This window comes from Pseudochaenichthys georgianus, unplaced genomic scaffold (assembly GCF_902827115.2).
Source record: "Pseudochaenichthys georgianus unplaced genomic scaffold, fPseGeo1.2 scaffold_992_arrow_ctg1, whole genome shotgun sequence".
Taxonomy (NCBI): Eukaryota; Metazoa; Chordata; class Actinopteri; order Perciformes; family Channichthyidae; genus Pseudochaenichthys; species Pseudochaenichthys georgianus.
Genome location: NW_027263512.1, coordinates 1 through 52,856, shown reverse-complemented (window position 1 = coordinate 52,856; position 52,856 = coordinate 1). Strand labels below are relative to the sequence as shown.

At 51.1% G+C, this 52,856-nt stretch overlaps 3 protein-coding genes across 5 annotated transcripts; 2 read left to right on the top strand and 1 right to left on the bottom strand.

Annotated features, from left to right (window-relative positions):
• The first annotated feature begins 1,200 nt into the window (after positions 1–1,200).
• LOC117444905 (glucose-6-phosphate isomerase-like) lies at positions 1,201–12,004 on the top strand. Its single transcript, XM_034080293.2, has 17 exons — positions 1,201–1,329; positions 3,204–3,272; positions 3,933–4,052; positions 4,154–4,237; positions 5,086–5,232; positions 5,344–5,415; positions 5,499–5,543; positions 6,368–6,421; positions 6,590–6,650; positions 6,728–6,771; positions 6,911–7,063; positions 7,239–7,368; positions 8,243–8,319; positions 9,591–9,719; positions 10,693–10,768; positions 10,947–11,013; positions 11,618–12,004. The coding sequence occupies exons 1-17, from the start codon at positions 1,309–1,311 to the stop codon at positions 11,739–11,741; spliced, it is 1,473 nt and encodes a 490-aa protein (XP_033936184.1). The 5' UTR covers positions 1,201–1,308; the 3' UTR covers positions 11,742–12,004.
• Positions 12,005–18,992: 6,988 nt separating this feature from the next.
• LOC117444904 (glucose-6-phosphate isomerase-like) lies at positions 18,993–32,073 on the top strand. The gene is made up of 18 exons (XM_034080288.2): positions 18,993–19,541; positions 21,178–21,268; positions 22,847–22,915; positions 23,489–23,608; positions 23,710–23,793; positions 24,443–24,589; positions 24,775–24,846; positions 24,930–24,974; positions 25,476–25,529; positions 25,739–25,799; positions 25,874–25,917; positions 26,067–26,219; positions 26,534–26,663; positions 27,922–27,998; positions 29,504–29,632; positions 30,683–30,758; positions 30,937–31,003; positions 31,665–32,073. Exons 1-18 carry the CDS (start codon positions 19,423–19,425, stop codon positions 31,786–31,788), a joined length of 1,662 nt encoding a protein of 553 aa, XP_033936179.1. The 5' UTR covers positions 18,993–19,422; the 3' UTR covers positions 31,789–32,073.
• Positions 32,074–34,270: 2,197 nt separating this feature from the next.
• On the bottom strand, positions 34,271–43,262 carry mphosph6 (M-phase phosphoprotein 6). Of its 3 annotated transcripts, XM_071202811.1 has the most exons (6): positions 43,029–43,254; positions 42,690–42,802; positions 42,509–42,599; positions 34,887–34,990; positions 34,565–34,811; positions 34,271–34,531 (listed from the first exon to the last, which is right to left on the bottom strand). In XM_071202811.1, the coding sequence occupies exons 1-6, from the start codon at positions 43,068–43,070 to the stop codon at positions 34,481–34,483; spliced, it is 648 nt and encodes a 215-aa protein (XP_071058912.1). In that variant the 5' UTR covers positions 43,071–43,254; the 3' UTR covers positions 34,271–34,480. The 3 variants fall into 3 exon arrangements, with proteins under 3 accessions (XP_071058912.1, XP_033936187.1, XP_033936186.1); XM_034080296.2 differs by having other exon boundaries at positions 34,271–34,811; positions 43,157–43,262; XM_034080295.2 differs by having other exon boundaries at positions 34,271–34,811; positions 43,029–43,252.
• Positions 43,263–52,856: the final 9,594 nt, after the last annotated feature.

Sequence of the window (52,856 nt, the reverse complement as noted above, 5' to 3'; positions counted from 1 at the left end):
AGAGACATGCAGGACAGTGTGTAATAATGAGGCAATACATATCCATATAATAACGGAAGTGAGAGATGTTTTATTTAAAATAATGTGATGGAGAAATATATGTAATAATAAAGTGATTTAATTATTGTCATTACGTGTGTGTGTGTGTGTGTCTCTCTGTGTGTGTGTCTCTCTCTCTGTGTGTCTGTCTCTGTGTGTCTCTGTCTCTGTGTGTGTCTCTCTCTGTGTGTGTCTCTCTCTCTCTGTGTGTGTGTGAAGGTTATTATAGTCTCTTGTGTGTGAAACCACCGAGCTAATGTTAGCCTGCATGCTAACGTCACTGCGCCTTTTATCGGACAGACTGTCGCGAGGAGGTTGTTTTAAATAGACCGGAAACTAATTAATTATTCTAAATAAAGGTGTTGAATCAGGCTTACTGACATGTTGCAGAATACACGGTTTATAAATGTTAATATCAGTTTAACGACACTGTTAATCCAGGCTAACGACAAGCTAGCTGATCCTGGACCCGCTGCTAATGAAGCTCCATGATAACCGCCGGGGTGTTAGCATCACTCTGTCCGCTCAGGGGGCGCTGTGGGAGGGCAGGACGTGTCCGATGATGGATGTTTTAGGCCGGGTGTCAGCGGCGCTCCGCGGGGAAACGCCCTCCTTTCCCCGCTGTGAAAGATGCAGTAATGATGACCATGGAGTGACAAGTACACATCCTGTACTCAAGAAGAAGTACAGATACTCTGGTTTAAATATTCAAGTAGTAGTACTATGCTCTGGTTTACATAGTCTGGTGGTAGTACTACTGACTAAAGTACTTCCAGCTCTGAGTAGTGGATGCTGTAGTGCCCAATATTACATATTTATTATCCGTGGTGATTATATTTATATTTATTTATATAGTGTCTCAGGATCCACAGATATAACAGAGACAGCGAGGAGACATTCAGGAAACAGCTCAGTCTCACAACATCACCTGTTCAGAGGAATCGGATATGAGGAAACAAAACGCACACGCACACGCACACGCACACACACACACACACACTCTCTGTTAGCTGGCACTACCCTTTAGTCACACTAAACTATGAACAATAACGACCGACCCTCAACACATGTCAAACGCGTTGGTCCGTAGATGTCCCTGAACGCACCGCGGACAGACGCTGCTCTGATGATCTTTTAATAAAACTCTTATTTTAACTTTAAAATTGTTGTTATTGTTATTGAGATTATTGTTGTTTCAGCACGACGCTGCAGACGGATGACGGAGAGATCCTGCTCGACTACTCCAAGAACCTCATCAACCAGGAAGTGATGGACATGCTGATCGCCCTGGTAACACACACACACACACACACACACTTCCTATGTTCTTATAAATATTTGTTGTTTTATTCTTTTTTACTTTATTTCTTATATTTATAAACATATCTAACTCGATGTATCTTCATCAGTCACTTCACGTTACCCCGAGCCCTTGAGCAGCAGGACACGGGAAGCTGTCCACACTGCATTGAGAGACTGCATGTGGGCACAGGGCCGGCCCTGACCAATTTGCCGCCCTAGGCAAGATTTTAGCTGGCGCCCCCCCCACCAAAATGCAGACACTCACTATGATTCGCGCATGCACGGTTGTGGCATGACCACCAACACAAAGATATTGACACAAGATGTGTGCAACTGTATTTAGTTTCCTATCCATTTGAACATGATTTAAGTGGGGGGGGGACCTCACCTCCTCTAGGGGGGTCCGGGGGCATGCACCCCTGGGAAGACTTTTTTTTTTTTAATATTGAAGTTAAAAGCATCGATCTGGTGCACTTTGAGAGCAACATTAGGAGATATGGAAACATCTCTCAGCACCAGATGAAACAGAACTGGAAGCAGATTTTCTTTTTCTTTATGGATATTTTACAAATCACTTCCCTTTCAAACTGGATTCTAGTTTATTAATAACAGCTTTTTTGTACTGTCAGTATTTTATACCTGTTTTTCACCTGGTCTCTTATTTTTATAATGGTCATATAGAGGTGTGCCTTTACCTCACTGAGCTGAGGTTATCAGAGCCGCTCAGTCTTTCAGGAGAGAGCTCTCTAAAGCTCCCCCCCCCCCCCCCCCCCGCGGCCGCTCACACAGTAAATTTCAATGTTAATACAAAATTAAAACCTATAACTGCACACTAAAACCATTATTTCAAAAAAAGAACAATTTCACATAAACCTCCCTTACTGGGACTGGGGCAGTTCAACTTGATTTGGGGGGGGGGGTGTGCCATAGTTTATGGGCGCTGTACGCAATATATACGTAGTTCTGATAGTATAAGATAATAAGATGTACTTTGTTGATCCAAAATCGGGAAATTGTGTTATGAAATTTATAAAAATATATATATTTTTTTTCTAACTTTTTTTTTTTTTTTTTTCCGGGGCCCCCTATGGGTTGATGCGCCCTTAGCATTCGCCTATACTGCCTATGCCGAGGGCCAGCCCTGTGTGGACACGTCCTCCTCCCTGTGTGACTCTAATGTCCACACTGCATTGAGAGACTGCATGTGGACACGTCCTCCTCCCTGTGTGACTTTAATGTCCACACTGCATTGAGAGACTGCATGTGGGCACGTCCTCCTCCCTGTGTGACTCTAATGTCCACACTGCATTGAGAGACTGCATGTGGACACGTCCTCCTCCCTGTGTGACTCTAATGTCCACACTGCATTGAGAGACTGCATGTGGACACGTCCTCCTCCCTTTGTGACTCTAATGTCCACACTGCATTGAGAGACTGCATGTGGGCACGTCCTCCTCCCTGTGTGACTCTAATGTCCACACTGCATTGAGAGACTGCATGTGGACACGTCCTCCTCCCTGTGTGACTCTAATGTCCACACTGCATTGAGAGACTGCATGTGGACACGTCCTCCTCCCTGTGTGACTCTAATGTCCACACTGCATTGAGAGACTGCATGTGGACACGTCCTCCTCCCTGTGTGACTCTAATGTCCACACTGCATTGAGAGACTGCATGTGGACACGTCCTCCTCCCTGTGTGACTTTAATGTCCACACTGCATTGAGAGACTGCATGTGGGCACGTCCTCCTCCCTGTGTGACTCTAATGTCCACACTGCATTGAGAGACTGCATGTGGACACGTCCTCCTCCCTGTGTGACTCTAATGCTAAACATATAGCACTGTGTTGATGTGTTCGCAGGCAAAGTCCCGCGGCGTGGAGGAGGCCAGAGAGAAGATGTTCTCTGGAGAGAAAATCAACTTCACTGAGGTACAGAGGGTCCCTGAACACACCACGAAGACTGAGAACGTGTTTAAAACCTCCTATTGCCCCTGAACACACCACGAAGACTGAGAACGTGTTTAAAACCTCCTATTGTCCCTGAACACACCATGAAGACTGAGACCGTTTTTAAAACCTCCTATTGTCCCTGAACACACCATGAAGACTGAGAACCTGTTTAAAACCTCCTATTGTCCCTGAACACACCACGAATACTGAGAACGTGTTTAAACCTCCTATTGTCCCTGAACACACCATGAAGACTGATTTTAAACACTTATTCTGTAAATGTCCCTGAACTACGGTGGCCTCCAGGGACCAAAATGATACAAAACACCCGATGTGTATCTAACATTAAAACACAACGGTTCAGCACACACACACACACACTCACACTCACACTCACACTCACACTCACACACACGACAGAACTAAGGACAAACCCTCCCACCCGACCCCAGACCGCTCGGGACCAATGACGGCGAACACCTGCATCGCTACGATAGCTGGACCGCTCCTTCAGACGTTCAGCCGGCGACACATAAAGCGATGTTGGACTCCTTAACTCAGTCACGCGTGCAGTGGACGTTCCATGTGAGATGCCTTTGATGTTTTATGATTTTAACGTGTGTGTGTGTGTGTGTGTAGGGTCGTGCTGTTCTCCACGTCGCCCTTCGTAATCGCTCCAACTCGCCGATCCATGTTGACGGTCAGGACGTGATGCCGGAGGTCAACCGCGTGCTGGACAAGATGAAGGCCTTCTGTCACGTACGACGTCTTTCATTATTGCGTATCTTTAGTCGTACGAGTTTCATGTCGTTTTCAGTGGAAGTCGTAAAGGTCGTGACCTCTGTGTTTTTCGTTCGCAGAGAGTTCGTAGCGGCGAGTGGAAAGGCTTCAGCGGGAAGAGCATCACGGACGTGGTGAACATCGGGATCGGAGGCTCGGACCTGGTGAGAGGATTTAGAACCAGAAGCTTTACCCGAGGGGGAAGTGTGTTGTGTTCAGGGAAGCTCCGAGATTTAAGACTCGAGTAAACGACACCGCTCTGAGGTCTCACTAGTGAGGTGTTAAAAGTGCCTGTTGTGGTGCGTTCAGGGCCCTGTGATGTGATGCCTGTGTGTTGTGGTGCGTTCAGGGCCCTGTGATGTGATGCCTGTGTGTTGTGGTGCGTTCAGGGCCCTGTGATGTAACGCCTGTGTGTTGTGGTGCGTTCAGGGCCCTGTGATGTAATGCCTGTGTTGTGGTGCGTTCAGGGCCCTGTGATGTGATGCCTGTGTGTTGTGGTGCGTTCAGGGCCCTGTGATGCCTGTGTGTTGTGGTGCGTTCAGGGCCCTGTGATGTGATGCCTGTGTGTTGTGGTGCGTTCAGGGCCCTGTGATGGAACGCCTGTGTGTTGTGGTGCGTTCAGGGCCCTGTGATGTAATGCCTGTGTTGTGGTGCGTTCAGGGCCCTGTGATGCCTGTGTGTTGTGGTGCGTTCAGGGCCCTGTGATGTGATGCGATGCCTGTGTGTTGTGGTGCGTTCAGGGCCCTGTGATGTGATGCCTGTGTGTTGTGGTGCGTTCAGGGCCCTGTGATGTGATGCCTGTGTGTTGTGGTGCGTTCAGGGCCCTGTGATGTGATGTGTGTTGTGGTGCGTTCAGGGCCCTGTGATGTGATGCCTGTGTGTTGTGGTGCGTTCAGGGCCCTGTGATGTGATGTGTGTTGTGGTGCGTTCAGGGCCCTGTGATGTGATGCCTGTGTGTTGTGGTGCGTTCAGGGCCCTGTGATGTAATGCCTGTGTGTTGTGGTGCGTTCAGGGCCCTCTCATGGTGACAGAGGCTCTGAAGCCCTACTCAGAGGGGGGTCCCAAAGTCTGGTTCGTCTCTAACATCGACGGGACTCACATGGTGAAGACCCTCAAAGAACTGAACGCTGAGACAACACTGTTCATCATCGCCTCCAAGGTACACACAGACACACACACTGAGACACACACACAGACACACACACTGAGACACACACACACACACACACACACACACACAATGATACTAAACGTGTGTTTTTCCCTGCAGACGTTCACCACTCAGGAGACGATCACTAACGCAGAGTCGGCCAGGGATTGGTTCCTGAAGACAGCGAATGATGTGAGTGCATTTGATTCTCTGGCAGCTGATTGGACGACGTTCTCTCAGGATATGTTCTCATGTTCCTCTTGTTTCCTCTTCAGAAATCTGCAGTGGCCAAACACTTCGTGGCTCTGTCCACCAACGCCGTGAGTCACCGTGTAGCACGTTAGCTGCTGTGCTAGCATTAATGTGTTTATACTGTAGTAGAGTTATCTTCACCATGTCATCCAAACTGCTTTAGCATTCATAAGATGTCATCATGTAAATGATTATTACATAAAACATGTTCATATAAGGTTTGCCATGTCCCGGGGAATTTCCTTTAGATAAGATAAGGGTTCTCATCAGGGTTCCTCTGATGCCTTCAGGGTCTCATCGGGGTTCCTCTGATGCCTTCAGGGTCTCATCGGGGTTCCTCTGATGCCTTCAGGGTCTCATCGGGGTTCCTCTGATGCCTTCAGGGTCTCATCGGGGTTCCTCTGATGCCTTCAGGGTCTCATCGGGGTTCCTCTGATGCCTTCAGGGTCTCTTCGGGGTTCCTCTGATGCCTTCAGGGTCTCTTCGGGGTTCCTCTGATGCCTTCAGGGTCTCTTCGGGGTTCCTCTGATGCCTTCAGGGTCTCTTCGGGGTTCCTCTGATGCCTTCAGGGTCTCATCGGGGTTCCTCTGATGCGTTCCTCTGATGCCTTCAGGGTCTCATCGGGGTTCCTCTGATGCCTTCAGGGTCTCATCGGGGTTCCTCTGATGCCTTCAGGGTCTCATAGGGGTTCCTCTGATGCCTTCAGGGTCTCACCGGGGTTCCTCTGATGCCTTCAGGGTCTCACCGGGGTTCCTCTGATGCCTTCAGGGTCTCACCGGGGTTCCTCTGATGCCTTCAGGGTCTCACCGGGGTTCCTCTGATGCCGTCAGGGTCTCACCGGGGTTCCTCTGATGCCTTCAGGGTCTCATCAGTATTCCTCTCTCATCTTCAGGTCAAGGTGAAGGACTTCGGGATCGACACCGCCAACATGTTCGAGTTCTGGGACGTGAGTCTGGTTCCAGAATAAGAGCGTAACATGTTTAGAGACACAGAGACGCTCTGATTGGTTAATTGACGCTGGTGTGATGTCATGCTGCTCTCTGATTGGTTAATTGACGCTGGTGTGATGTCATGCTGCTCTCTGATTGGTTAATTGACGCTGGTGTCTCCTCAGTGGGTGGGAGGTCGTTACTCTCTGTGGTCGGCCATCGGTCTCTCCATCGCTCTGCACATCGGTACGTTTCTTTATTTAGTACGCCCTTATTGTTGTTGTTGTTATGATTAATAGTATTATTATTGTTGTGTGTTTCAGGGTTTGAGAACTTTGAGCAGCTCCTCTCCGGAGCTCACTGGATGGTAGGGAAACACATATTTATTAATGACGTTGTTAATATTTAGATGTTTCTGTTAAACAATAATTTTATGAGACATTTTATTCATTTTATCAAAATGACAAAAATATATGATACAGAAGTGTGTGTGTGTGTGTGTGTAGGACCAGCACTTCCAGTCCGCCCCGCTGCAGCAGAACGTCCCGGTGCTGCTCGCTCTGCTCGGGGTCTGGTACGTCAACTTCTTCAAGGCAGAGACGCACGCCATGCTGCCGTACGACCAGTACATGCACCGCTTCGCTGCCTACTTCCAGCAGGTACACACCGGCTACACACCGGCTACACACCGGCTACACACCGGCTACACACCGGCTACACACCGGCTACACACCGGCTACACACCGGCTACACACCGGCTACACACCGGCTACACACCGGCTACACACCCGCTACACACCCGCTACACAGAGTCTAACGTGTGTGTGTGTGTAGGGTGACATGGAGTCTAATGGGAAGTACATCACCAAAGATGGCGTCCGTGTCGACTACCACACCGGGCCCATCGTGTGGGGAGAGCCGGGGACCAACGGACAGCACGCCTTCTACCAGCTGATTCACCAAGGTACACACTGCCGCACCGACCGCACACTGCCGCACCGACCGCACACTGCCGCACCGACCGCACACTGCCGCACCGACCGCACACTGCCGCACCGACCGCACACTGCCGCACCGACCGCACACTGCCGCACCGACCGCACACTGCCGCACCGACCGCACACTGCCGCACCGACCGCACACTGCCGCACCGACCGCACACTGCCGCACCGACCGCACACTGCCGCACCGACCGCACACTGCCGCACCGACCGCACACTGCCGCACCGACCGCACACTGCCGCACCGACCGCACACTGCCGCACCGACCGCACACTGCCGCACCGACCGCACACTGCCGCACCGACCGCACACTGCCGCACCGACCGCACACTGCCGCACCGACCGCACACTGCCGCACCGACCGCACACTGCCGCACCGACCGCACACTGCCGCACCGACCGCACACTGACGCACCGACCGCACACTGACGCACCGACCGCACACTGACGCACCGACCGCACTCATACGCACCGACCGCACTCATACGCCCCGACCGCACTCATACGCCCCGACCGCACTCATACGCCCACCACACACACTCATACACCCACCACACACTCATACACCCACCACACACTCATACACCCACCACACACTCATACACCCACCACACACACCCACCACACACACACTCATACACCCACACTCACCAACCACACACTCATACACCCACACTCACACCAACCACACACTCATACACCCACACTCACACCAACCACACACACTCATACACTCACACCAACCACACACTCATACACACACCAACCTCACACTCACACACACACACACACACACACACACACACACACACTAGTAACTCCTCTCTCTCCTGCAGGAACTCGTCTGATTCCCGCTGACTTCCTCATGCCTGCTCAGTCTCAGCATCCAATCAGAGACAACCTGCACCACAAGGTGACGCCCCCTCTGCATGTCACTCAAATTCTATAAGCGCTATTGACATTACAGAGGGTGTTTCTCAATGTCGAGGAAGGCTGCTCCAGAGCCACTATTTCAAGCATGCTACGTCATCGAGTGCCGCCGAAGGCCTGTTCCAATGTCCAGCATGCTTGGCATTCTACCGAGGCCGGCGCTCCATTTAAGGCGGGGCCTCGCATATGACGCACACCTGTTAGCCTGTTCCACCATTCTTTGTTTTCCGAGGCTAGGAAGGATTCTTGCCTCTTCTGAAGGACCTGAGTCAGAAGACATGTGCTTCCAAGGAAGCGTCCTCTACATTGAGAAACACCCTGTGTGTAGATCCTGGGTGTTTCTCAATGTGGAGGACGCTTGCTTGGTAGCACATGTCTTCCTAGCGTCTTGCTTCAGAAGCTACGATGACGTAGCATGCTTGAAAAAGTTCACTCAAACGTCACTCTAAAACGACGTCTGTTAATGAAGCATGCGCACAGCTGTATCCCCTCATCGGGCTGGACTGAAGAACCTTTAGAACCGGCCCATTTGTGGTTCAATATTTATTTAAATGAATAAATCTTTCTCTTGTTAGTCAAGGAACTCAATGTGTGATGGTTGGTCCTGCTTTGGTGTTCCGTTGTGGTGTGAAATGTAGCTACATTTAAATAAAGATATAATGATAGTAATGTGAAGCCTTACTCTGAACACGTGTGTCCTGTAGAGCCCCACATTCACCACAAACCCATTCAGGACAGTTTAAATAATGTAACTGCTGAATATCTAAACGCAGAACTATAAAATAATAGTTATTTATCAAGATCTAGCCATTTATGAAATAGCTTTCTTAATAGCTATGTTTTAGTGACGTTAAAGATCATTAAACACGACTTAAGTTGTTAGTATAACCTGAAGAAATTAATTCACATGATAATTCCCACGGAGCTGAGACGCTGAGACGCTGAGACGCTGTTCCTCTGTTGAAATGGACCAGCTGTGAAGGTGGGGGCGGGGCTTTGATACGAGTAGTGAAAACACTTCCGCGTAGTCTGCTCTCGTGTCTCCTCCCTCCTCGACTCCTCCGTGTGCATTTCAGCTATTGGGACGTCCTTCAACATGGCGTGTCTTGATCGATTTCCGGGTCAAGTCCCGGAGGAGTCGAGGAGGGGTATTGGGATGAGGCTCTTGTCTGTAGATCCTGTCTCTAGCTTCCTGTGTGTCTGTCTATACTTCCTGTCTCTAACTTCCTGTGTGTTTGTATTTCCTGTCTGTAGATCCTAGCAGCTAACTTCCTGGCTCAGACGGAGGCTCTGATGAAGGGGAAGACGACGGAGGAGGCGCAGAAGGAGCTTCAGGAGGCGGGAGTTAAAGGAGAGGCTCTGAGCAAGCTGCTGCCTCACAAGGTCATTACATATCTCATATATATATATATATAATCAATATCAGAGACGGGGTCGTCATCGTTTAGAGAAACCACATGTATATATAATATGAATGTGGGCAGCGGGCGTTCGGCGCTCACAGCTTATGATGAAACCCCATGATGGGCCTCGATGTCTTGAAGTCTCTATCGTTATCAAACATGTGAAGTTTTGGGCCGTTTGGAGCATTGTCACAACGTCGTGTTTCATGGTGAAGGATCTGTCGCTACGGCAACGGCATTCAACGAAATCTCAAAACTGACATGTAGATGTCTTCAGGGCTGGACTGTTGGTTTTACCAGTTTTTTAGCATCTTCATAGGAGCTATAGCAATATCGTGTTTTTCATTTCAGTCGGTTGTGTGTACAGTCGGTTGTGTGTACAGTCGGTTGTGTGTACAGTCGGTTGTGTGTACAGTCGGTTGTGTGTACAGTTAGTTACTGTTTAGAGATCCCTTCTTCTTGGTTATGGAGCCCCATGAGTTTCTGAAGGGTCATTCAGATGTTCTGAAGGGTCATTCAGATGTTCTGAAGGGTCGTTCAGATGTTCTGAAGGGTCGTGCAGATGTTCTGAAGGGTCGTGCAGATGTTCTGAAGGGTCGTGCAGATGTTCTGAAGGGTCGTGCAGATGTTCTGAAGGGTCGTGCAGATGTTCTGAAGGGTCGTGCAGATGTTCTGAAGGGTCGTTCAGATGTTCTGAAGGGTCGTTCAGATGTTCTGAAGGGTCGTTCTGAAGGGTCGTTCTGAAGGGTCGTTCAGATGTTCTGAAGGGTCGTTCTGAAGGGTCGTTCTGAAGGGTCGTTCTGAAGGGTCGTTCTGAAGGGTCGTTCTGAAGGGTCGTGCAGATGTTCTGAAGGGTCGTTCTGAAGGGTCGTTCTGAAGGGTCGTTCAGATGTTCTGAAGGGTCGTTCAGATGTTCTGAAGGGTCGTTCAGATGTTCTCTTTTTGTTCTGAAGGTTTTCGAGGGGAACAAGCCGAGCAACTCCATCGTCTTCAAGAAGCTGAGCCCGTTCATCCTGGGAGCGCTGATCGGTGAGGACGAATCGTCATAACAACAATAATGCATGTCGTCATGTTGAGCAGAACCCCTACCTGAAGTATTCTTCATCTGAACCTACAGATCCTCTGAAGAGCAGATCGGTCATTAGTAATGACTCGTGAGCGTTTGAATGCATGCACTTTATAATCTGCTGTGATCTCTTTTGTCCAGCGATGTACGAGCACAAGATCTTCGTGCAGGGCGTGATCTGGGACATCAACAGCTACGACCAGTGGGGGTGAGACTCAGATTAACATAATGTATATAAAACACATGCACCTCTCTCCCTGTGGAGATATACCGGGCTTTATGTCAACGGAGTTCAGCTGAACTGGGGGTCACGTCCCACTCAGAGGACCTGGGGACACCGCCAGCAATAACCGAGGGGTCGGGGGTCACGTCCCACTCAGAGGACCTGGGGACACCGCCAGCAATAACCGAGGGGTCGGGGGTCACGTCCCACTCAGAGGACCTGGGGACACCGCCAGCAATAACCGAGGGGTCGGGGTGAACGCTAACTAAACAGTTTATGACTTTTAAACAAAGAATACGGCCAGCTAATGTTCTCTAAGTGAGGAGGAGACAAAGCGCCATCTCTAAATCCATGCTCTGAAACCAAACTGACTGCTCAGAATGAGACGAAGAGAAACACGTTTTGGTCAATATTTCTTTCTTTTAGGTCAACTTACGTTTTTGATGGAATTTCTTGGTCCTCTTCTTTTGGGTAGAAACGGCGCATGTTTCCTGGAGTTGCTGAACGTCGTCTAAATGCTGCTGAAGATGTGATGATGACGTGGAAAAGGTGATATTTGTGTTGACGTTGTTTCTCTCGTTGTGTTCAGCGTGGAGCTCGGGAAGCAGCTGGCGAAGCAGATCGAGCCGGAGCTGCAGGACGCCGTCGCCGTGACGACGCACGACTCCTCCACCAACGGGCTTATCAACTTCCTGAAGAAGAACTTCAACTGAGCCCTGCTCTCCCATTGGCTGCCAGCGTTCAACCCTGCTCTCCCATTGGCTGCCTCTGTGTATCCTCCAGTCAGTCTCTTATTGGCTGCCACCTTACATTCCTGTTTCTCATTGGCTCCCAGCATTCAACCCCGCTCTCTCATTGGCTCCCTCTGTGTACCCCTCCTCTCATTGGCTGGCATTAGAGGCTCTGTGTGTAGCTGTGTTTTAAAGGGATCTGAATATATCAACTCTGACCTTCAAAATAAAAGTCCTGTCACTGACGCTGCTTCCTGTTCTCCTTCCAGAGGGTAAATGGTCTGTTTCTGAGCTTCATGTTTTATTTTAAATTATTCAAACGTAGTCTTTTTTTTCCCCGAAGCTGTGTCTCAGGGCTTCTTAACATTTAATAAACTATTGATGTGTCATACCCACCTAACGGGAAGAAACTCGGCTAACTGACGATACGAACTATTTTTACCGAAAGAAAACAAGTCTCACAAGAAGCGTCTGAATGAGCCCTGAGCGAAAACATGCTGACGCACTAAGCACAGAACTCCAGGTATAAATACTGTAGTACTTATCGGATCAGCGCAAACAAGATGTCAGCCAACAAGCTGAGGTTCCACAGATTCCAGAGATAGAAGTATCACCACTGAGCGATCAGAACTCGCGGCAGGGGAAGCAAACCCACAACGTAGCTTTACGGAGCAAAAGCGAAAAGTAAGTCTTACGTTGCGGTCTGATCAGAAGTCGTGTTCAACGGCGTTAAAACGACCACGGCGCGGCTGAGGGTTAGTCCAACGCGTCGGTCACTTTGAAATGATCACTGATGATCCATCATTCCATTGGTCCAAAACGGAGATTTCATATTCGCTGCTAAGAGTGGATGACCGCTTCCGGTTTGGGCATTCTGGTTACGCATCACTCATTCAACCAATGGGTAACATGTAGGTGGATTTTAGGAACCTCCCCTCGATTCCATTGGCTCTCACGGTGAGAAAGAGATCGAGCAAGGGGTTCCAGAGATGGGTCGAATGACCCCAGAAGGCTTTATTTTGCTAAACCTCTCAAAGGTCACTTGTTCTGCACCAATCTGGAAACGGGGTACTTCTTCTGTTCTTTGGGTTCCTACAGCTTTCACTCCATCCCATATAATAAATAAATAAATAAAAACATCTCTATTGATTCTGACTCTTCTGCATCCATTACATTACATTGCATTTAGCTGACGCTTTTATCCAAAGCGACTTACAATAAGTACATTCGACCAGGAAGACACAACCTTGAGGAAAACAGAATCATAAAGAACATCAGGTTTCAAAGAGCCAATCGTTTCAAGTGCTGCTCAGCTGGCTTTAGAGGAGCCAGTCCTTTATTAGTATATAAGTGCTCTGTTAGCAGTTCTTTGTTAGTCATTCTATCCTCGAAGTGGAGTCGAAAGAGATGAGTTTTCAGTCTGCGCCGGAAGGTGTGTGAGCTTTCTGCTGTCCTGATTTCAATGGGGAGCTCATTCCACCATCTTGGAGCCAGGACAGCAAACCCAAGTGTTTCTGCTGATGGGAACTCGGGTCCCCCTCGCAGCGAGGGTGCAGCGAGCCGTTTGGCTGATGCAGAACGTAGAGCACGTGCTGGGGTGTACGGTTTAACCATGTCCTGGATGTAGGAAGGGCCAGATCCATTCGCAGCATGGTACGCAAGCACCAGGGTCTGGAAGTGGATTCTAGCAGTTACCGGAAGCCAGTGGAGGGAGCGGAGGAGCGGGTGGTGTGGGAAAATGTTGGAAGGTTGAAGACCAGACGAGCCGCTGCATTCTGGGTGAGCTGCAGAGGTCGGATGGCACATGCAGGCAGACCAGCAGGAGAGAGCTGCAGGAGTCTAGTGAGCTGACGAGAGCCTGGACCAGAACCTGCGTGGCTCTCTGGGTCAGCTGGGGACGCGTCCTCCTGATGCTGGAGAGCGTGTATCTGCAGCAGCGGGTTGGAGCAGCGATGTTTGCAGTGAAGGACAGGTTGTTATCTAGGGTCCCACCCAGAGTCCTTGCAGTCTGAGTCGGGGAAACAACAGAGGGGCCGATGTTGATCGTCAGGTCAAGAGAGGGACAATCTTTTCCCGGAAGGAAAAGCACTTCAGTTTTGTCAAGGTTGAGCTTGAGGTGATGAGCGGACATCCACTGAGAGATGTCAGCTAGACAAGCAGAGATGCGAGCGACGACCTGGGTCTCTGAGCGGGGGAAGGGCAGGACTCATTGGGTGTCGTCAGCGTAGCAGTGGTATGAAAAACCATGCGGGCTAATGACTGATCCGAGCGAGTTTGTGTACAAGGAGAAGAGGAGGGGACCGAGAACAGAGCCCTGAGGGACCCCTGTAGTTAATTAAAAACGGTCGGACTCAGACCCTCTCCAAGTGACCCTGTAGGTGTGGTCTTTGAGGAATGAGGTGAGGAGGGAAAGTGCAGAGCCTGAAGGAGGATCTGATGGTCTCAGTGTGTCGAATGCAGCAGACAGGTCCAACAGGATGAGGACAGAGGAGAGGGAGGCTGCTTAGTGTGCAGTTCCTCAGAGACAGCAAGGAGGGCAGTTTCTGTGGAGTGACCTGCCTTGAAACCAGACTGGTGCGGATCCAGAAGGTGGTTCTGATGGAGAGAGCAGGAGAGGTGTCTAAAGACAGGAACGGGAAGAGAGAGACAGGCCTGTAGTTTATAACATCAGACGGGTCGAGAGTGGGTTCCTTCAGGAGAGGGTTTACTCTCGCCTCCTTGAGAGTGTGTGGAAAGTGACCAGAAGTTAGAGAAGTGTTGATGAAATGGGTGAGAAACGGTAGAATATCAGGAGCGATAGTCTGAAGGAGGTTTGAAGGGATAGGGTCCAGAGGACAGGTGGTAGGGCGGGCAGAGGTAATGAGGGTAAGAACCTCACTTGGAGAGAGAGGGGAAAAGGAGGTTAGTGTGCCGGTTGAAGGTGGCTCAGGTGATCCGGCGGTGAGGAGGGGTGAGTCAGAAAAAGAAGAGCGAATGTCGTAAACCTTTTTTTCAAAGTGGTTAACAAAGTCGCTTGACAGAAGGGAGGAGGGGCTTTGGGGGGGTCCAAGAGGGAGGAGGGGGAAGGGGCTTTGGGGGGGTCCAGGAGGGGGAAGGGGCTTTGGGGGGGTCCAGGAGGGGGAAGGGGCTTTGGGGGGGTCCAGGAGGGGGAAGGGGCTTTGGGGGGGTCCAGGAGGGGGAAGGGGCTTTGGGGGGGTCCAGGAGGGGGAAGGGGCTTTGGGGGGGTCCAGGAGGGGGAAGGGGCTTTGGGGGGGTCCAGGAGGGTGGAGAAGATGGAAAATAGGGTTAGGCCGGATTAAGGCCGGATTAACCCGATGGGCAACCTGGGCAAGTGCCTAGGGGCCCTTGAGCAAAGAGGGCCCTCAGTGACGAGATGAAAAAAAATATATATATTTTTATTTAAAAAAAATGTCGGGCACAACCTCACTCATCATACATTGTTTTAAATGACACTCACTCTTCGCCATAAATAACACAGCTTTTCTATAGGGTCAAATTCATATATTTTCTAAACCGTCTCTGTACTGTAGGTCTCACTCAAGCCCCAGGAAGTGCGCCGGAGTCTGATGAGAATATTCGTGGTGGCCAAACGGCGGTACTACACTTCCGTTTGGTTGCTGGGCCCGGAAACTCTTTTTCCCATTGACTTACACGGGGAAAGAGCGGTCTGCAACTCGTTGGATAATTTAAACTAAACCACCCAGTATGAACACGTGTATAGCCCTTATTAAAAACATTCGTTCCTCAAGTTGTAAAAATGTGCTAATAACGTTATTCTGAGAGTTATTTCCCTCGGCATTATGAACGCGCATCTCGCCCACGGGGCCGCGCCGCCCGGCACGTGCACGTTACGTGTTCAGCACGACATGCGTTTTCTCTTTACCGATGGATGCACAATAACAACGGACCATATCGCCTTACTGCCACGGAGCTGTGATGATGGATATGTTGCACATGTTTGCTGTAGGATTTAGCAGCCTGGTATATTACACAGTTTTAGCGGCATATATATATATATATATATATATATATATATATGCACATGGTTGGTATTTAACAAAAAGGGGTGTTGTGTGTGATATTGGTATTTATGGAAACATTTTACACATTTCCTTCCAATATTATACGTTTTAGTTACGTGTGGGGTACTTAACATGAACAGTTACAGTTACTATCCTTCTACTCCATCACAAAGAGAAATAGGCTATTGTTATTTTAACTCCACCAGTCATCCATCACCAGCTTTACTTTGTAGATAACGTTTTAACTCACAATTGATCCTAACAGGCTTCAACATATACACTTTATATATGACCAAGTGGGTTCATGAACAACCCACACGAGTATCAAGCTGGATGAAGCTCTGTTGGATTTCACGAGATCCTGATGGCAGCGTAATATAAAAGTACCATTGATGTGTAACTTAGCATAAGTACTAGCTAGCCGCTAGCTGCTAACTGCTAGCTGCTAACTGCTAGCTGCTAACCGCTAGCTGCTAACCGCTAGCTGCTAACTGCTAGCTGCTAACTGCTAGCTGCTAACTGCTAGCTGCTAACTGCTAGCTGCTAACTGCTAGCTGCTAACCGCTAGCTGCTAACTGCTAGCTGCTAACTGCTAGCTGCTAACTGCTAGCTGCTAACTGCCGCGGCCGCCTCGTTAATATCAAATCCATCATAACAATCCAGCGCCATGCTGTCATGAACGCGCGGTGCTGTTACGTGTACGCACGTGCTTAATGTGAACGAGCCTTTTGGGCGGCGCGGTCAAAGTTGCGCATGCGCTATGAGCGCACATACGGGTACTTCTCAGGCATGCTGGGTAATCTGTGACGTTTCGCTCTCTCTAAAGTTGGGCCATGTTATCTTCATGCGCCAACGAGCAGCTCTCAAAGGAACCACACCATTTTACTACATATTTAGTTTTGTAACTCTAAATGTTTGTAGCTACGTGAAACTCCGTGTGCACATATGCTGGCATTAAGTGGGCTGCTCTGAGGTTCTGAGTGCTGCTAGGTCTTCCTGAGCCACACACGGTCTTGGGATCTTATCCCTTGCATCTTTGTCTTGTCATTTTTTACTAAAAGGGCAAAAGGCTTTGGTTGAACTATCTATGTCGCTGCTTTTGACAAACAGGTGAGCGATTTGTCAGATCGACTGAACATTCTGAACATTGGTCATGTTGGTAGGGTTGGGGAGGCCCATGAGCGCTCAGTGCCCCGGGGCCCCTGCAGGTACTGATCCGGCCCTGTCTGCATCCCACTCACAGGTTCATCGTTACTTTGAGAAACGAGACTATTCATGGAACCCTTTCAGAACCCACCTGTGAGAGTGCTCACTCCCTCCCTCCACCCACCTGTGAGAGTGCTCACTCCCTCCCTCCCTCCACCTGTGAGAGTGCTCACTCCCTCCCTCCCTCCACCTGTGAGAGTGCTCACTCCCTCCCTCCCTCCACCTGTGAGAGTGCTCACTCACTCCCTCCACCTGTGAGAGTGCTCACTCCCTCCCTCCACCCACCTGTGAGAGTGCTCACTCCCTCCCTCCCTCCACCTGTGAGAGTGCTCACTCCCTCCCTCCCTCCACCTGTGAGAGTGCTCACTCACTCCCTCCACCTGTGAGAGTGCTCACTCCCTCCCTCCACCCACCTGTGAGAGTGCTCACTCCCTCCCTCCCTCCACCTGTGAGAGTGCTCACTCCCTCCCTCCCTCCACCTGTGAGAGTGCTCACTCCCTCCACCCACCTGTGAGAGTGCTCACTCCCTCCACCCACCTGTGAGAGTGCTCACTCCCTCCCTCCCTCCACCTGTGAGAGTGCTCACTCACTCCCTCCACCTGTGAGAGTGCTCACTCCCTCCACCCACCTGTGAGAGTGCTCACTCACTCCCTCCACCTGTGAGAGTGCTCACTCACTCCCTCCACCTGTGAGAGTGCTCACTCACTCCCTCCACCTGTGAGAGTGCTCACTCCCTCCACCCACCTGTGAGAGTGCTCCCTCCCTCCACCCACCTGTGAGAGTGCTCACTCCCTCCCTCCACCTGTGAGAGTGCTCACTCCCTCCACCCACCTGTGAGAGTGCTCACTCCCTCCACCCACCTGTGAGAGTGCTCACTCCCTCCCTCCACCCACCTGTGAGAGTGCTCACTCCCTCCACCCACCTGTGAGAGTGCTCACTCCCTCCACCCACCTGTGAGAGTGCTCACTCCCTCCACCCACCTGTGAGAGTGCTCACTCCCTTCACCTCCACCCAACTCATCTGTCCTGTCAGATAGTATGTTGTACTATTATCAGAGCCTCTCAGTCTCTCAGGAGAGAGCCAAAGCTCTCCCCGCGGCCGCTGACACAGCACATTCCAATGTTAATAAAAGCTGAATACGTGTTTTGGGAGTTTGATTTATTTTAATTGAACACGAACACAACATTAAAACCTATAATCTCACACGAAAACCATTATTTCCAGAAATGAACTATTTCACATAAACCTCTGTTTTTCACTGGGCGGTTCAACTTGATTTGGGGGGTGCCATAGTGTATGGGCGCTGTACCAATATAGGCGTGGCTCTGTTAGTATGAGATGATGAGATGTACTTCGTTGATCCAACATCGGGAAATTGTTTTAAGAAATAAAAAATATAATGTTTTTTTCATTTCTAACTTTTTTTAATTTATTTTTAATTTCCGGCGCCCCCATAGCTTGATGCGCCCTTAGCATTCGCCTTACTGCCTATGCCAAGGGCCGGCCCTGACGGAGACAACCGATGAGGAGAAATGATATCATGAAAGTTACGGTGCTTATTAAGCTTTTTAAAGCGTAGGTGGTAAGTTGCAAAGTGCTTTGTTCTGAACGCTCATCAGTATTATAATAAAGAGAGAAATATGAACGTTAGTTTTCACTGAAATGATCAAATAAAGTCTCTCAGTCTTCACTGAGCTGTGTGGGGTTTGTTCAGCTTCTAGAGATGTCTGAGTGGTGATATACTCAGAGACAGATGTTCAGGACTAACGTTCATAATAAATACATCTGTACTGATTTATCTTTCCATCAATCATACGTGTTGGGATCATTGGTGTTAACGTGGACCGGAGGGAGAGGGGGACGAGCAGAAGTTTCACTTTCCTTTTTATTTCAGTTCCAGCTTTGGTCCTGAAGAATCTGTTTCTCTGTTGTCCTCGTTCATAAAGCAAAGCAGCAGCATCAGAGCACGGAGCAGAGTCTCCGGATGAGTCCCTCGTTCTTATTGAGCATCCATGTTTGTAGTCCGCTGGATAGGAAGCTGTGGTTTCCATAGTTACCCCACAGCAGCAGACGCACATTCAGGACGTCCGCTGGCGCATCAGAAACACGTCGATAGTGAAGTGCAGTCGATTCTCTAAAGTACCGCAGTCTCTTCTCCTAAGTCCTTTTGGATTCTCCTATCCACTATCCCTTAGCCCCGTGACCTTTCCCTCAGAGGTCAAGGAATAGGAGATAGGGTTAGAATTTAGGAGCTGATTTTTGGATTATCCGACCGCAGCCTGGGAAACGGAGAGGGGGGCGGGGTCAGCGCTGATTGGTGCAGCGGGTATAACCTCCTGTCAGGCTCAGCTGTTTCCTCCTCTTCCTCCTCTGACCGAGACAGACCTCCGAGGCCGGAGCACCGACACAGTATACCCAGTGTGATCGATAGCAGCATGTCTCTCACCCAGGACCCGAACTACCAGAGTCTGGACCGGTGGTTCAGGTCTCAGGCCGGCAGCCTCAGCATGAGAGAGCTCTTCCGGGAGGACCGGGACCGCTTCACCTGCTTCAGGTCAGAGACACACACAAGTCAATACTTCAACTTCAGTACCGTGTGTACTGAGAGACATGCAGGACAGTGTGTACTGAGAGACATGCAGGACAGTGTGTACTGAGAGACATGCAGGACAGTGTGTAATAATGAGAGACATGCAGTACAGTGTGTAATGAGAGACATGCAGGACAGTGTGTAATGAGAGACATGCAGGACAGTGTGTAATAATGAGAGACATGCAGTACAGTGTGTAATGAGAGACATGCAGTACAGTGTGTACTGAGAGACATGCAGGACAGTGTGTAATGAGAGACATGCAGGACAGTGTGTACTGAGAGACATGCAGTACAGTGTGTAATGAGAGACATGCAGGACAGTGTGTAATGAGAGACATGCAGGACAGTGTGTACTGAGAGACATGCAGTACAGTGTGTACTGAGAGACATGCAGGACAGTGTGTAATAATGAGAGACAATACATATCCATATAATAACGGAAGTGAGAGATGTTTTATTTAAAATAATGTGATGGAGAAATATATGTAATAATAAAGTGATTTAATTATTGTCATTACGTGTGTGTGTGTGTGTCTCTGTGTGTGTGTCTCTCTCTGTGTGTCTCTGTCTCTGTGTGTCTCTCTCTGTGTGTGTGTCTCTGTCTCTGTGTGTCTGTGTGTGTGAAGGTCATTATAGTCTCTTGTCTGTGAAGTGTGTGAAACCACCGAGCTAATGTTAGCCTGCATGCTAACGTCACTGCGCCTTTTATCGGACAGACTGTCGCGAGGAGGTTGTTTTTAAATAGACCGGAAACTAATTAATTATTCTAAATAAAGGTGTTGAATCAGGCTTACTGACATGTTGCAGAATACACCGTTTATAAATGTTAATATCAGTTTAACGACACGGTTAATCCAGGCTAACGACAAGCTAGCTGATCCTGGACCTGCTGCTAATGAAGCTCCATGATAACCGCCGGGGTGTTAGCATCACTCTGTCCGCTCAGGGGGCGCTGTGGGAGGGCAGGACGTGTCCGATGATGGATGTTTTAGGCCGGGTGTCAGCGGCGCTCCGCGGGGAAACGCCCTCCTTTCCCCGCTGTGAAAGATGCAGTAATGATGACCATGGAGTGACAAGTACACATCCTGTACTCAAGAAGAAGTACAGATACTCTGGTTTAAATATTCAAGTAGTAGTACTATGCTCTGGTTTACATAGTCTGGTGGTAGTACTACTGACTAAAGTACTTCCAGCTCTGAGTAGTGGATGCTGTAGTGCCCAATATTACATATTTATTATCCGTGGTGATTATATTTATATTTATTTATATAGTGTCTCAGGATCCACAGATATAACAGAGACAGCGAGGAGACATTCAGGAAACAGCTCGGTCTCACAACATCACCTGTTCAGAGGAATCGGATATGAGGAAACAAAACGCACACGCACACACACACACTCTCTGTTAGCTGGCACTACCCTTTAGTCACACTAAACTATGAACAATAACGACCGACCCTCAACACATGTCAAACGCGTTGGTCCGTAGATGTCCCTGAACGCACCGCGGACAGACGCTGCTCTGATGATCTTTTAATAAAACTCTTATTTTAACTTTAAAATTGTTGTTATTGTTATTGAGATTATTGTTGTTTCAGCACGACGCTGCAGACGGATGACGGAGAGATCCTGCTCGACTACTCCAAGAACCTCATCAACCAGGAAGTGATGGACATGCTGATCGCCCTGGTAACACACACACACACACACTTCCTATGTTCTTATAAATATTTGTTGTTTTATTCTTTTTTACTTTATTTCTTATATTTATAAACATATCTAACTCGATGTATCTTCATCAGTCACTTCACGTTACCCCGAGCCCTTGAGCAGCAGGACACGGGAAGCTGTCCACACTGCATTGAGAGACTGCATGTGGGCACAGGGCCGGCCCTGACCAATTTGCCGCCCTAGGCAAGATTTTAGCTGGCGCCCCCCCCACCAAAATGCAGACACTCACTATGATTCGCGCATGCACGGTTGTGGCATGACCACCAACACAAAGATATTGACACAAGATGTGTGCAACTGTATTTAGTTTCCTATCCATTTGAACATGATTTAAGTGGGGGGGGGGACCTCACCTCCTCTAGGGGGGTCCGGGGGCATGCACCCCTGGGAAGACTTTTTTTTTTTTAATATTGAAGTTAAAAGCATCGATCTGGTGCACTTTGAGAGCAACATTAGGAGATATGGAAACATCTCTCAGCACCAGATGAAACAGAACTGGAAGCAGATTTTCTTTTTCTTTATGAATATTTTACAAATCACTTCCCTTTCAAACTGGATTCTAGTTTATTAATAACAGCTTTTTTGTACTGTCAGTATTTTATACCTGTTTTTCACCTGGTCTCTTATTTTTATAATGGTCATATAGAGGTGTGCCTTTACCTCACTGAGCTGAGGTTATCAGAGCCGCTCAGTCTTTCAGGAGAGAGCTCTCTAAAGCTCCCCCCCCCCCCCCCCCCCCCCCCGCGGCCGCTCACACAGTAAATTTCAATGTTAATACAAAATTAAAACCTATAACTGCACACTAAAACCATTATTTCAAAAAAAGAACAATTTCACATAAACCTCCCTTACTGGGACTGGGGCAGTTCAACTTGATTTGGGGGGGGGGGTGTGTGCCATAGTTTATGGGCGCTGTACGCAATATATACGTAGTTCTGATAGTATAAGATAATAAGATGTACTTTGTTGATCCAAAATCGGGAAATTGTGTTATGAAATTTATAAATTTTTTTTTTTTTTTTCTAACTTTTTTTTTTTTTTTTTCCGGGGCCCCCTATGGGTTGATGCGCCCTTAGCATTCGCCTATACTGCCTATGCCGAGGGCCGGCCCTGTGTGGACACGTCCTCCTCCCTGTGTGACTCTAATGTCCACACTGCATTGAGAGACTGCATGTGGGCACGTCCTCCTCCCTGTGTGACTCTAATGTCCACACTGCATTGAGAGACTGCATGTGGGCACGTCCTCCTCCCTGTGTGACTCTAATGTCCACACTGCATTGAGAGACTGCATGTGGACACGTCCTCCTCCCTGTGTGACTCTAATGTCCACACTGCATTGAGAGACTGCATGTGGACACGTCCTCCTCCCTGTGTGACTCTAATGTCCACACTGCATTGAGAGACTGCATGTGGACACGTCCTCCTCCCTGTGTGACTCTAATGTCCACACTGCATTGAGAGACTGCATGTGGACACGTCCTCCTCCCTGTGTGACTCTAATGCTAAACATATAGCACTGTGTTGATGTGTTCGCAGGCAAAGTCCCGCGGCGTGGAGGAGGCCAGAGAGAAGATGTTCTCTGGAGAGAAAATCAACTTCACTGAGGTACAGAGGGTCCCTGAACACACCACGAAGACTGAGAACGTGTTTAAAACCTCCTATTGTCCCTGAACACACCACGAAGACTGAGAACGTGTTTAAAACCTCCTATTGTCCCTGAACACACCACGAATACTGAGAACGTGTTTAAACCTCCTATTGTCCCTGAACACACCACGAAGACTGATTTTAAACACTTATTCTGTAAATGTCCCTGAACTACGGTGGCCTCCAGGGACCAAAATGATACAAAACACCCGATGTGGATCTAACATTAAAACACAACGGTTCAGCACACACACACACACACACACACACACACACACACACACTCACACACTCACACACACACGACAGAACTAAGGACAACAAACCCTCCCACCCGACCCCAGACCGCTCGGGACCAATGACGGCGAACACCTGCATCGCTACGATAGCTGGACCGCTCCTTCAGACGTTCAGCCGGCGACACATAAAGCGATGTTGGACTCCTTAACTCAGTCACGCGTGCAGTGGACGTTCCATGTGAGATGCCTTTGATGTTTTATGATTTTAACGTGTGTGTGTGTGTGTGTGTAGGGTCGTGCTGTTCTCCACGTCGCCCTTCGTAATCGCTCCAACTCGCCGATCCATGTTGACGGTCAGGACGTGATGCCGGAGGTCAACCGCGTGCTGGACAAGATGAAGGCCTTCTGTCACGTACGACGTCTTTCATTATTGCGTATCTTTAGTCGTACGAGTTTCATGTCGTTTTCAGTGGAAGTCGTAAAGGTCGTGACCTCTGTGTTTTTCGTTCGCAGAGAGTTCGTAGCGGCGAGTGGAAAGGCTTCAGCGGGAAGAGCATCACGGACGTGGTGAACATCGGGATCGGAGGCTCGGACCTGGTGAGAGGATTTAGAACCAGAAGCTTTACCCGAGGGGGAAGTGTGTTGTGTTCAGGGAAGCTCCGAGATTTAAGACTCGATGTTTAACGAGTAAACGACACCGCTCTGAGGTCTCACTAGTGAGGTGTTAAAAGTGCCTGTTGTGGTGCGTTCAGGGCCCTGTGATGCCTGTGTGTTGCGGTGCGTTCAGGGCCCTGTGATGTAATGCCTGTGTGTTGTGGTGCGTTCAGGGCCCTGTGATGCCTGTGTGTTGTGGTGCGTTCAGGGCCCTGTGATGTGATGCCTGTGTGTTGTGGTGCGTTCAGGGCCCTGTGATGTAATGCCTGTGTTGTGGTGCGTTCAGGGCCCTGTGATGCCTGTGTGTTGTGGTGCGTTCAGGGCCCTGTGATGCCTGTGTGTTGTGGTGCGTTCAGGGCCCTGTGATGTAATGCCTGTGTGTTGTGGTGCGTTCAGGGTCCTGTGATGTAATGCCTGTGTGTTGTGGTGCGTTCAGGGCCCTGTGATGTGATGCCTGTGTGTTGTGGTGCGTTCAGGGCCCTGTGATGTGATGTGTGTTGTGGTGCGTTCAGGGCCCTGTGATGTGATGCCTGTGTGTTGTGGTGCGTTCAGGGCCCTGTGATGTAATGCCTGTGTGTTGTGGTGCGTTCAGGGCCCTCTCATGGTGACAGAGGCTCTGAAGCCCTACTCAGAGGGGGGTCCCAAAGTCTGGTTCGTCTCTAACATCGACGGGACTCACATGGTGAAGACCCTCAAAGAACTGAACGCTGAGACAACACTGTTCATCATCGCCTCCAAGGTACACACAGACACACTGAGACACACACACAGACACAGACACACACACACTGAGACACACACACACAGACACACACACACAGACACACACACAGACACACACACACAGACACACACACACAGACACACACACACACAGACACACACACACACACAATGATACTAAACGTGTGTTTTTCCCTGCAGACGTTCACCACTCAGGAGACGATCACTAACGCAGAGTCGGCCAGGGATTGGTTCCTGAAGACAGCGAATGATGTGAGTGCATTTGATTCTCTGGCAGCTGATTGGACGACGTTCTCTCAGGATATGTTCTCATGTTCCTCTTGTTTCCTCTTCAGAAATCTGCAGTGGCCAAACACTTCGTGGCTCTGTCCACCAACGCCGTGAGTCACCGTGTAGCACGTTAGCTGCTGTGCTAGCATTAATGTGTTTATACTGTAGTAGAGTTATCTTCACCATGTCATCCAAACTGCTTTAGCATTCATAAGATGTCATCATGTAAATGATTATTACATAAAACATGTTCATATAAGGTTTGCCATGTCCCGGGGAATTTCCTTTAGATAAGATAAGGGTTCTCATCAGGGTTCCTCTGATGCCTTCAGGGTCTCATCGGGGTTCCTCTGATGCCTTCAGGGTCTCATCGGGGTTCCTCTGATGCCTTCAGGGTCTCATCGGGGTTCCTCTGATGCCTTCAGGGTCTCATCGGGGTTCCTCTGATGCCTTCAGGGTCTCATCGGGGTTCCTCTGATGCCTTCAGGGTCTCATCGGGGTTCCTCTGATGCCTTCAGGGTCTCATCGGGGTTCCTCTGATGCCTTCAGGGTCTCACCGGGGTTCCTCTGATGCCTTCAGGGTCTCATCAGTCTTCCTCTCTCATCTTCAGGTCAAGGTGAAGGACTTCGGGATCGACACCGCCAACATGTTCGAGTTCTGGGACGTGAGTCTGGTTCCAGAATAAGAGCGTAACATGTTTAGAGACACAGAGACGCTCTGATTGGTTAATTGACGCTGGTGTGATGTCATGCTGCTCTCTGATTGGTTAATTGACGCTGGTGTGATGTCATGCTGCTCTCTGATTGGTTAATTGACGCTGGTGTGATGTCATGCTGCTCTCTGATTGGTTAATTGACGCTGGTGTCTCCTCAGTGGGTGGGAGGTCGTTACTCTCTGTGGTCGGCCATCGGTCTCTCCATCGCTCTGCACATCGGTACGTTTCTTTATTTAGTACGCCCTTATTGTTGTTGTTGTTATGATTAATAGTATTATTGTTGTGTGTTTCAGGGTTTGAGAACTTTGAGCAGCTCCTCTCCGGAGCTCACTGGATGGTAGGGAAACACATATTTATTAATGACGTTGTTAATATTTAGATGTTTCTGTTAAACAATAATTTTATATGAGACATTTTATTCATTTTATCAAAATGACAAAAATATATGATACAGAAGTGTGTGTGTGTGTGTGTGTGTGTGTGTAGGACCAGCACTTCCAGTCCGCCCCGCTGCAGCAGAACGTCCCGGTGCTGCTCGCTCTGCTCGGGGTCTGGTACGTCAACTTCTTCAAGGCAGAGACGCACGCCATGCTGCCGTACGACCAGTACATGCACCGCTTCGCTGCCTACTTCCAGCAGGTACACACCGGCTACACACCGGCTACACACCGGCTACACACCGGCTACACACCGGCTACACACCGGCTACACACCGGCTACACACCGGCTACACACCGGCTACACACCCGCTACACACCGGCTACACACCGGCTACACACCGGCTACACACCGGCTACACACCGGCTACACACCGGCTACACACCCGCTACACACCGGCTACACACCGGCTACACACCGGCTACACACCGGCTACACACCGGCTACACACCCGCTACACACCCGCTACACAGATAAACAGAGTCTAACGTGTGTGTGTGTGTGTGTGTGTGTAGGGTGACATGGAGTCTAATGGGAAGTACATCACCAAAGATGGCGGCCGTGTCGACTACCACACCGGGCCCATCGTGTGGGGAGAGCCGGGGACCAACGGACAGCACGCCTTCTACCAGCTGATTCACCAAGGTACACACACTGCCACACCGACCACACACTGCCACACCGACCACACACTGCCACACCGACCACACACTGCCACACCGACCACACACTGCCACACCGACCACACACTGCCACACCGACCACACACTGCCACACCGACCACACACTGCCACACCGACCACACACTGCCACACCGACCACACACTGCCACACCGACCACACACTGCCACACCGACCACACACTGCCACACCGACCACACACTGCCACACCGACCACACACTGCCACACCGACCACACACTGCCACACCGACCACACACTGCCACACCGACCACACACTGCCACACCGACCACACACTGCCACACCGACCACACACTGCCACACCGACCACACACTGCCACACCGACCACACACTGACACACCGACCACACACTGACACACCGACCACACACTGACACACCGACCACACACTGACACACCGACCACACACTGACACACCGACCACACACTGACACACCGACCACACACTGACACACCGACCACACACTGACACACCGACCACACACTGACACACCGACCACACACTGACACACCGACCACACACTGACACACCGACCACACACTGACACACCGACCACACACTGACACACCGACCACACACTGACACACCGACCACACACTGACACACCGACCACACACTGACACACCGACCACACACTGACACACCGACCACACACTGACACACCGACCACACACTGACACACCGACCACACACTGACACACCGACCACACACTGACACACCGACCACACACTGACACACCGACCACACACTGACACACCGACCACACACTGACACACCGACCACACACTGACACACCGACCACACACTGACACACCGACCACACACTGACACACCGACCACACACTGACACACCGACCACACACTGACACGCCGACCACACACTGACACGCCGACCACACACTGACACGCCGACCACACACTGACACGCCGACCACACACTGACACGCCGACCACACACTGACACGCCGACCACACACTGACACGCCGACCACACACTGACACGCCGACCACACACTGACACGCCGACCACACACTGACACGCCGACCACACACTGACACGCCGACCACACACTGACACGCCGACCACACACTGACACGCCGACCACACACTGACACGCCGACCACACACTGACACGCCGACCACACACTGACACACCGACCACACACTGACACACCAGTAACTCCTCTCTCTCCTGCAGGAACTCGTCTGATTCCCGCTGACTTCCTCATGCCTGCTCAGTCTCAGCATCCAATCAGAGACAACCTGCACCACAAGGTGACGCCCCCTCTGCATGTCACTCAAATTCTATAAGCGCTATTGACATTACAGAGGGTGTTTCTCAATGTCGAGGAAGGCTGCTCCAGAGCCACTATTTCAAGCATGCTACGTCATCGATTGCCGCCGAAGGCCTGTTCCAATGTCCAGCATGCTTGGCATTCTACCGAGGCTGGTGCTCCATTTAAGGCGGGGCCTCGCATATGACGCACACCTGTTAGCCTGTTCCACCATTCTTTGTTTTCCGAGGCTAGGAAGGATTCTTGCCTCTCTTCTGAAGGACCTGAGTCAGAAGACATCTGCTTCCAAGGAAGCGTCCTCGACATTGAGAAACACCCTGTGTGTCTGTCTGTACTTCCTGTCTGTAGATCCTGGGTGTTTCTCAATGTGGAGGACGCTTGCTTGGTAGCACATGTCTTCCGAGCGTCTTGCTTCAGAAGCTACGATGACGTAGCGTGCTTGAAATAGTGGCTCTGGAGCAGCTTTACTCGACATTGAGCAACACCCACAGTCTCTAACTTCCTGTCTGTCTGTACTTCCTAGCCTCATCCCAATACGCATCCTCCTTTCCCTCACTCGCGTCCCTTCCTTGCGTCTTAGCTCCGCCTCCGTAAGATGCGAGAGACACGAGGAGGTGACGCGAGGACAGAGGAGTCCTCAGGTAATTGGGATGTCCTCGTTCACTCAAACGTCACTCTAAAACGACGTCTGTTAATGAAGCATGCGCACAGCTGTATCCCCTCATCGGGCTGGACTGAAGAACCTTTAGAACCGGCCCATTTGTGGTTCAATATTTATTTAAATGAATAAATCTTTCTCTTGTTAGTCAAGGAACTCAATGTGTGATGGTTGGTCCTGCTTTGGTGTTCCGTTGTGGTGTGAAATGTAGCTACATTTAAATAAAGATATAATGATAGTAATGTGAAGCCTTACTCTGAACACGTGTGTCCTGTAGAGCCCCACATTCACCACAAACCCATTCAGGACAGTTTAAATAATGTAACTGCTGAATATCTAAACGCAGAACTATAAAATAATAGTTATTTATCAAGATCTAGCCATTTATGAAATAGCTTTCTTAATAGCTATGTTTTAGTGACGTTAAAGATCATTAAACACGACTTAAGTTGTTAGTATAACCTGAAGAAATTAATTCACATGATAATTCCCACGGAGCTGAGACGCTGAGACGCTGAGACGCTGTTCCTCTGTTGAAATGGACCAGCTGTGAAGGTGGGGGCGGGGCTTTGATACGAGTAGTGAAAACACTTCCGCGTAGTCTGCTCTCGTGTCTCCTCCCTCCTCGACTCCTCCGTGTGCATTTCAGCTATTGGGACGTCCTTCAACATGGCGTGTCTTGATCGATTTCCGGGTCAAGTCCCGGAGGAGTCGAGGAGGGGTATTGGGATGAGGCTCTTGTCTGTAGATCCTGTCTCTAGCTTCCTGTGTGTCTGTCTATACTTCCTGTCTCTAACTTCCTGTGTGTTTGTATTTCCTGTCTGTAGATCCTAGCAGCTAACTTCCTGGCTCAGACGGAGGCTCTGATGAAGGGGAAGACGACGGAGGAGGCGCAGAAGGAGCTTCAGGAGGCGGGAGTTAAAGGAGAGGCTCTGAGCAAGCTGCTGCCTCACAAGGTCATTACATATCTCATATATATATATATATATATATAATCAATATCAGAGACGGGGTCGTCATCGTTTAGAGAAACCACATGTATATATAATATGAATGTGGGCAGCGGGCGTTCGGCGCTCACAGCTTATGATGAAACCCCATGATGGGCCTCGATGTCTTGAAGTCTCTATCGTTATCAAACATGTGAAGTTTTGGGCCGTTTGGAGCATTGTCACAACGTCGTGTTTCATGGTGAAGGATCTGTCGCTACGGCAACGGCATTCAACGAAATCTCAAAACTGACATGTAGATGTCTTCAGGGCTGGACTGTTGGTTTTACCAGTTTTTTAGCATCTTCATAGGAGCTATAGCAATATCGTGTTTTTCATTTCAGTCGGTTGTGTGTACAGTCGGTTGTGTGTACAGTCGGTTGTGTGTACAGTCGGTTGTGTGTACAGTCGGTTGTGTGTACAGTTAGTTACTGTTTAGAGATCCCTTCTTCTTGGTTATGGAGCCCCATGAGTTTCTGAAGGGTCATTCAGATGTTCTGAAGGGTCATTCAGATGTTCTGAAGGGTCGTTCAGATGTTCTGAAGGGTCGTGCAGATGTTCTGAAGGGTCGTGCAGATGTTCTGAAGGGTCGTGCAGATGTTCTGAAGGGTCGTGCAGATGTTCTGAAGGGTCGTTCTGAAGGGTCGTTCAGATGTTCTGAAGGGTCGTGCAGATGTTCTGAAGGGTCGTGCAGATGTTCTGAAGGGTCGTGCAGATGTTCTGAAGGGTCGTGCAGATGTTCTGAAGGGTCGTTCTGAAGGGTCGTTCAGATGTTCTGAAGGGTCGTTCTGAAGGGTCGTTCAGATGTTCTGAAGGGTCGTTCTGAAGGGTCGTTCAGATGTTCTGAAGGGTCGTTCTGAAGGTTCGTTCTGAAGGGTCGTTCAGATGTTCTGAAGGGTCGTTCAGATGTTCTGAAGGGTCGTTCTGAAGGGTCGTTCAGATGTTCTGAAGGTTCGTTCAGATGTTCTGAAGGGTCGTTCTGAAGGGTCGTTCAGATGTTCTCTTTTTGTTCTGAAGGTTTTCGAGGGGAACAAGCCGAGCAACTCCATCGTCTTCAAGAAGCTGAGCCCGTTCATCCTGGGAGCGCTGATCGGTGAGGACGAATCGTCATAACAACAATAATGCATGTCGTCATGTTGAGCAGAACCCCTACCTGAAGTATTCTTCATCTGAACCTACAGATCCTCTGAAGAGCAGATCGGTCATTAGTAATGACTCGTGAGCGTTTGAATGCATGCACTTTATAATCTGCTGTGATCTCTTTTGTCCAGCGATGTACGAGCACAAGATCTTCGTGCAGGGCGTGATCTGGGACATCAACAGCTACGACCAGTGGGGGTGAGACTCAGACTAACATAATGTATATAAAACACATGCACCTCTCTCCCTGTGGAGATATACCGGGCTTTATGTCAACGGAGTTCAGCTGAACTGGGGGTCACGTCCCACTCAGAGGACCTGGGGACACCGCCAGCAATAACCGAGGGGTCGGGGGTCACGTCCCACTCAGAGGACCTGGGGACACCGCCAGCAATAACCGAGGGGTCGGGGGTCACGTCCCACTCAGAGGACCTGGGGACACCGCCAGCAATAACCGAGGGGTCGGGGGTCACGTCCCACTCAGAGGACCTGGGGACACCGCCAGCAATAACCGAGGGGTCGGGGTGAACGCTAACTAAACAGTTTATGACTTTTAAACAAAGAATACTGCCAGCTAATGTTCTCTAAGTGAGGAGGAGACAAAGCGCCATCTCTAAATCCATGCTCTGAAACCAAACTGACTGCTCAGAATGAGACGAAGAGAAACACGTTTTGGTCAATATTTCTTTCTTTTAGGTCAACTTACGTTTTTGATGGAATTTCTTGGTCCTCTTCTTTTGGGTAGAAACGGCGCATGTTTCCTGGAGTTGCTGAACGTCGTCTAAATGCTGCTGAAGATGTGATGATGACGTGGAAAAGGTGATATTTGTGTTGACGTTGTTTCTCTCGTTGTGTTCAGCGTGGAGCTCGGGAAGCAGCTGGCGAAGCAGATCGAGCCGGAGCTGCAGGACGCCGTCGCCGTGACGACGCACGACTCCTCCACCAACGGGCTTATCAACTTCCTGAAGAAGAACTTCAACTGAGCCCTGCTCTCCCATTGGCTGCCAGCGTTCAACCCTGCTCTCCCATTGGCTGCCTCTGTGTATCCTCCAGTCAGTCTCTTATTGGCTGCCACCTTACATTCCTGTTTCTCATTGGCTCCCAGCATTCAACCCCGCTCTCTCATTGGCTCCCTCTGTGTACCCCTCCTCTCATTGGCTGGCATTAGAGGCTCTGTGTGTAGCTGTGTTTTAAAGGGATCTGAATATATCAAATCACTGACGGCACTTTATCAACTCTGACCTTCAAAATAAAAGTCCTGTCACTGACGCTGCTTCCTGTTCTCCTTCCAGAGGGTAAATGGTCTGTTTCTGAGCTTCATGTTTTATTTTAAATTATTCAAACGTAGTCTTTTTTTTCCACGAAACTGTGTCTCAGGGCTTCTTAACATTTAATAAACTATTGATGTGTCCTACCCACCTAACGGGAAGAAACTCGGCTAACTGACGATACGAACAATTTTTACCGAAAGAAAACAAGTCTCACAAGAAGCGTCTGAATGAGCCCTGAGCGAAAACATGCTGACGCACTAAGCACAGAACTCCAGGTATAAATACTGTAGTACTTATCGGATCAGCGCAAACAAGATGTCAGCCAACAAGCTGAGGTTCCACAGATTCCAGAGATAGAAGTATCACCACTGAGCGATCAGAACTCGCGGCAGGGGAAGCAAACCCACAACGTAGCTTTACGGAGCAAAAGCGAAAAGTAAGTCTTACGTTGCGGTCTGATCAGAAGTCGTGTTCAACGGCGTTAAAACGACCACGGCGCGGCTGAGGGTTAGTCCAACGCGTCGGTCACTTTGAAATGATCACTGATGATCCATCATTCCATTGGTCCAAAACGGAGATTTCATATTCGCTGCTAAGAGTGGATGACCGCTTCCGGTTTGGGCATTCTGGTTACGCATCACTCATTCAACCAATGGGTAACATGTAGGTGGATTTTAGGAACCTCCCCTCGATTCCATTGGCTCTCACGGTGAGAAAGAGATCGAGCAAGGGGTTCCAGAGATGGGTCGAATGACCCCAGAAGGCTTTATTTTGCTAAACCTCTCAAAGGTCAAAGGTCACTTGTTCTGCACCAATCTGGAAATGAGGGCTGCGGTCGGATAGTTTAAAAATCAGCTCCTAAATTCTAACCCTCTCGTCTATTCCTTGACCTCTGAGGGAAAGGTCACGGGGCTAAGGGATAGTGGATAGGAGAATCCAAAAGGACTTAGGAGAAGAGACTGCAGTACTTTAGAGAATAGACTGCACTTCACTATCGACGTGTTTCTGATGCGCCAGCGGACGTCCTGAATGTGCGTCTGCTGCTGTGGGGTAACCATGGAAACCAGCTTCCTATCCAGCGGACTACAAACATGGATGCTCAATAAGAACGAGGGACTCATCCAGAGACTCTGCTCCGTGCTCTGATGCTGCTGCTTTGCTTTATGAACGAGGACAACAGAGAAACAGATTCTTCAGGACCAAAGCTGGAACTGAAATAAAAAGGAAAGTGAAACTTCTGCTCGTCCCCCTCTCCCTCCGGTCCACGTTAACACCAATGATCCCAACACGTATGATTGATGGAAAGATCTTAAATCAGTACAGATGTATTTATTATGAACGTTAGTCCTGAACATCTGTCTCTGTGTGTATCACCATTCAGACATCTCTAGAAGCTGAACAAACCCCACACAGCTCAGTGAAGACTGAGAGACTTTATTTGATCATTTCAGTGAAAACTAACGTTCATATTTCTCTCTTTATTATAATACTGATGAGCGTTCAGAACAAAGCACTTTGGAACTTACCACCTACGCTTTAAAAAGCTTAATAAGCACCGTAACTTTCATGATATCATTTCTCCTCATAATCGGTTGTTTCCGTGAACGGCCGACTGTTGAGTGACGGCAAATGCTGCGGCTGCAATGCATTGTGGGGCAGCATTTTCTCCTCTCCTGTCGGTGAGGGAGGTCCAGTGGTTCCTAAGCTGAAGGAGGCTATAAAGGAAGCTTGAAACCTCCTTTCCTATCATCGAGAGAATTGGAACGGCACTTATCGTGGCTGCCACTGAGGGACTTCCGGGTCATTCCACTCCTTCAGGAAGGTTCCTGAGCTAAATGGACTATTCCACTTCAGCCGGGGTTCTTTGGGTTCCTACAGCTTTCACTCCATCCCATCTCCAAGGGCGGTTTTCTCTACAAGTCATTCAGTTTGTTACCGTGTTCAATCTGAATTTGCTTTGAAATAAAAACATCGATATTGATTCCGACTCTTCTGCATCCCACTCACAGCTTCATCGTTACTTTGAGAAACGAGACTAGTAACCCTTTCAGAAGATGTGGTCCTGTGTTCTGGGACCGTCCTTTTGGAGCCGAGGCCTGAAGCACGGCTGAGGCTCATGTACTTGTTTCAGTAACAACCCAGCAGTGTATTCTATGGATCTGAATATTTATACTCATGAAGGAAACACACCAAATACAATCAGAACTTTTTATTTTGTATTCAAAGTTGATCTGATCTACTTTTCTTTTTGGCAACTTTATGGTTTTCAGTCTTGGGCCCAGAAGGCGAGCACGTCTCCTCCGGGTGCTGAAGGTGTGGTCATGGAGACGTCCTGCAGCTCAGACCAGCTCTTTAGAACAGGATGCACAACATCCAGACATGTCCTTCAGTTCCTCCAAAGGACTCAGTCCTGTGGCTTCAGGAAGACCCTCTTGGTGTCCCCCTCCTCTGAGGCCTGGTCCCTCTTGGTGTCCCCCTCCTCTGAGGCCTGGTCCCTCTTCAGGGAGACCCTCTTGGTGTCCCCCTCCTCTGAGGCCTGGTCCCTCTTCAGGGAGACCCTCTTGGTGTCCCCCTCCTCTGAGGCCTGGTCCCTCTTCAGGGAGACCCTCTTGGTGTCCCCCTCCTCTGAGGCCTGGTCCCTCTTCAGGGAGACCCTCTCGGTGTCCCCCTCCTCTGAGACCTGGTTCTTCTTCCTGGTGAACTTCTTCCTCATGCTGCCCACCAGACTCTCGTACCTGAGGACGACAGGTGTCCATCAGCTCTGACTATCAGGTATAATGACACTATGAGGTCAAAGGTCAGGGTCTCACCTGAGGGCCATCTCCTCGTCCGTCACGTCCGTCTGCATGTGGCTCACTTCCTCTTCCTGTCTCTCCTCCTCTTCCTCTTTAGGGTTCATCGTCACCATCAGCTTCTGTGACAACACACAGCAGGGGACACACGTTATGCTGCTGTCAGTCTGTCTGGAGGACCGTACTTCATCAGCTCTAATACATTATAATAATACATGATATAATAATATAACCGTGGCCCTGGCCTGCAGTGCCACGTTTCACCACTAGGCGCGTTCACACCGGAGCACGGTCCCCTTTAGCTCCGTTAGTACCCTGATGGCGCGTTCACACCAAAAAGAGCACTTAGTGCCGGGAACTTTTACCCCGTGTTCAGTGCCTGCTGAGAGGTGGTACTCTCCTGGGGGGGCAGTGCCCCAGTTCTGATTGGCTGGGCGGATTGCAAACCACGCCCCGTACATCTCTGAAATGTTTTGTAGAGCCGCCATTTTATTTGTGGCATTAGCATTAGCCCAGCGCACCAACGCAGAGAGACTAACTTATGGCAACACACAATAAAACATGGGAGCGGTGGAGATGAGGAGGTGTCGGCGTTCTGGAGATTTACTGGGAAGGCTTCAGGAGAAGCTGCTGGGAGTCCCAGCAGCTTCTCCTGAAGCCTTCCCAGCTCCGGGGACTTCCGGCCGGGGCCTCCGGGTGGCAGTATACGCCATGAAGTGGTTTGCAGCCTGCCAGTAAACCCAAAGCAGGAGAAGAAGTGACGTCAGCGGCTCATCTGCCTCATCCTCCCCCAGGGAAAAGCACTCCGGTGTGAAGGCGATTGGCACTATGAAGTGCCGGCACTAAGTACGGCAAAGTACTTGGTGTGAAAGCGCCTATTGCCGTTAGAGGGGGCGCTGTTTGACGACAAAGGGGGAGCATTACCTACACCAGCGTCTTTCAAAGCGTGAGACGCGCCTCCCCAGGGGGGCGCCAGAGAGCTTCAGGGGAGGGGGCGCCAGAGAGCTTCAGGGGAGGGGGGCGCCAGAGAGCTTCAGGGGAGGGGGCGCCAGAGAGCTTCAGGGGTGGGGGGCGCCAGAGAGCTTCAGGGGAGGGGGAGGCAGAGAGCTTCAGGGGAGGGGGGCGCCAGAGAGCTTCAGGGGAGGGGGCGCCAGAGAGCTTCAGGGGAGGGGGGCGCCAGAGAGCTTCAGGGGAGGGGGGCGCCAGAGAGCTTCAGGGGAGGGGGCGCCAGAGAGCTTCAGGGGAGGGGGGCGCCAGAGAGCTTCAGGGGAGGGGGGCGCCAGAGAGCTTCAGGGGAGGGGGGCGCCAGAGAGCTTCAGGGGAGGGGGGCGCCAGAGAGCTTCAGGGGAGGGGGGCGCCAGAGAGCTTCAGAGGAGGGGGGCGCCAGAGAGCTTCAGGGGAGGGGGGCGCCAGAGAGCTTCAGGGGAGGGGGGCGCCAGAGAGCTTCAGGGGAGGGGGAGCCAGAGAGCTCCAGGGGAGGGGGGGCGCCAGAGAGCTTCAGGGGAGGGGGGCGCCAGAGAGCTTCAGGGGAGGGGGAGCCAGAGAGCTTCAGGGGAGGGGGGCGCCAGAGAGCTTCAGGGGAGGGGGGCGCCAGAGAGCTTCAGGGGAGGGGGGCGCCAGAGAGCTTCAGGGGAGGGGGGCGCGAGAAACAGTGAAATGTAGCTAGCTAACTTCAGCTAACTTTATGCGAGAGGCAACATGGATCGGTTTTTAGTGAAGTTACCTAAAGTGAGAGAGGAGACAAGGCTGTATGCTCACTCCCTCCACCTCCACCCACCTGTGAGAGTGCTCACTCCCTCCACCTCCACCCACCTGTGTGAGTGCCGGTCGGCTGCAGCCAGAGGAGGATCTGCGTGTATTCCCGTGTGCTTCAAAGACGCAGACTCATTGTTCCACTAAAGTATGCTAATAATAATACATTAATTGTATATAGCGCTTTTCTGAACCCAAAGACGCTTTACATTTGGGAGGGAGGGGAGACAGGGGGGGGGCTTATGGATAGAGAGTTGAAGAGGGGGGGGGGGGGGGCTTATGGATAGAGAGTTGAAGAGGGGGGGGGGGGCGCTTATGGATAGAGAGTTGAAGAGGGGGGGGCTTATGGATAGAGAGTTGAAGAGGGGGGGGGCTTATGGATAGAGAGTTGAAGAGGGGGGGGGGGGGGGGCTTATGGATAGAGAGTTGAAGGGGGGGGGGGGGGGGGGCTTATGGATAGAGAGTTGAAGAGGGGGGGGGGGGCTTATGGATAGAGAGTTGAAGAGGGGGGGGGGGCTTATGGATAGAGAGTTGAAGAGGGGGGGGGCTTATGGATAGAGAGTTGAAGAGGGGGGGGGGGGGGGGGGCTTATGGATAGAGAGTTGAAGAGGGGGGTTTTGAGGCGGGACTGGAGCAGGGTGAGGGACTCAGACTCACGGAGGTCTTGGGGGAGGGAGGTCCAGAGCTTCGGGGCTGCCACAGAGAAGGCTCTGTCCCCGAAGCTCCGGAGTCTGGCCTTGGGGATGGAAAGCAAACCGGCTGAGGAGGATCTGAGGGACCGGGGGGGTCGGTAGAGGATGAGGAGGTCAGTGAGGTGGGGGGGGGGGCAGGGCTTTGAAAGTGAGGACCAGGAGTTTGTAGTGGATGCGGTGTGAGACGGGGAGCCAGTGGAGCTCTTTGAGGACCGGGTGATATGATGCCATGATTTGGTGTGGGGGAGGAGTCTGGCGGCTGCGCTCTGGACCCGCTGGAGTCTACTGAGGGAGGTGGAGCTGATGCCGTGGAGGAGGAGGTGGAGCCGTGGAGGAGGAGGTGGAGCTGATGCGTAGAGGAGGAGGTGGAGCTGATGACGTGGAGGAGGAGGTGGAGCTGATGCGTAGAGGAGGAGGTGGAGCTGATGCGTAGAGGAGGAGGTGGAGCTGATGCCGTGGAGGAGGAGGTGGAGCCGTGGAGGAGGAGGTGGAGCTGATGCGTAGAGGAGGAGGTGGAGCTGATGCGTAGAGGAGGAGGTGGAGCTGATGCCGTAGAGGAGGAGGTGGAGCTGATGCGTAGAGGAGGTGGAGCTGATGCCGTAGGAGGAGGAGGTGGAGCTGATGCCGTAGAGGAGGAGGTGGAGCTGATGCCGTGGAGGAGGAGGTGGAGCTGATGCGTAGAGGAGGGGGTGGAGCTGATGCGTAGAGGAGGAGGTGGAGCTGATGCCGTAGAGGAGGAGGTGGAGCTGATGCGTAGAGGAGGAGGTGGAGCTGATGCGTAGAGGAGGAGGTGGAGCTGATGCGTAGAGGAGGAGGTGGAGCTGATGCCGTGGAGGAGGAGGTGGAGCTGATGCCGTAGAGGAGGGGGTGGAGCTGATGCGTAGAGGAGGAGGTGGAGCTGATGCGTAGAGGAGGAGGTGGAGCTGATGCCGTGGAGGAGGAGGTGGAGCTGATGCGTAGAGGAGGAGGTGGAGCTGATGCGTAGAGGAGGAGGTGGAGCTGATGCCGTTGAGGAGGAGGTGGAGCTGATGCGTAGAGGAGGAGGTGGAGCTGATGCCGTGGAGGAGGAGGTGGAGCTGATGCGTAGAGGAGGAGGTGGAGCTGATGCCGTAGAGGAGGAGGTGGAGCTGATGCCGTAGAGGAGGAGGTGGAGCTGATGCCGTAGAGGAGGGGGTGGAGCTGATGCCGTAGAGGAGGAGGTGGAGCTGATGACGTGGAGGAGGAGGTGGAGCTGATGACGTGGAGGAGGAGGTGGAGCTGATGACGTGGAGGAGGAGGTGGAGCTGATGCCGTAGAGGAGGAGGTGGAGCTGATGACGTGGAGGAGGAGGTGGAGCTGATGCGTAGAGGAGGAGGTGGAGCTGATGCCGTGGAGGAGGAGGTGGAGCTGATGCCGTAGAGGAGGAGGTGGAGCTGATGCCGTGGAGGAGGAGGTGGAGCTGATGCCGTGGAGGAGGGGGTGGAGCTGATGCCGTGGAGGAGGAGGTGGAGCTGATGCGTAGAGGAGGAGGTGGAGCTGATGCCGTAGAGGAGGAGGTGGAGCTGATGCCGTGGAGGAGGAGGTGGAGCTGATGCCGTGGAGGAGGAGGTGGAGCTGATGCCGTGGAGGAGGAGGTGGAGCTGATGCCGTGGAGGAGGAGGTGGAGCTGATGCGTAGAGGAGGAGGTGGAGCTGATGCCGTGGAGGAAGAGGTGGAGCTGATGCCGTGGAGGAAGAGGTGGAGCTGATGCCGTGGAGGAGGAGGTGGAGCTGATGCCGTGGAGGAGGAGGTGGAGCTGATGACGTGGAGGAGGAGGTGGAGCTGATGCCGTAGGAGGAGGAGGTGGAGCTGATGCGTAGAGGAGGAGGTGGAGCTGATGACGTGGAGGAGGAGGTGGAGCTGATGCCGTGGAGGAGGAGGTGGAGCTGATGCCGTGGAGGAGGAGGTGGAGCTGATGACGTGGAGGAGGAGGTGGAGCTGATGCGTGGAGGAGGAGGTGGAGCTGATGCCGTGGAGGAGGAGGTGGAGCTGATGCCGTGGAGGAGGAGGTGGAGCTGATGACGTGGAGGAGGAGGTGGAGCTGATGCCGTTGAGGAGGAGGAGGTGGAGCTGATGCCGTGGAGGAGGAGGAGGTGGAGCTGATGCCGTGGAGGAGGAGGTGGAGCTGATGCCGTGGAGGAGGAGGTGGAGCTGATGCCGTGGAGGAGGAGGAGGTGGAGCTGATGCCGTGGAGGAGGAGGTGGAGCTGATGCCGTGGAGGAGGAGGTGGAGCTGATGCCGTGGAGGAGGAGGTGGAGCTGATGACGTGGAGGAGGAGGTGGAGCTGATGCCGTGGAGGAGGAGGTGGAGCTGATGCCGTGGAGGAGGAGGTGGAGCTGATGCCGTGGAGGAGGAGGTGGAGCTGATGCCGTGGAGGAGGAGGTGGAGCTGATGCCGTGGAGGAGGAGGTGGAGCTGATGCCGTGGAGGAGGAGGTGGAGCTGATGCCGTGGAGGAGGAGGTGGAGCTGATGCCGTGGAGGAGGAGGTGGAGCTGATGCCGTGGAGGAGGGAGTTGCAGTAGTCGAGGCGGGAGGAGATGAAGGCGTGACTGAGTCGGAGTTTGGCGGATTTATTGCGGAGGTGAAAAAATGAGATTTTTACAACTTGACGGATGTGGGGCTCGAGGGAGAGGGGGGGGTCAAGGTGCCTGGGTGGAGGGGGGACAGGGGTGCCATCGATGGTGACGGTCAGGTTGGGGGTTTTGCTGAGGGTGGATTTGGATCCGATGAGGAGGAGTTCAGTTTTATTGCTGTTGAGTTTGAGCAAGTTGTGTTGCATCCAGGATTCGATGTGGGTGAGGGGGGGGGGGGGGGGTTGTTGGGGGATTTGGTGCTGAGGTGAATCTGGGTGTCGTCGGCATAGCAGTGAAAGTCCAGGTTGTATTGGCGGAGAATCTGACCAAGGGGGAGGATGTAGATGATGAAGAGGAGGGGGCCGAGTACTGAGCCTTGGGGAACACCTTGGGTGGCAGAGGAGTGGTTGTGGAGGGAGGTGAAGTGGGATCTGTCGGAGAGGTAGGACTGGAGCCACTGAGCGCAGTACCTTCGATACCGATGTCCTGGAGTCGGGTGAGCAGGGTGGAGTGGCTCACGGTATCGAAGGCTGCACTCAGGTCGATGTTGAGGGAGCCGGTGTCAGCAGAGGGGAGGTGCTGAGTGCAACGTGTCGTTCAGTGTGTTGCCGGGAGCAAAGCAGGGTTCATCCACGATGTTGAAAATGTTAAAAAATGTAAAACAAAGATAAAAAGGTTTAAAAAAGTGATTGTTTAATGTTTTAAGGAGGTGACGCTGCTCAGCCAATCAAATGGCTGCAGCCGGTGAGTCAGCACGACAGCTTCAGAGACGAGAGGAACAGCTGGAGTGACTTCAAATGGCTCAAAGAAGAGAGAGGGAGACAGCGAAAACAGAGCACTATAGCAACAACAACAACAACAATAATAATTGGGCGGGGGGGCTCTTATGTTCTCTGAGGGGAGGCTCACCTTCCCACACTTTGAAAACCCCTGACCTACACTAAACAACAAGGAGTTCTTATTATGACGATGCTCTTGAATGCAACATCTTTCCACAGTGGGTTAAAGAAACGACGAAAGCAGAACTAACGTTTCCCTTTTCTGTGAAAGCATCGTTTCTCTTATAAGGAAGAATATAAACGTGAGTCATGCTTCAGAACAACAGGTGAGCAGCAGGCAGGACTTCACCTGTTAACACCTGTGTGTCCCTGAACGCATCGTGAGACATCACCTGTTAACACCTGTGTGTCCCTGAACGCATCGTGAGACATCACCTGTTAAGACCTGTGTGTCCCTGAACGCATCGTGAGACATCACCTGTTAACACCTGGTGTCCCTGAACGCATCATGAGACTGCAGGCAGGACTGTACCTGTTAACACCTGTGTGTCCCTGAACGCACCATGAGACTGCAGGCAGGACTGTACCTGTTAACACCTGTGTGTCCCTGAACGCACCATGAAACTGCAGGCAGGACTGTACCTGTTAACACCTGTGTGTCCCTGAACGCACCGTGAGACTGCAGGCAGGACTGTACCTGTTAACACCTGTGTGTCCCTGAACGCACCATGAGACTGCAGGCAGGACTGTACCTGTTAACACCTGTGTGTCCCTGAACGCACCATGAGACTGCAGGCAGGACTGTACCTGTTAACACCTGTGTGTCCCTGAACGCACCGTGAGACTGCAGGAAGGACTGTACCTGTTAACACCTGTGTGTCCCTGAACGCACCGTGAGACGGCAGGAAGGACTGTACCTGTTAACACCTGTGTGTCCCTGAACGCACCGTGAGACTGCAGGCAGGACTGTACCTGTTAACACCTGTGTGTCCCTGAACGCACCGTGAGACTGCAGGCAGGACTGTACCTGTTAACACCTGTGTGTCCCTGAACGCACCGTGAGACTGCAGGCAGGACTGTACCTGTTAACACCTGTGTGTCCCTGAACGCACCGTGAGACTGCAGGAAGGACTGTACCTGTTAACACCTGTGTGTCCCTGAACGCACCGTGAGACGGCAGGAAGGACTGTACCTGTTAACACCTGTGTGTCCCTGAACGCACCGTGAGACTGCAGGCAGGACTGTACCTGTTAACACCTGTGTGTCCCTGAACGCACCGTGAGACTGCAGGCAAGACTGTACCTGTTAACACCTGGTGTCCCTGAACGCATCATGAGACTGCAGGCAAGACTGTACCTGTTAACACCTGGTGTCCCTGAACGCATCATGAGACTGCAGGCAGGACTGTACCCGTGTGTCCCTGAACGCACCATGAGACTGCAGGCAGGACTGTACCCGTGTGTCCCTGAACGCACCATGAGACTGCAGGCAGGACTGTACCTGTGTGTCCCTGAACGCACCATGAGACTGCAGGCAGGACTGTACCTGTGTGTCCCTGAACGCACCATGAGACTGCAGGCAGGACTGTACCTGTGTGTCCCTGAACGCACCATGAGACTGCAGGCAGGACTGTACCCGTGTGTCCCTGAACGCACCATGAGACTGCAGGCAGGACTGTACCTGTGTGTCCCTGAACGCACCATGAGACTGCAGGCAGGACTGTACCCGTGTGTCCCTGAACGCACCATGAGACTGCAGGCAGGACTGTACCTGTGTGTCCCTGAACGCACCATGAGACTGCAGGTACAGAATGAGAGGACACTGACCTCGACCTCTGGGTTGAAGCCTTTGAAGGAGAAGCGTCCGTACTTCAGGTCCTCGCAGGAGACCAGGCTCTGCTCCTCCAGGATCAGGTTCCTGAGAGACCACAGAGTGTGTGAGTGTGTGTGTGAGAGTGTGAGTGTGTGTGTGTGTGAGAGTGTGTGTGTGTGTGTGTGTCTCTCTCACTCTCTGGCCCTCAGCTCTGGTAGGTCCAGGTACCAGTGTTCATCGCTGATGATCCTCCGCTCGTCTTCCTCCAGCTGCTTCCTCGTCTCCGCATCCAGACCCCTCTGCATGAACTGACACACACACACACACACACACACACACACACACACACACACACACACACACACACACACACACACACACACACACACACACACACACACACACACACACACACACACAATATGACTACCTTTGATTGCAGGACTCTTACTTCTAACAGAGTATTTGTACACAGAAGTGGAGTCGAGTTAAAGATAAACAACAACAATAATAATAACCACGTGTTTCTCCCACCTTCATGCGCAGCAGGTTCTTAGAGAGTTTAGAGTCAGACATCTCTGACCGGAGATCACTGACACACTTGAATACTCTGTGATGTAATACACTGTAGTATAATAAAGTGTATTATAGCACTAATGTACCTGCAGGGAGATCTACGGGACTCTGGAGCTAAAGGCTAAGAGCACGCGCAGCTGCTGCAGACAGGAGCAGTCGATCGCAGAGCGGAGGGCTCACTACCGCCCCCTGCTGTGCGGAGTGAGGAGCAGAGACCAGGACAACGATCTTCATTCATCAAGTATTTATTGAAAATACATCTCAAATTCCTTACTTCTCTGAAACTATGACTTTTTTCTCAAAATGTTAAGATCAGGACTTTTTCCTGATTTATTTTTTATCTCAGAATCTTGACTTTCTTTAGAAAATCTCGAAATTCTGATTTTTTTATGAAAAAGTCCAAATAGAACCATCTGTCTGGAAATCATAGAATTCCGTTTTTAATCTTAAAACTCAGACTTTTTTTCTCAAGTCAAACTTTTTCTGATGATTTCAGACTCTTTCCTGAAAACTCTAAATTCTGAGGGTTCGGTCCCGTGCACCTCAGACTGATGTTGGCATATTTCATGATTTTAGAATAAATACACGTGTTCCCTTTCACTCCATGTGTGGTGGTTGTGTTTCCATTCCCCGTAGAGTCTCCACAACTAACCCAATTTAGAGACAATGGACCTCCAGCATGTGTCCCTGAAATGGGGATTCAGGTTATTTCACACCTCCAGGAGAGACCGCGAAAACCACCTCTCTGTGGCCCCTCACGGACCACCAAAGGACGGACTACAGACCTCCAGCATGCCTCCCTCACATGGACACCTCCATAACCTCGCACACCGTGAGTCCCCGGGCCCCGGACTTCAGCACTCCCCGTGGACTAACCCCAGATGATCACACAGAACCTCGTGCCCCTGGTAACTCTTAAAGGTGGTGGATGTTGTGGTGCTTTCCTGTCAGCCCATGAGCATCCATATTCGGCCTTCTTCACGGCACCCCCCCCCCCCCCCCCCTTCTGTGGAGGATGTTCTCATGCTCCTGGTGACCCTTTAAATGGGCTGATACTACCAGGGCCATGGATGTATAATAAGAACTGGACACAGCGTGGGAGGCGGGGCCTCACAGCGTGGGAGGCGGGGCCTCACAGCGTGGGAGGCGTGGCCTCACAGCGTGGGAGGCGGGGCCTCACAGCGTGGGAGGCGGGGCCTCTTTCATTCCTATGAGAGTTGCTCATGAGCGCATGATGACAAAATGGCCCAACTTTTGAGAGAGCGAAACGTCACAGATTACCCAGCATGCCTGAGAAGTACCCGTATGTGCGCTCATAGCGCATGCGCAACTTTGACCACGCCGCCCAAAAGGCTCGTTCACATTAAGCACGTGAATTTGCGTACACATAACAGCACCGCGCGTTCATGACAGCATGGTGGCACTGGATTTATATTATCGAGGCGGCAGTTAGCAGCTAGCAGTTAGCAGCTAGCGGTTAGCAGCTAGCGGTTAGCAGCTAGCAGTTAGCAGCTAGCAGTTAGCAGCTAGCGGTTAGCAGCTAGCAGTTAGCAGCTAGCAGTTAGCAGCTAGCGGCTAGCTAGTACTTATGCTAAGTTACACATCAATGGTACTTTTATATTACGCTGCCATCAGGATCTCGTGAAATCCAACAGAGCTTCATCCAGCTTGATACTCGTGTGGGTTGTTCATGAACCCACTTGGTCATATATAAAGTGTATATGTTGAAGCCTGTTAGGATCAATTGTGAGTTAAAACGTTATCTACAAAGTAAAGCTGGTGATGGATGACTGGTGGAGTTAAAATAACAATAGCCTATTTCTCTTTGTGATGGAGTAGAAGGATAGTAACTGTAACTGTTCATGTTAAGTACCCCACACGTAACTAAAACAATTGCAAGTGCTACAAGAAGCTACAGGACGTTGATCTGCGTCGGTAATATTAACTTTATTTAACCCAGGATGTAATCACAGCCCGTGTAGTATGATACTTTACAAATGATGAATTACAGCAAACATGTGCAACATATCCATCATCACAGCTCCGTGGGCAGTGAGGCGATAGGGTCCGTTGTTATTGTGCATCACGTAACGTGCACGTGCCGGGCGGCGCGCTCCCGTGGGCGAGATGCGCGTTCATAATGCCGAAGGGAAATAACTCTCAGAATAACGTTATTAGCACATTTTACAACTTGAGGACCGAATGTTTTAATAAGGGCTATACACGTGTTCATACTGGGTCGTTTATTAGTTTAAAACATTATCCAACGAGTTGCAGACCGCTCTTTCCCCGTGTAAGTCAATGGGAAAACGTGTTTCCGGGCCCAGCAACCAAACGGAAGTGCAGTACCGCCGTCTGGCCACCACGAATATTCTCATCAGACTCCGGCGCACTTCCTGGGGGCTTGGCCAGGGCTCATCTCTGCACTTTACAAGCCAGAAGTAATGTTTAAATGTCTGGAAGAGAGTGTTAGCCTGTCATTTAACTAAATATCATTTACCATTGAAGCTCTCCAGGAAATGCACAGAATATGTCCATTTCCAGGAGAGGTTCAATGTTAAATCATATCGTGAATAATGGCAGGCTAAAACCCAGGAATAAGTGTTTCAAAGGCGGGAAAAGTTGTTTAAAATAGTCTGATACCTCCAGGGCGCATCACCGCATTCTACAAGCCAGGGAAGGTGTCTGAATCCTGGGTACACTTTGTTTAAATAGTCTGATACCTGGCACTGTATCTGCCCCTGGGAACCTTCAAGGTTATATTAATGTTTTATTATTTATTTAATTATCACATGATTTTTCCAAAAACAGTATACACAATAAACATAATAAAAACATATTAGCCGTCTAACTTGTACGGTGCACCGGGGGGAAGGCTGAGTCCACGGCCCCTACCCCCACATCAGGAGTATCAACCGGCTCTGAAGAAGAGGCATCGCTGCTCTCCGCCCCTGAGCCCTCTTCGGAGGTATCTGACGGCGGTAGACCTCCTTCTGATGATGCAGCTGCTGCCGCCCTGAACACGGAGCGGATCTTCAATCCCTCCTTCATTCCAGGCGTATTGGCGTAGAACCGGTCAGCAGTGCTGACGGCGTGACGCATAAACCTGGCGAGAGTCGACCTGCTCTCTGGATCTTGGTGAGGCTTGATGTTGTCAGCCAGGGCAGTGCGCAGGATGGTGAAGGTGACGGCTGTCTCTAGCCCAGCATCAGCCCAAGCCCTCTTCAAGTGAGCGTTCAGGTTCCTGGAGGCGTACGTCCCCGTTGTGAAGAGGAGGAATTCATTCTGAGGACCCGACAGCCCTCTTTGATCCCCATCCACCGCACGACCCAGCTGAACTCCTTCTCTGTAAGCACCGGCTGTGCTTCGCCACATGTCTCTGCAGTCTTGTGATCCTGCACGTGGATGATGTAGCCCTCAGCCGTGCCCCTTCTGTCCGCCTCTAACACCTCAGTGTCGGTTATGTTCGCGTGCACACCCGGACGGTGGCCATACAGGAGGCTCCAATGGAGGGTTAGATAGCCGTATAGCAGGTACTGGGTGATTGAGGTCGGGTTGCCAGCCATCAGGTCAAGGAGATCAGGGATGCGCTTCTCAGCGGCCGCCATGGCGACAAGAAGCTCCGCCTGGCTCGGCAGACGATCCAGCTTGCTCCTCTTCATCTTGAACTGGTGGACAGTGACAGACCTTTTCAAGTCGTTCATGTTGGCTGTCACCTCTCTGATGATGCGGGTCGTATCAGACTGGGTGAGCCTGCACCCCCGGAGCTTTGACTCAGACAAGTACCTCAGGACATTCTTCACACTCTTCAGGAACAACAGCGATGTTGTGACTGCCCGGCCCGACTTTACAATATACTCGCTCCAGCCACGGACCCTCTCCGTGTCTTTGAGGACCAGCCAGTCTGACAGCCGGGTACACCACGGGCCATGAATACGAGGAAGTTCTTTATCCGGCTGACATTGGACAGACAACTTTCTTTCTGTTTTACCGTCGGTGCGACACCCTCACAATGATGCCTGTACGTCTGAATGTACGTCTCCATGCTTTGAGGCAACGTGATTTCACGCATGGTATTCCCCCGTCCCCTCCCAGTGGACCAGTGAGGAGAGGGCCAGTCCTCCCAGTGGACCAGTGAGGAGAGGGCCAGTCCTCCCAGTGGACCAGTGAGGAGAGGGCCAGTCCTCCCAGTGGACCAGTGAGGAGAGGGCCAGTCCTCCCAGTGGACCAGTGAGGAGAGGGCCAGCCCCCCCCAGTGGACCAGTGAGGAGAGGGCCAGTCCTCCCAGTGGACCAGTGAGGAGAGGGCCAGCCCCCCCAGTGGACCAGTGAGGAGAGGGCCAGTCCTCCCAGTGGACCAGTGAGGAGAGGGCCAGTCCTCCCAGTGGACCAGTGAGGAGAGGGCCAGTCCTCCCAGTGGACCAGTGAGGAGAGGGCCAGCCCCCCCAGTGGACCAGTGAGGAGAGGGCCAGTCCTCCCAGTGGACCAGTGAGGAGAGGGGCAGCCCCCCCAGTGGACCAGTGAGGAGAGGGCCAGTCCCCCCAGTGGACCAGTGAGGAGAGGGCCAGTCCTCCCAGTGGACCAGTGAGGAGAGGGCCAGCCCCCCCAGTGGACCAGTGAGGAGAGGGCCAGCCCCCCCAGTGGACCAGTGAGGAGAGGGCCAGTCCTCCCAGTGGACCAGTGAGGAGAGGGCCAGCCCCCCCCAGTGGACCAGTGAGGAGAGGGCCAGTCCTCCCAGTGGACCAGTGAGGAGAGGGGCAGCCCCCCCAGTGGACCAGTGAGGAGAGGGCCAGTCCTCCCAGTGGACCAGTGAGGAGAGGGCCAGCCCCCCAGTGGACCAGTGAGGAGAGGGCCAGCCCCCCCCAGTGGACCAGTGAGGAGAGGGCCAGCCCCCCCAGTGGACCAGTGAGGAGAGGGCCAGTCCTCCCAGTGGACCAGTGAGGAGAGGGCCAGTCCTCCCAGTGGACCAGTGAGGAGAGGGCCAGTCCTCCCAGTGGACCAGTGAGGAGAGGGCCAGCCCCCCCAGTGGACCAGTGAGGAGAGGGCCAGCCCCCCCAGTGGACCAGTGAGGAGAGGGCCAGTCCCCCCAGTGGACCAGTGAGGAGAGGGCCAGTCCTCCCCAGTGGACCAGTGAGGAGAGGGCCAGTCCTCCCAGTGGACCAGTGAGGAGAGGGCCAGCCCCCCCAGTGGACCAGTGAGGAGAGGGCCGGTCCTCATTACGGGAGGCTGCTGGGGAGCGCATGAGAGTCTTGACCGGGGTCTTGAGAGGGGTCTGACTACCGGGGGCCGCTGAGGCTCCCGTCAGCTAATCTTACGCGTGGGAAAGAATCAAGATCCGAGCAAAAGTCGTTCCAGTGCGATCTATTCTCCACACATCAAGCATCCTCCTTCCTTCCTACCCGATGGTAACAAACAGGCCTACCGGGTGCGCTGAGCAGCCTCCCCTCCCCCGGCGCCCACAGGCTGCCTTTACAAAAACAGAGGCGTAGCACGACTTATTTGATAAACTAAATAAGAATTAAAAGGAAGATTTACTATAAACAAAAAAGAACAATAAAATAAATGGATAACTATTAAATAATATAAGCTCCTAGATATGGCTTCATGAGAGTCTTGACCGGGGTCCTGAGAGGGGTCTGACTACCGGAGGCGGCTGTGTTTATGCCGGAGGTACTTGAGATCGCCAGGCCCTTAAATCGACCTTGTTCAGCCTGGAGCGCAGGGTCTTCACCTCATCAACGAGGGCATCCTTCTGAGCCCTCAATGCCACATGGTCCAGCTTCTCCTGCCTGCAGTCCTCTTCGTCACACTCGGTGTGTGGGGAGAAGGGTGGGGGGTGCACCGGGTATTCCTCATCATTGTCTATATCCAGTGATGGAGCCGTTCCAGTGATGGGATCAGTCTGTCTGAGGTCATGGAGCTACTGCAGGGCCACACTCTGCCTCAGCCTGGCCAGGACCTGAGGTGCCTCATCTCGGGAGAACTCAGGGTGGCCATGAGTCACATGACGGTCCAGTCTCTTCCCAGCATACGAACTGTGATGGGACAGGGTTTGGTCCCAACATTTATTCTGCCACTGGCCATTTTAAGAATGATGCCTCTTTCCTCCAAGTTCCGCACTGCATGTTGGAGCTTAAAGAGCCTGTGACACGGTTTCCCCCGTCATCCAAACCCATCACTTTGAGTACATATCGTCCCCTTGAAACCGTCACTGAACTGATTTTGGATATTTGTACTTTGATAACCATTAATCTCAATGTTGACCATTTTCTGGATCTTCTCTGGATTCTTCAAGTCCCGCCAAATGATGGGTGAGTCATTGCGGGCACAGCGCTCCAGCTGCACCGTCCAGGATCCCAGCATCTGCACGAAACCCTTTATATATATACAGTCAGATGTAAACGCACGACGGCGCACACAGCAGCAGCTCAGACAGCGAGGACAGGTTCATGCTGAACGTGTCTGAGAGCTCATGAGGCTGAAGGATCGGTTTATGTTGTATCTTCTAAGTTTAGGAATGAGGTGCGTCAATATGGGCGATCATACGGTCATGGAGCCAGTGGTGGAATGGGACTAAAAAAACTCTCGACCGGCCCACTTCGGTACCGCTAGTGAGCTGTCAGCGGGGGGAGTGGGGGATGTCAGGGGCGGCGGGTGCTGTAGATAGTAAATGTAAATATGTAAATATTTGTGTCACTGCATCCTGGTAAAATACAAATATAATGTATAATGTCTGTGTCTTTGACATTAGCGCTGCTCGCCACCTGTGCCCTGCACTACGAAGCCAGTTCAACAGACCCTGGATATGTTTGAGTAACAAACTAACAACAACAAACTAACAAACGAGATCTCGCTAAGCGGTCCTACGACGCTGGTTATCAACTCGGTAAATCAAGCCAGGGTTTCTCTCTCCAGCTGAGAGCGCGTTCACGTCTAAGACACGAGTGGATCTGACTTTAATTACATTTGTCTCGAGTGTTTCGTCAACATAATGTGTTAAATAATACTTCTGCATCCAGTCTGTGACACTGTGAGTGTTGCACGGCCAGGTGAGGCTGGAGGAGCTGACTCAGATCAGGAGATATATGATATATTATGATATTATCTGATCGATGATCTGAGTGATGATGTGATATGAATGATAAGTGCGACACGTCGGTGTCTTCTCTGCATACGGCAGTTTAAACTGTATTTCCTTTATCCTGTAATATGACTTGAGAGATTTAAACTCCGCACACTGAGCTCTGATTGGTCAGCAGGCGGTGCTTTCACTGAGCTGATCTCTTTTCTATAGACGCCGGAGGCGGGCAGCGTCAGGTAAAACAAGTTATTTAGCTTCTCAAACCTGAGCCTCACGCGCCGCCTATGGGGGATGTGCTAGTGACTTATCCGACCGGCCCACTTCGGTACCGGCCCATCGGGATTCGTCCCGATGGCCAGTCCGCCACTGCACCCAGCCCACGTAAACTGTCAACGGGGGGAGCCTCGTTGCGGGGAAACGGTGGACCTCGTGTCCCGATCGGAGTGGGAATAATAATAATAATCCGTGCATTTTATCCATTAATTTCCCCAACATCGTGGTAAAAAACCACACGTTTAATCCACGTTGGTGTACTACAACTACAAAAAGCATCGGTTTGTTTTCTCATCAGGAAATGCAGACCGGCTCAAACAAACGATTTTTAATCATCATCCTCACGATCATTTAATGTATCATATGTTCGCCGCATTGACATGAAAGCACTAATAAAGTTTATATATATTTATATATATATATAGTTTCATCCACTTGAGTTTACAACCACAAAAATAATCGATTTGTTTTTATATCACATCCGACGGGAGGAAATTCAGCAGCTCTCACTCCCGATTTGTAATCCTAATGTAATCATCACCTTCACCACGATCATTTATGTTTATGTCGCCGAATTGACATGAAAGCACTGACGAATATGAATATACTGTCAACTTCATTAAAACGTTATTAACGTGCCTAATCTCAGTAATTCACCATTTCTACGCCTGACAACACACTTTGTCCGTGTTTGGCTCTCGAAGCGTTCCCGCATTGACGTCACTTCCGGCTTCCCCCAAAATTTCAAAATGAGTCGAAGGAATTTCCCCGCGATGTTCGAAATGATTGATATTTAACGGAACGGTATCGCTTTTTCTTTTTTAAAACTGACGGTTCGAGATTACTAGTAGCCCAATATTTCATTGCACAACAGTTGTTGGGATGCTGTCACAGGCTCTTTAAGGTGCTTGTTCAAAGCCAGATAGAAGAGTCTGCACACCGGGCCTTCGGACGACATCCTACTGAAACAGACACAGTGAATTGTATTTCAATTATTTTCTGTTTCTCCGTTTATATGCGTTAGCGTAACCGGTGATTGCAACAATGGGTCCGATGCTTCAATGCCTGGTACACGGACCAAGGGAGGACTTGGGTTACCACCGGGCTAAATGGTCCCACCTCCGCACCAACGCGGGGCTGGTGATGGCAACTTTGGGTCCGATGCATCAATTCATGGTGCCCCGACCATGAGAGGGTTTGGGGTGCCCCGGAACCAGGCAGGACCCCAGCAGGACACACGTTTTATGGTCAAAGGAGGAAAGAGTGATAGAACTGGGGTAAAGCAAAGAAAGTGTCCGACAATAGTGACTTGTAACCCGGGTAGAGAGTCTGTCATCTCTCGGTCCTGTACTCCAGGCAATGCGGTACCAGAACTGGGTCAAATTGACCAAAATGTAAAACAAATACGTTTCAATTCATCCATGGAAAAGGGCTGAAAATGAAAAAAAAATGAGCCCGCAAGAGTCCCCTGACAACTCCCCTCACATTCCTCCAGAGTCAGGAAGTACGTTATCTTTTTGGAGAACCATGAAACCGGGCCAAATGTATCCGAGAATAGTGCATCATAATGCAGGTAGAGTCCCATCAAACTCCCCTTGCATTCCTCCAGAGACCAGTTCAAAAACTTAAAGTTTGGTAAGAACCATGATTGGGGGTCTCCAGGCAACAATTGTATCCGATCCAAAGCACTCATGGAGCGGACACATTCCTCCATGATGTGAAACAGCTTCTTTTTTTCTGAGTGCTCTCAAAAACCGTGTTTCTGATTTCGTGCGGATGGTAGCTTGAAAAACATGAATGATTTTTTTTGACGGAGGAGGGGAGGTCTCGATTCCCCTCTCCGTTGTAAAGTGCAACGGGGGAGTGGAAAAGTGTCCGGGGCTTCCGCCCGAAGCGCCGAAGACTTGCGCTTTTTTGAGCCCCTCCTCCGTTGGCAATCTGTCGTTTTTTCGAGAATTTTTTTAAACTTCATTTTTGATTATTTTAAGACATAATTGACCATTTTCTTTACTTTTTTCGGCTTTCCACGGGTGGGGGCGCATGGCAGGCCGCCTATGAGCTCCCAAATTCGGCCTGGAACCTCCGGGAATTGTGGGCTAAGCTCCATAAACTGACAAAGTCACCCAGAAATATCACTTTAATAGCCCAAAAATATATAATACAAATACATTTAAATAGTAAAAGGTACAATTGTGCTCCTAATTACCCGGAATTTGATTTATATAGCCCCATGATAGTGGATAAAAATCATTTTCATGGAAAAAGTGTTAAAATGCCTGATTAATATGTTTGTAATGCTGGCAGCAGGTTCACTGCTGTTAGCAGGGTCTCACTCTCACAGGCACCTAGGCAGAGCTCCAGGGTGATCCACATGGCTTTCCTACCCAGGAATAAGTGTGTGAAAGGCGGGGAAAAGTGCTGTGAATACAGGGA

What these genes read in the sequence shown, in the direction of transcription:
- LOC117444904 (XM_034080288.2), top strand. Translation starts at nt 19,423, where the DNA reads ATGTCTCTCACCCAGGACCCGAACTACCAGAGTCTGGACCGGTGGTTC. An exon ending in TGGCTCTGTCCACCAACGCC is followed by an intron (nt 24,975 to 25,475) that starts GTGAGTCACCGT and finishes TCTCATCTTCAG; the next exon opens with GTCAAGGTGAAGGACTTCGG. An exon ending in CATCCTGGGAGCGCTGATCG is followed by an intron (nt 30,759 to 30,936) that starts GTGAGGACGAAT and finishes TCTTTTGTCCAG; the next exon opens with CGATGTACGAGCACAAGATC.
- mphosph6 (XM_034080295.2), bottom strand. Translation starts at nt 43,070, where the DNA reads ATGTCTGACTCTAAACTCTCTAAGAACCTGCTGCGCATGAAG. An exon ending in AGAACCTGCTGCGCATGAAG is followed by an intron (nt 42,803 to 43,028) that starts GTGGGAGAAACA and finishes TGTGTGTGTCAG; the next exon opens with TTCATGCAGAGGGGTCTGGA. An exon ending in CCAGAGCTGAGGGCCAGAGA is followed by an intron (nt 42,600 to 42,689) that starts GTGAGAGAGACA and finishes GTGGTCTCTCAG; the next exon opens with GAACCTGATCCTGGAGGAGC.
- LOC117444905 (XM_034080293.2), top strand. Translation starts at nt 1,309, where the DNA reads ATGGACATGCTGATCGCCCTG. An exon ending in TGTTCATCATCGCCTCCAAG is followed by an intron (nt 5,233 to 5,343) that starts GTACACACAGAC and finishes TTTTCCCTGCAG; the next exon opens with ACGTTCACCACTCAGGAGAC. An exon ending in GCAAGCTGCTGCCTCACAAG is followed by an intron (nt 9,720 to 10,692) that starts GTCATTACATAT and finishes TTTGTTCTGAAG; the next exon opens with GTTTTCGAGGGGAACAAGCC.